Consider the following 72089-nt stretch of genomic DNA (forward strand, 5'->3'; position numbering starts at 1 on the left):
AAGAGATTGAAATAAGAACATGAATGTTACAAATTTTAAATGCCGACCCCATTGCTGGCTAACTCTTAGAAAACAACAAAATTCAACACACCTTCGAAGAAAATTAAATTAATATTATATAAAGTTTTAGAATATTTAAACGTTGTGCAGTAATTTAAAAAAAAAATTAACTCTATTATTAAAAAATTAATTTCTTTTCATATGAGTCCCGTATTTATTCACTCCAAAGTGATTGTACGGTACTTACGCACTCACGACTGTAACTATCATTTATCTTTAAATTTTGAGTGAGTTTTACAAATAACATAAATTTACAATAAATATAAAGATATTAATTAATTTATACATTTATATATAATTTTTATATATTTCGCTACAGAACTATCTAATAATTAGATTAAGAAATTAAAAAGAAAGGGTAGGGGTGGGGTTAATGTTTTGATGAGCTGGTTTTCACTAATTTATGCTAATCTTTTCGCTAAAATTATGCTCTCATAGTATTTGGATTTGATTTGATTTGATATCATATATACTCATGTTAAAATTCATATTCAATCTTACTTTTTAGATATTTTTGTGCGAGTCATTTTCTTGACATCTAATTCATGAAATAAAGTTTATACACATTATCATTATAAGTTTTATGGTAAAAAAGCAAAAACTGAATCTCTCTTCTTTAATTCTATTGTGGTTTTTTCACTTTCAGGCTCATGATGATATTAATAAATTAACATTGTATAGTAATTTTGTGGGCCATATTAAGAAGTTTAGTATTTTTCATGTAGTATTCATACTTATTTTTATATTTTTGCATATCAATCTATCGAATTAAAAAAATTGGGAGAGTCTAGAAATTAGTGTTAGGATATCATGCACTTCATAAAAATTTATTAACTATTACATAAGAATAAAAGATAAAATAAAAATTGGGGGCCATCCCCATCAACGTGTGGGTCCTTCCTTGGGTGGAGGGATTGTGAAGGGTTAGGTGGGTGAACGTTGTGTTTTTTTCTTCTTCTTTTTTCCAACCCATACCTTCATTTTACAAAGGGTTTTATGGGTATGTGCCATGGTGTATTGTAGCCTATACCATATGTATTGACCTATTGTCACATGATGCATAATGAAAATAGTGTACTACTGGGATGGGCTCGAGAAGGCCCGTCAGATATGGTGACTGGTCACATCACCTATTTAAACCATTACTCGTATTGCTAGACAACAAGCACATCGCATTAAATGACCTTGAAAGACAGCACACAACAATAGAGTCGAACGTCCACTCACTTATGTGGCCAAGGTAGTGTGCCCCCTCCCACCCCTTACCTATCGTAGGGGATAGACTGGAGGAACATATATGATATGGCAGGATGATGACTGACATGATAGGAGGAAAACTTGCCACCAATATAGCACCCACCCCTTGCATGATCTGCTGGTATAACAGGCAAGGACCACCACGACCGGGTTTATAAATATGTCCCAAGCTCAGGTAGAGCTTTTTCAACACTTTTTCCTTATATTCTCACATAAAGAAATAATTATAACTTAGGCATTGATTGTGTTCCTCACCATCTCGAGCCTTCATCTACTTGGGTTTTGCAGGCCTAAGAGAGGAATTGCGGAGTTGTCCAGACTACAAAACACGACATCAACATGAATCAATGAATCATATTTGTGGCCCCATGCAATCCTCTTTTAGTGGTTTTCCAGTATCAAACATTTATTGCCTTTTATTTTGGAATATTTTCTATTATTGAATTTTCATATTTCTTCAAAATATATAAATGATAAGGTCCTCCGTAATTAAAAGCCTATAAAATTTTTTTTGAGCGATGTCATTCTTCGCCTTGAATTTATCAAACCAAATACATAACATGATGATCAGTTGATATTACTACTGTGACAATTTAATTAACTCTTTATGTCATCCACTTAGATATAAAAAAAAAAAAAAAAAAGAATTACACAATTATGTACATCAATTGATTTTACATTTTAAAAATACAAAATGGGAAAAAATAATTTTGAGGTTTTAATGAAATAATTTTCATTACCAACAGCCATGTTGCAAATAGGAAAAAAACAAAAAAACAAAAATAAGATCACATATATGCAAGAGCAGTGTGTAAAAATAAAACGTTACAAAAACCATTTATAAGAACACTTTTTTCAATAATGTTATGTATAATTATCAAAACTGGTAGTTATAAACATGAACAAGTTAAAAGAGAAAACAAAAATTGCATGCATTTGGAAATGGAAAGTTTTTTGGGGTTTGGAATTTTCCAATGCTTGAGTGGCTGAAACGTGCTTGAATATATTCCCAGAAGAATGAGCTGCAGCCAGATCGGAAAGAGTAGGCAGTGTCGAGTCTGGAACTATTGCGAACGTGGAGGAAGTCGGGGACAGGTGCATGGAAACGCATATACATCTTGTCAGTATATCGCTGGCGCTGTCTGCTCTACAATCAGTCATGCCCGACGCGATGAGAGGCTGTTTATGGATTTGATATTTTTTTGGATTCAACCCATCACATTGTCTTCTGCCTTTCCAAAGTTCCCTATTCCTATCCTGTGCTCCTTTGTTTATACGTGTGTCTGTGTGTGCATATTTTAAAAAGAAAAATTTAATTATAAGCATAATTATATATTAATATATATTAATTTAATGTGATTAGTTAAAAAATAAATTTTATTAAAAAATAATATTAATTTAAATTTTAAATATAAAAGAATCAATATTAATACGCAGATTAGTATGCAACTTTATTTACATATAGCAAAACTCTATTTTAAAAAATATGATACTAGTCTAGTTTTAGAAATAAAATAAAATTATATAAAATGATTTTAGATAAAAGATAAAAGTTAAATAAAATATTAATTTTTAATATGAGATGCATTCTAAATAGATTGATCTTTTATTTATATAATAATTTTGGATACATTGTGTAGGGTGTGCAAATTTGGTATTGGAATTAAAAAAAAATTATATATAATCTTCAAGTGCGTTGTTTTCGCATACTCTATTTGAAAAAAATGGAAGCTATAAAATTATCTTTTTTTTTTTATTTTCAAAAGTTTAAACAGATAGGAAAAAATAGATTTTTATAATTTATTTTATATTTTGAAACTCACATCACATGTAGACCAAACTCGAGGGGCTCAACATATAGAATATATAATTAATGAGTAATGCTACATACAGTTATTTTTGCGCACTCTCTGCGCACTCCACTGATATATATAATTGGCTGGATTAATTTTTTTTTAATACACAACCAATCATATCATTGGAGTGCACAAAGGAGTCCGCAAAAATGACTGCACATAGAATTTTCTATAATTAATTGGGTGAAGTGTATAACCATGATTTGAACTCAAGACTTCTATTCTAATGCCATATGAAATAATCACTTATTCCAAAAACTTAAACTAATGGAAATAGGTAAATTTGTATTCTTTATTTTATATATTAACATGGGCCATCATTAAAAAAATAATAATTTATTTTATATAGGTTTCAAATTTATCCATTTTTAAAATAGAATATGCAAAGAGTACAAATTCCAACATTGAAAATATCAATTCTAGTTTTTTGAAGAGACTTGCATGAAATTTAAACCACACTCAAACGCTTTAAACTTAAGCAAATTATTTTCTGTAGTTATATTGTTCCTGTATTGTCCAAGACCAGAAGTATAATGCTGTTTGTAACTTCGTTGGGTACTGGCTGTCAAGGCCCGTAGAAGTTGATCACTCCCAACAAGACTTCTATCTTCTTTGCCTTGCAAGCTAGGGTACCGAAGAAGATTACTATCTTCAGTATTAAAAAAAAAAAAAAAAAAAAAAAGAAAAAAAAAGCTAGTGTACCGAAGGCCGTCTGGATGACCATCTAAAAACGTATCAACAATGTTAATTTAAACACATTTACCTCTCATTTGGATGTTGAATTAAATTAAAATTAGTTGAATTCTTTATAAATAGTATTGAAATTAGATGATAGAATAAGTTTTGTGAGATCCACTTAAGATAAGTTTAGATGTAGTTATGAAAAATTAAAAAAGATTATGTGTCTCACGTATAAAGAAATGTTGAATTGAAAAATATTATGGATTACACGTGTAAAAAGGTTTTAAATTGAGATGAGTTTAATGAATTGAGAGTTGTGTGTTTAAATATTAAATTCAATTTAAAATTTAGATTGAACTCAATTCAGTCTAACTTCTAAATGGTACTAAGCAATTGGGTCGTGCAAAGAAAGTTTTTAACTTGCCACATCTTGAAACTCCCCATCTTTCAAAAGTGATTAAATGACAAATTTTGATTTGAAAGATAAATATTATGAAGTAAATCTTACCATTTAAATGAAATATATAATACGTCCTATAGATAAGTTTGAGAATTGAATAACTCTTATTACTGTATCTAGCCGCACTAAATCACACTCATCGTCTTCTATACGCAATGATCCCTGAGGAGAATCCAATTGCTGATCAGTGATGGCAGTACAAGCATGCATTGTGCTGAACTTGGTTTACAACTAACGACCATCGAAGATGATCATCGTTTGAGAGATCTCTGAGGACTTATCAAGAAGCCACGAAATATTGAAAATATCAGTTTAATTTTAATTCAATTTGATTAGAAGAGTAATGATATTGATTACCCTTTTATTTACCGCACCTTTATCACTATGAAGAAAAAAATTATTTTTTATATTTTACATATTCATCAATCATTTACTATCAAATCAATAGATATCAAAATAATAATTGCTAGAAAAAATGATGAATAATTAAAAAGAAACTCTATATATTTGTAGGCATGTCTATATATGTTAAGGTAACTTGACTTGACATTCATCACTTCTTGAATTCCTACGATCCCTCTTCAGCTCTATGGCGGACAGGTTTGGTAGTTATGATGGATATAAAATTTTTATAATAAATAATTTAATTTTATAAAATTTTAATTTGATTTTTTAAAATTTAAAAACATAATATTTTATTTTATTTTTAATTTTTATATAAAATAAAAAATTCTCATCTCACATTCCTACTTTTCAATGGCTTTTCTTTCATTCCGACATTCAACTATTTTGTATTCCTTTTTCTTTAATGCCCGTGAATCCCTCCTTTCTTTCCATTCCAGTATTGTCATGCAGCTCATGAAATAAAGCAACTCGATAAGACCCTGCACCTAGAGCTAACATCGTATACCCAATGTCTCATCGTAGAATAGGCTAAACTTCTCTTAGGAGTTGTTTGGATTGAAATAAAATTTTTTAAATTTTTATATAAAATATAATAAATAATTTAATTTTTTTTTAAATAAAATATTACAACTGTTGCTATTACATCTATTAAGATTAATATTCAAAATTTACAATTTACATGCTATATAAGCAATATTGTATCTTAAGGATATTTTTGCCATATTCTTTTTTACAGAACTCAATTCGTAAGTAGAATATAATATTTATCTAAAAAAACAAATTAATAATAATCTAACTCACTATTTATAAATTTCAATCTCTATTTGCTCTGCTCTAACAGTACTTATGGTGTGGTAAACATGTATGGGCCACCAAAATCTGGTGGGGAGGGTACTTCAATTCAATACCCACGTTAAAAGAAAAACAAGATCATGTACTTGGCACTCCAATCGATCTATACATAATTTGAGAGAGAGAGATTTCATTATCATGCCAGTCCATAAATTCGATTTGACAATTATGGGCCATAGTTTTTGGATCCATCTCGCGTGGGATTGAAATATTGAAAATACTCAAATAGTTAGGTGTAAATACCTTCAAACTAGTCAAAAGGCACGTACGTGAACCACAACCAAAAAGGACATGGGACATGAATAATGATGTTACATAAAGGTGGCAACCCCAATATAAATGTTTTTTTATTTTTTTCCCTTAACTAATTGAGGAACTCAATGATCTCCAGCAGTATTTTGTAAAGAGTTCAGCTAGTCTTAAAGCAGTTTTTTGATCAGGTACTATAGTCTATGTTTCATATTCTAGATTATTGTAAATACCTTTTTGATTTGGTTTTATATATAGCTATGCATGGGAAATGGGATTTTTTTTTTTTAGGTTTAAATTTGAAACTCAATATAGAGATACGAAAAGTATTATTTAAAAGTCTTTACACCACACATCACATAATTTAATTTATACGATTTAAATTTTAAAATTTATTTTCTAAATCAATTTTTACCACGTGAATAGTGTGAGGTTTAAAAGATTTCAAATAGAATTATTCTAGAGATGCTACCATAAGAACAAAATATTATAAAAATGCTCACACAAAAAAATTACATAAAAATAAACTCATAAATTAACGTAACTTAATTCATGCAATTTATTTAATTTTCTTTACAATAAAATTAAATTTATAATATAACGTATCAGATCAAAATATGTCAATTTATAAATTTATTTTTATAAAATTCATATACGGCTAAATTTAGTTGTTAGGATGCTTGTCTAGAGAGGTATAGATGAGCACAGAATAGAGTAAAAATGGGTCAAAACAAAAGGGACCAGTGTAGTGGATCAGATTCAATGTGAGCCTCAAAAGGAAGCATCTTAAAATAGGAATCAAAGATATCCTTTTTTTTAACGCAATTGGGCTTTAAAAAAAAAAAAAGTCATAATTCTCTGCTCCGAAACCAAACCTAAGTTAGTGGGAGGAGACCTATGAAGTCAAGTCCACCAAACGCATACAAATATATATATAATTAAATTTTTTTATTAAAAAAAAAACATAATTAATTTGAAAAATAAAGGAAACTGGACCTCCAAAAAAAACAAAAAAAAAAAGGTCCAATACCCAAAAGGCAAAACTTCGGCACTTGAAGAATTTCCAGATCGTGTTGTTGTATCTACCAATCCCCTAAAGGCTAATTAAAAGAAAAACCAGTCCCAGTCCCAATCCCAAACCACAGCAAATTTAAGCCACTGCTCTTCCTCTCGGTCCAATTAGCTTCTCGGGTTTCTTTATCCCAAGCCCAATCTACATCCCTCTCTCTCCCCGAGCCTGTCTGCAAAACCCTAGATCTCTTCCGGTCCCGGAAACCCCCCCAAAGCTCGGGCCGTCCCGTTCGGGCCTCAGTTCTTTTTTGTATTTTAAGGATCTCTCTCTCTCTCTTTGTCTCTCGTGGTAAAACCCTCTGACCCTAAAGCAATTTCATTTTCTTTTGCTTTTTTAATTTGTTATAATATTTTTAGATGAGCTTGTTCTTCGTTCTTCTTTGGATGCTTTTGGTTTTTCTCCCTTTGAATTCTGGGTTTTGGGAATTTCATAGCGTATCGTAGCTTAATTGGTTGGTGTTACGAGCTGGAAGTTGCAGTGAAAAGAGCTGGGTTTTTGCTAATTCCGTGGTGACGATGATATTCTTGGGTTTTATTTGATCCGGGATAAATTTTGTTTATTTATTTATTTTTAAGCCCAGACGATCAAACCCTAGATCTGGACTCCATCAGATTGTAGAAGTATATACCATATTTTAATCCCGATCCGTTTGGACTCCATCTGTAGCCTAGATCTTGAGACGGACCTGATCAAGTAGACCTTATGGAGTCTAGGGCAGGTCTAGCTGATGGGGGTTGACTCGTCCGTATTTACTCAGTCGGGTCACGTGGCCTAAGCCCGGCCCATTAGTGGTTAATCTAGCCATGATTTAAGTGTTGAACGAGCGTTTGTAGTCAGGGACACCAGTGTCAGGCGCTCTGAACTGAAGGAGCACCAGTGACACGAATTTGGTTTGCCATTGGCTTTAGCAAGCATATATGTGGTACATGGTCAGTTTTGATCCTCCCTTCCCTCAATATATTTGACAAATCTGAGTCATCCGTGCATATGGGCCCTCATAGTCCCACTGTCCACCACGTTAATACCTTTATATTTTAAGGGAAGTGTACGAATTTACCTTGAAGGTAGCATGCTTCTGTCATTAATGCTTTTGACAGTTAAAAGGCTTAGGAAAAATTGAAGAAACTAGTTGTGGATGGAATTCCTTTGGTGACACCCTGTGAAAATTTCCTTTGGAAGCTGAAAGAAGAAAAGAAATCAAACAGTTCTCAGTTGCATCCTAGCAAGCTTGTTGTAATCAAATTCGATGGTCCTCTTTTTGGTTTATTTATACTGCTTCTTGGGATCTAATTAGCTTCGTTGACAGTTATGTCTTTTCAATATTGGTTTTTTATTAAAAGAAAATAGAATACTTATTTGAGAAATGTTTTGGCCACAAAGCAATTTCACAAAAGTAAATTCACAAATTGACGTGGTTTGATATGGTACATCAGATTGTAAAGTTACTTTTATTGTAAAGTAGATATAACGTATTGTATGAAACTATGTCAATTTGTAAGGTTACTTTTGTGAAATCTCTTTGTGACTGTAGCACTTCTCTAGTTATTTTATGCATTTTAGAAACGGTATAATTTAAGTGCGCATGATATATACAGAAGTAATCCTCTCAAGGCTATATCATTTAAAAACTACAAAAATTACTAGAAAAGGTGCAACTGTAATCTAGCCTGCCATCCACTCCTATAACAATCTCAGGGGAAAAGATTATACTTATTTATGCTTGCTGGAGCCAACACCATCAAATGTCCCAAGTATTCCCTGTGCATGGCACACACTACATGAGACAAAGGGATCGGGCATTTTAGATGTTGTTAATGCAATGCCCTTGTTGGATTGTTTTCCTATATTGGGGGTGTATAAAGATGGTGGGGGAGTTGATTCCTATATGTTGCACCTGTGGCTATTTTGATTCATGGACTGGTGCTTCACAACTCTGTATGCATTTGATGGCACTGTATATTATTAGTTCTAGCTTCTATGTGCCCGGTGCTGATTGGTAAAATGATACGAGTGTGATTATTTGATTATGTATTACTTATATATATATAAAGTTATCTCATTATTGTAGGATTTGATACTTGTTCATATAATATTATTCCAAAATTTTGTCATATCTCTACCAAAATTTCATTTTTGTTCTCAATGATTGAGCGGTTTTAGCTTTTGATTAATTTTGTAATGGTGTGAGTTTTTGTATGTTAATCTAAAGTCAAAGGTAACCAGATGGCTTCTTTAAATTCTTGGTGATTTGACTGATACCTCTGCAATTACATTGCTTTGCTTGTCAAAAATTATAAGCCTGTTATCCTAGTGCCTATCTTCCTGTTAGAGGATTTTGGCATCATAAAGAAGACTGAAACTACTCAAGTTGTTTCCGCCTTCTGATATCTTCAGTTTACATCTCTTGAATGAGTTATCTTCAATGCAGTTTTTGTTCATAAATCCATTTTTCACCATCAATTGTAGCTCTTACAAGAAATTCACTATTTTGCAGTTCTCTATTCCCTTTGACGGGATTTATTATGTTTGGAACAGGCAAATTGTGCTTGATCCCACTGTCCATGAAACACTTTGTCTGCTGTGTGCATGGGAGTTCTTTCTTTCTTTCTTGGTACTTGTTTTCCACTGTTCTTTGGATGGCTGTGATTAATTTGGAGTTCCATATATTGTTTCTACTATCCTTTACCATGCTTTACTATTATACTCTGAACAATATACTCATATTGATGGTTTCCTAAGCGTTCCATATTAGCTTGTTCCCTTTTTTTAAATATGTGGGCATTATCTGCCTATCCATTTTTCTATCCATTATTATTTTTTGGTTTCCTGCATAACAAATATGCTTTTCAAACCCAGCTTGTTTAATTTTGCACCCAATAGTTCTCGTGTATAATTAAGCATTAATACTATCATTATGCCCTAAACTAGTTTTTTTAATTGCAACTAACATTTCTTTAATATTTATGTGTGTAGCTGATCATAGAAATTAAGTTTTGCTATGGCAACCCTTGATGAGGAGAAGTTGGCAAAGCCAGATGAACTCAAGATTGGAAATTCACATGAGCACACAGTGGAAACCCCTGATGAGGTTGCATTGGGAACCCTGGATGAGCACACCATGGGAACCTCAAATGAGCACACCATGGAAACCCCGAATGAGCACACCATGGAAACCCCAAATAATCACACAATGGGAACCCCGACTGAGCACACCATGAAAACCCCAAATAATCACACGTGGGAAACCCCAAATGAGCACACAACAGAAACCATATCTGAGCAAAAGGTGGCACCCCCAGATGAGCAAATGGTGGCACCCCCGGATGAGCAAATGGTGGCACCCCCGGATGAGCAAATGGTGGCGCCCCCGGATGAGCAAACGATGGCACCCCATGATGAGCAAACGATGACACCCCAAGATGAGCAAACGATGGCACCCCAAGATGAGCAAAAGATGGCCCCACCAGATGTGCACATGATAGCCCCACCAGATGAGCACACAATGGAAGTCTCAGATGACCATGCAATGGCAATCTCTGATGAGCATGCTCTGGCAATCTCGGATGAGCAGGCTCTGGCAATCTCGGATGAGCAGGCTCTGGCAATCTCGGATGAGCACGCTCTGGCAATCTCGGATGAGCACGCTCTGGCAATCTCGGATGAGCATGCTTTGGCAATCTCCTATGAGCATACAGTGCCAACCCCAGATAACAAAAGGATGACTCCAGAAGAGAACCATGAGCTGCCAAATTCAGAAACACAACCTAACAAGAGAAGGAAGAAAAAGTCCATAGTATGGGAGCACTTCACCATAGAAACTATTAGTCCTGGATGTAGACGGGCACAATGCAAGCAATGCAAGCAAAGTTTTGCATACAGTACAGGTTCTAAAGTTGCTGGAACCAGCCACCTGAAACGCCACATTGCCAAGGGGACCTGCACAGCACTTCTACGCAGCCAGGGGCAGAATCAGTCAACACCGTATACCCCACGTTCAAGGATGGGAGGAACTGGCAGTGCAACTGATGCACCAAAACGACGTTACAGAACTCCTGGCTCACCCTACATTATGTTTGATCAGGATCGTTGCCGCAATGAGATTGCTAGGATGATAATCATGCATGACTACCCCCTTCACATGGTTGAACATCCGGGGTTTATAGCTTTCGTCCAGAATCTTCAGCCCCATTTCAACATGGTGAGTTTTAATACTATCCAAGGGGATTGTGTTGCAACTTACTTGATGGAAAAGCAAAACTTAATAAAGTTTATCGAGGGCATTCCTGGGCGTATTTGCCTTACACTGGATATGTGGACTTCAAGCCAAACAGTAGGTTATGTGTTTATAACTGGACACTTCATTGATAGTGATTGGAAGCTGCACAGGCGGGTTCTCAATGTCATAATGGAACCATATCCTGATTTGGACACTGCCCTTAGTCATGCTGTTGCTGCTTGCCTTTCTGATTGGAGTTTGGAGAGCAAGTTATTTTCTCTAACTTTTAATCAGCCGCTAAGTGAAGCTGCTCTTGAGAATCTTAGGTCTCTTCTTGCCATTAAGAACCCTCTAATCCTCAATGGTCAATTATTAGTTTGTAATTGCATTGCACACACTTTGAGCAGCATGGCAAAAGATGTACTAGGGGCAGGGCAAGGAATAATCAAGAAAATCCGGGATAGTGTCAAGTATGTGAAGACATCAGAAGCCCATGAGGAAAAGTTTCTCGATCTCAAGCAACAGCTTCAAGTTCCTAGTGAAAGGAGTCTATCTCTTGATGATCAGACGCAATGGAATACAACCTATCAAATGCTGGTGGCTGCTTCTGAGTCAAAGGAAGTGTTTTCTTGCTTGGATACTTCTGATCCTGATTACAAGGATGCCCCATCAATGGAAGATTGGAAGCATGTTGAGACTCTCTGTACATACTTGAAACTTCTCTTTGACGCAGCAAACATCCTGACCTTCACAACTAACCCAGCTGCAATTACATTCTTTCACGAATTGTGGAAGATTCACACAGAGCTAGCTCGTGCTGTTGCTAGTGAGGATCCCTTCATCAGCAACCTCAGTAAAATGATGCAAGAAAAAGTTGAAAAATACTGGAAAGATAGCAGCCTGGTTTTGGCAATTGCAGTGGTCATGGATCCCCGTTTTAAGATGAAGCTTGTGGAGTTCAGTTTCTCAAAAGTATATGGCGAAGAAGCCCCCACATATATTAACATTGTCAATGATGGAATTCATGAGCTCTTTCATGAATATTTGACACTTCCTTTGCCTCTAACGCCAACTTACGCCGAAGAAGGAAATGGGGGAAGCAATATTAAGATGGAGGATTCCCAGGGAGGAAATCTTCTGTCTGATCATGGACTCACAGATTTTGATGTGTATATTATGGAGACTACAAGCCAACAGATGAAGTCTGAGCTGGATCAGTATTTGGAAGAGTCTTTACTGCCTCGTGTGCAGGAGTTCGATGTGTTGGGCTGGTGGAAGCTAAACAAGATGAAATACCCTACACTTTCAAAGATGGCTCGTGATATTTTGTCTATTCCGGTATCTACTGCTGGTCCCGATGCTGTATTTGATATAACAGGCAAGGAGATGGATCGATATAGGAGTTCTCTACGACCAGAGACAGTGGAAGCACTTATATGTGCCAAGGATTGGATGCAGTACGGCTCCACAGAAGCTTCAAACGCACTTGTGAGAATGGAATATTAGTTTCTAGGTCTAGATTCTGTTACAGGATTTCTTGTATGATGGTACTTAACTAGGGACTGTTCTTACCCTTCGAACATTTTTCTTTATGATTTTAGTTATTCTTAAGTACTGTCTCTGTAAACTGGTCGATCGGTTGAACCCTTTTTCTGTTGTTATTTAGATTTTCAGATGTCCATGGACCAATCCATTGTAACATGTTATTTTTTGTGAAGTTTTTCTTCTTTTTTTCCTATTGCATATGGTTGATATTTCTTCCGTTCGAGAAAATGTTAAATCCACAAAGAAATTTCATAAAACATAAACTCATAAACTGAAGAATGTTGATTAGACATATCGGATCTACTTTTTAGTAAAAATGTATTTTATATATAAATTTACTTTAATGAGATTCTTTTGTGGATTAAACATTTCTATTTAAATATACTATGAGTTAAGAGCTTCAGCTAAGGGCGTTCTTACTGTCCAAAAATAAAAATAAAAATTTGCACCATTAGTGGCTGTAATTGCAACATTTGGTTCCTTCAACCCGGACTTTTCTCTCTTCGCCCCAAGCATGATAAAACAGAGGATCCACGTTAAGCAAAAGAAAGAAACTTTATTTAGAACTTAAAGATACAACAGACAAGATGATAGTAACAATCCCAATTCCACCAACGTTTTCCCTCCACCTCCTACCTAAACTAGGACAAGTAAATGCTCATAACTCAACTTCCACAACATGAACCTTCTGACCCTCCACAGGCAAGCGATCCAAGCTCAATGTCACTAACCCCGAATCCGTATTGTACACAAAATCAACCACATTCGAATTCACAGTACACCTCCTTGGCCTGACCGAAGAATATGCACCAAATTTGCCACACCCTTTAACCTCCATGTGAACTAGCCCCACCAACTCTGAACTATTGTTCTCCGCCTTCACTCCAGGTACACCATTCCCTTCTCGTTCATATCCGCTATCTAGTTCCAACAACTTGACCCCGCCTTTCACCTCATATCTAAGCCTTTCTATGGCTCCTCCGGCATTGAACATGTCGACAAGTCCCACGGGAGCAAAATTGAACCCTGGTAATAAAACCTTGATGGGTGTGACGGTGAAAATGTTTTGCTCGAGGACCTTGAGGGATACGGGCATGGCTGCATTGTAAGGAAGGGTAATGAGCTCACCAGTGTTGTGACAGTAGAAAGCACAAGCACCATTCCAATGGGTGTCAATGGCGGCCTCAGCTATGAGATGGACATCACGGCCCCTAATAGAGCCAGTTATGGCCTCTGAGTTGGTTTGGTGGAAGGTGTTCTTTCTTTCGGCGCTGTTCCATGCTGCACCTTGGCAGTTGTACACACCCAGGACTCCGGTGTACTTGTTCATGTTCCATATCTTCAACAAGCTGAAACTAACGTATGTTAGTAAGAACAATACTTACCATAATAGACCGGGAATATAGATAGCTTAAATTTTTTGGCAATTAAATATTATGACAATAGATTTAGTAGACGTGCTGAATAATTGGATCATCGGACTATCATCTATATTGGTACATGGGTGCTAATGCCTTCATCAATATCATATTTGATGGTTGAGATTTGCAAGATTAGTTTACAAGAATTTAACATGCGAACAACATGCAACATAATCAATCCATTTAAAATCTAAATCATATCTTCAAAACTAGTCTAAAACTCAGCTAAACTAGCTCTGTTCTGTTCCCAAGACCCCATCAAAACAATGTCTATCGAGTTCGATTGCTGCTGGGGCAAATAAATAGAAAAAGGCAGCAAAACGAAAACGTTCTTACCTAACACCATCACGAGCTGGGTCAGTGAATAAACAATCTTTGGTTGGCCGACCAGGCAAGCGAGCTCTAAGGATAGAACCATCAGGCAGCACCAGCTTCTTCAAGAGCTCAAAATTATGCTTCCCAGGCGCATCACTGTTCCAACAAAGGAAATAAACCAGACACGTGGCTTTATTAGCCCATTGATGATCAAAACACATTACAAAAAAAAATCAAGTAGTTAGCTAATTATGTTGTTGTAGAGATATAGGATATGCTACCTGACGTAAATGGGTCCACCGCTGATTGCCCTGGCTGATCCGTGGTATTCGGCAGCTGGATGGAGGGAGTGGAACATGTCCCAATCCGGCTGCATGAACTCTCCCAAGAAAACGCTGTTGAATGCCACCGCTGCTATGTGAATGGTGTGCGATGTCGAGTCTCGTGGGTAGAAGTCATCTGATGCTCTCACCACAGCCGTTTGTTTCGAGCTGTTCCATTCCACCACACAACACATTAAGAGTCTCCCAAATCATACTAAAAACTCAACCTGTGATTTTCTGTTTACATAGAAAGTAAAAATGGCCATAATAATAAAGGTGAAAAAGGAAACTTACCAATAAAGAGCATCAGTATTGTGGCTCATGCAAGCAATGCAGCCATTATCAGGGAAGTTTCGAGAAACGGAGGCGTCAAGGGCTTGGTGATATTGCCTGGTCAGCTCGACCCGGCCACCGAGCCCCGCACCCAGAGTCTCCAATATGCACTGCACGTCCACCTTCACTCCATCAATGCCCGCAGAAGCCAAGTAACTGTGCAACTCTTGGTAGAACTTGTACACATGCATCGGATTCACCAGGCCCAATCCCTGCACCGCCAGCACATCTGTCTTCCAGCCGGGCTCGTTCTCCGCCACACCCTTCGACACCACCGGATACTTCATCGTCGACCCGTATTGCTCCATCTCCTTCACGCCCGGCCGGACCCCGCCCCAGTACCCGGTAATCGCGTGCCACACGTACACGTACTTCAGCCCGTGTTTCTCTTTCGCTATGTTTACGATGTTCTTAATCCCCGCCGTCGGGTCGTCTATGCTCTGGAACTTTGAGTTTTCTTTGATTCCCGTCAGCCTAAGCAACGGCTGCTGCTCCTTCTCGCTCTCGTTCCCGTCTTGTGGGTCGCCGCCGACCGATTGCCATCCGTCGTCGATGATGACAAACTTCGGCGGGGTTCCACCAGTTGCGAGAGATGAGAGCCCGGCCTCAACATCTTCTTGGGTCACCTCCTGGTAAAATGCGTCCCAGGTGCACCACCCGAAGTAGTCGACGATTCCGGGCAGTTTCTTCTCATACCGTTGCCGGAAAGTCTTCAGATGTGATTTCACAGCCCCGATAGCGTCGGTGATCGTGCCGAAAGGATCGGTCCCGGAGCTGATGAACAGAGAGTGTGTAAAAGACGACGCCTTGGTCTCCGAGTCGCCACTCTCTAGACAGAGCTCGAGCTTGTCTTGTGCATTTCCCTGTAAGCAAGCCCGGAAAGACCCTTCGATTAAAGGAAGGAAGACCGTGTATACGATCTGGTTCTCTTCGTTTCCGTCGTCCGGTTCGACATGGGACCCATCTTTGGTTTCGACCAGTAGGAACTGCGTCTCCAGGGGGATGTCCCTTCCTTTATCGCCCATTTTCTGGGCCATCCACCATAACTTGAACCTAAAGCACGCCATGAACCGGACCTCAAGCAGGGATCCGAGCGGGACCACGTGCCGGCTGTTGTCCTCGTCGAAAATCGCTCCGAGAAAGACCCCCTCCGCAGGACCAGAAGTCGAACCGGACGTGGCGATCACATTTTCCGGCACTCCTGTCAGGATCGTTCGGTCTTTCACGATAAGCTTCCGATCGGCGATCCGAACGGCCGGTTTGATCGTCATTGCTTCTTCTTCTCCCTCTTCTTCCTTTATCTCCTTCTGCCCTCCTTTCTTGTAATTCTTTCTGTAAGGGGTACTCAGCTCGCTTCTCTGCAAGTACCAAAAATTAACTCACATCAGATTTAAATTATTTAATGACGAAAATCCAGCACGCGAATCTGAAATGTGAGTTAATTATATCTACCTTAAAAGCCAATAGCGGAAGTCTCAGATTCGAGTTCCAACTGCGAAATCCAAAACATGCAGAAATAAACCAAACCTCCTCAGCAATTGAAACGAAAAAGAAAAAGAAATTCCTTCAATTTCGAGGGAACCAAACAGGGAGAATCGACGAAATAAAATGGTAAATGGAATTGTACCAGAACTAGAGCTTCGCTTTATCAGTGCCTCTGAAGAGCGAATAGAGGAATGCGACGAAAGCGAATGAAAGAGAGGGCTGGTATTTATAGCACTAGATCCAGCACTGTAACAATAATTTGACACCATTGTTTTCGATACTCGAAATGTTCCTCCTCAGCCTCGACCTCGTCGTCGTGGTTTCCAGAGGCACTTCGTTTGCTCTCGACTTATCCAACGGCAAGAAATTATACGCCATGTCTTGGCAGTTCAAACTTGACCGTGGATATGATTTCCACGTCGGATCCACTTCGTACCAATCAAGAAACTCGGATGTGGGGTGTTTGTATTAAAGACGATTATCACATCAAACGAGGGTTTACGAACATTTTCATGGAGTCGAAGCCTTAGATCGACGCGTGTAAAATAACAAATTTTTTGTTCCGTTGAGTAGCGTACGTGTCGGATTAGTATTGAGGGCGCACGTAGGGAGTATGGTACTGGTAGTGGGTGAGAGATGTTTCTCCAACAAAAATGAAAAGTGCTTATCTGTCTCCACGTACCCAGCTTTTGTCGTCGTTCCATCATCATTCACCTAATTTGAAACGGAAGTAGTATTAGACTTTTACGCGCTTCAAAAGTTTACGCAACGCGTAGCTTCACCAAAGCCAACACAATTACCCAGAAAATTTCTTCTTTGTTTCTACTTAATCATTAAGTAATATTTTTTAATAATATTAAAAAATTTATTTAAAAATATAAAACAAAAAACATACAAATAAATTAAACAGAGCACCAGCAAGAACTGCTAGAGATGACTGTAAAGCCAAGCATAAAAAAATAGATAAGACACTACGCATTACTCCAATTTATCTCTAAATAATTCTTAAGAGAGTTTTGCTGCTGGAGATGACTGTAAAGCCACCCATAAATAAATAGATAAGACACTACGCATTATCGCTAGGGGCGGGATTCCGTTGGAGCATCCCGCTTTCTAATTTTATTTTATTTTATTTTTTTTTAACATAGTGATTAAAAAAATATTATTTAATAATATTGTGAATTTTTTTAAATATTTAAAGGTGTTAAAAAAATGATGTGAAAAAAAATAAAAAAACACTTTTAAATATTTTTTTCACATTATTTTTTAACACTTTTAAATATTTAAAAAAAATCACAATATTATTAAACAACATTTTCTTAATCATTATGTAAAAAAACTTAAAAAAAAAAAAGAAATTGGAGAGGGATGCTCCAACAGGATCGCCTAGCGGGATTCCTATTACTCTATATATATAATTACTTTTACGTATTTTTTATATACTTTACTAATGTAATTGCTCAAATCAATTATCTTATATTAAAAAAATTAATACAGCCAATCATATTAATAGAATACATAAAAGTAATTAGACATAAAATTTTTTATTCTTAAAATTTTTAAAATTTTTTGTAATTTTATTTTTAAATATCATTAATTTTTAATTTTCAGGTTTTTTTTTATCATTGTTCCAACATAAAAATTAATATACTTTTAATAAAATTCAAAATAAAAATCAAATGAAATATTTTTAATTTTATAATATTTTTATTCAAATTTTTTTCCTTTTATTTTTTTAAACCCAATAAAATAACTTCATTCAAACTATTTCATTATAATTTATAAAATTATAAAAAAAATTATGTACAGTCACTTTTATATATTTATTGTACACGTTATTTTTTTAATATAAAATAATTATTTTGGTCAATCGTACCTGTAAAATGAGTAAAATATAAATAAAAATGACTGCATATAACAAAACTCTTAAAAATAAGTTAAATATTGTACATAAAAATCACTTACCATTTTCACATCTCTTTAATATCCACTAATAATTCAAACAAACCAAACAAAAAAAAAAAATTATGGATTTAGAATAATTCTACTCTCATATACTATACATCACACTTATTTTATTTTATTAAAATGTATAGTATGGTATGATCAGTCGCATCCCCTTCTTAAAATATAAACTGCTTTTTAACCTGCTATATATAGTTAGGGCTTTGCTACACGCAGTCGGGAAACGCAGTCGGCGTGCGGAATGAATAAAAAAAAATTATAAAAAAATTATTTTATATTCAGAGAGACCTGCATGAATTATAAAAAGCTATAAAAATAATTTTTTTTTTTTATATAGGTCCTGTATTAATTTTTTTTATACAGCCGACTGCACGCCGACTGCATTTCCCGACTGCACAAATCATATAGTTATAGCACCACATGGGTCATCTGGCAAATAGTATAATCTACTCAATTTTTAAAGCGTTGTTTCCGGTTCCAAACTTCCAAGATAGAAACTTTACGACATCATTTCCCCCCCGCCCTCTTTTTTATTTTATTTTATTTTTAAAAATTATATATATATTTTCATGTTACTGCCATTTTATATATAATATTCATAGCTCAACTAAGTGGGTATTGCTGCTCGACAACTTTAAAAACTAATATTATGTAAACTTTAAAAAGTGAGTAAAAGGGATTAAAAATAAAATAAAATAAAATAAAGAGGATAAGGTTACGTTAAGAGTATCTCATATTATTTGTAAATAATTATAAAATAATTTATAATAATAGTAAAATAGTGGTGAATAATTTATAAATAATAATAATAAATTATTTATAAATAATAATTAACGGCTAATAAATAATAATAAAGTACTCTTACACAAGGTATCCTAAGGTAGTAGTAGAGGATCTGTTTGTATTCACAGGTATCATGATCAACAACTACTTTTATCATCGGATAACTCATGATGTTCGTATACCTTTATCAGCTATCTTCCTGTAGCTAGCCAACTTTGACAATCAACTAAAATTTGATTTAAAACAAAAAAACAACAAAAATCCATTAAAGTCATAACAAATATTTGCCTACTCACTCGACTGGAAAGACAGACAATTTTAAACGTTTTACAGCTAAAAAACGAGTTTTGTGCCTATATCGTTGACAATAAAATAAAATAAAATAAATTAAAACATGAGATATAGTATAATTTTTTTAAAAAAATAAATAAATTTGAGATAAAGATAAAAAATAATTTTTAATAATAAAATTTATTTTTAAAAAATTAGATAGCATTTACTCTTATAATGGATCGGTTAATATACCGTCTCATTTATATCACTGATCGATTTTTTTTATATTTTTTAATCATATTTTTAATTATTAAATAAAAAATATATATTAATATATTTAAAATTACTTACTTAATTATTAAAAAAAAAATTAACCAGCAGTCAAATTAGGCGGTGAAGCCCAGCGGCAATGAAGCATTTGCCATTTTCCTTTCATAATTCTACGACTCTTTCTGTTTGTTACGAAAAGAAATATGTTTCTGTACACGATGAATCGGTCGTACTGTACATGCATATAAATTACAGATATTCCTCTTTCAATCAAGATCAGGGAAGCGCATCGTGCGGCTCAAAACACGTACGAAATGATAAAGTTCAGAGACAGCGAGGAAGAAGAAAAGTCGTATGGCTCTCTCTCTCGTCTCTATGATTGGCTTATGTGGCAGACAACTTTGCAGGACACCACGTCACATAGACGATCATTGTCCGGAGATATTTTGGTGAGAATTCCTTCTAGCCGGTCGGGCTGGCCTTTCCCATATAACAGTCACTCACTAGGATTTAGACACGTAAGATTTCTATTATAGTTAATATGAATCTTTGTTACACCAAATACTCGGTTTTTGTATTGTCACTTCTACTAAACAGACCACCCCATCCCACCCCGTTCTTCCCTTCGTAGCACTCCCTTCCCCTTACCCTTCGTGAACGAAACCTCCTCGCCTTTCGATGATCTGAAACGAAAACCCCCCCACCCCTTCCCGTAAGCTGCATCCCCAAACGAAACCCCCCCCAACCCCTTCCCGTAAGCTACCCCACCATTCGAACGAAACCCCCCTCCCCACCCCAACCCCTTCCCGTAATCTGAAACCCCACCCCTTCCCGTAAGCGAAAACGAAACCCCATCTCCATCCCCGTTGCAGTTTCGGAATCGGGTCTTCCGTTCACAGCAGCACACAGCCCCTTCGAGCAGATTTGCGTAATCCATTCGGAGGTGACAGCCTCAGAATCGTGGTGGTGGACTGGTGGAGGTGGCGTCGGGAGGTGGACGGCGCTCAGGTGGAAGGAGCTCGGGCTGAAACGGGGGCTGCTGCCTTTCACTCGGTTTCTATTTGTTGTTCTCTTCTATCGTGTGTGACCGGATCTACTTCCTTTATGGTGTAACAACTGACGTGTCTTTATTTTATTGGCTAGCTGTTAACAACCCATTATCAACCCGACCGCTTAGAAGCGGCTTTGTATTTTTGTTCCAGCTTTGATTAACAACTGCATACGTGTCCTTAATTTCAGCTCAAGCACCTAAATAACCGGACAATTATTGCCTAGTATTCTTATACACTGCAATTACATTTTCTACGTGACCCAACAGCAGAATGACACGTGCATTCAGCAAGCCGAGACGCTTGGTCAACATGGGATAAAGCCAAAATAAGCAGGCGTGAAGGACATTATTTGTTTGTTTATATATAAAGAAACTTGCTAAATAATCTGAAGAAGAAATCACGTAAACGCCAGAGAACATGTGCATAAGTGTAATAGACTTTTTCTTTTTCTTTTTTCAATTGTTTAAACAGAAAATATTTTAATATAAAAATAATTTTACATATTAGGTAATTTGATATATTTTATTATATTATAAAATTATTTTTATTATAAAATCATCATATACGTCTCTCTCATTTGAGAGTTTTAAATTCGAACAAGAGTTTTAAAAACTTGTTTGCAATAATTAACCCTACCTGTCTAGAATCATTGAATAGTCAATAGTGTAAGCCGCACATGAGCAACCTTAAATTCTTTATTATATTTTTCTATTAAATTGAATAACATAATTAAAAGAATAACCTAATTTATACTATTCACTATGCCATCTTGATTGTAGTATTACGTGACTTATTAAAAAAATTAAAATATAAACGTAAAATGGTAGAAGGAATCTAAAATTTTAATATTCTAGAATAATTTTGTTTTGAATATCTATTTTTAAAATTTTTTTAACAAGCTACTTGGCACCATATTGCCACATCAAGAGGGCATAATAACATTAATCATTCTATTAAATTTAGAGTAATGTTAAATATAGTTTTAGATTGTATAAATCTCATATATTTCTTTAAAAAAAAAATAGAATTTATTATTAAAAAAGTAATTCCTTTTAATAATGGATTTTACAATATTATTAAATTTAAAATAATGTTAAATATAATTTTAGATTTTAATCCTAATTATATGATATTATCTGCATGATATACAAGCAAGATATAATTAAAAATAAAATGAGAGTAGAGTATAAAGTATAACACTTTTAGATATTTATTTAAGGACGTTGCTACGTCCATGGAGATCCTCACAGATTAGGTGAAGTTAATTTCTATCATCTTGTCTGTTGTATCTTTAAGTTCTAAATAAAGTTTCTTTCTTTTGCTTAAGGTGGATCCTATGTTTTATCATGCTTGGGGCGAAGAGAGAAAAGTCCGGGTTGAAGGAACCAAATGTTGCAATTACAGCCACTAATGGCTGAAGCTCTTAACTCATAGTATATTTAAATAGAAATGTTTAATCCACAAAAGAATCTCATTAAAGTAAATTTATATATAAAATACATTTTTACTAAAAAGTAGATCCGATATGTCTAATCAACATTCTTCAGTTTATGAGTTTATGTTTTATGAAATTTCTTTGTGGATTTAACATTTTCTCGAACGGAAGAAATATCAACCATATGCAATAGGAAAAAAAGAAGAAAAACTTCACAAAAAATAACATGTTACAATGGATTGGTCCATGGACATCTGAAAATCTAAATAACAACAGAAAAAGGGTTCAACCGATCGACCAGTTTACAAAGACAGTACTTAAGAATAACTAAAATCATAAAGAAAAATGTTCGAAGAGTAAGAAGAGTCCCTAGTTAAGTACCATCATACAAGAAATCCTGTAACAGAATCTAGACCTAGAAACTAATATTCCATTCTCACAAGTGCGTTTGAAGCTTCTGTGGAGCCGTACTGCATCCAATCCTTAGCACATATAAGTGCTTCCACTGTCTCTGGTCGTAGAGAACTCCTATATCGATCCATCTCCTTGCCTGTTATATCAAATACAGCATCGGGACCAGGAGTAGATACCGGAATAGACAAAATATCACGAGCCATCTTTGAAAGTGTAGGGTATTTCATCTTGTTTAGCTTCCACCAGCCTAACACATCGAACTCCTGCACACGAGGCAGTAAAGACTCTTCCAAATACTGATCCAGCTCTGACTTCATCTGTTGGCTTGTAGTCTCCATAATATACACATCAAAATCTGTGAGTCCATGATCAGACAGAAGATTTCCTCCCTGGGAATCCTCCATCTTAATATTGCTTCCCCCATTTCCTTCTTCGGCGTAAGTTGGCGTTAGAGGCAAAGGAAGTGTCAAATATTCATGAAAGAGCTCATGAATTCCATCATTGACAATGTTAATATATGTGGGGGCTTCTTCGCCATAGACTTTTGAGAAACTGAACTCCACAAGCTTCATCTTAAAACGGGGATCCATGACCACTGCAATTGCCAACACCAGGCTGCTATCTTTCCAGTATTTTTCAACTTTTTCTTGCATCATTTTACTGAGGTTGCTGATGAAGGGATCCTCACTAGCAACAGCACGAGCTAGCTCTGTGTGAATCTTCCACAATTCGTGAAAGAATGTAATTGCAGCTGGGTTAGTTGTGAAGGTCAGGATGTTTGCTGCGTCAAAGAGAAGTTTCAAGTATGTACAGAGAGTCTCAACATGCTTTCAATCTTCCATTGATGGGGCATCCTTGTAATCAGGATCAGAAGTATCCAAGCAAGAAAACACTTCCTTTGACTCAGAAGCAGCCACCAGCATTTGATAGGTTGTATTCCATTGAGTCTGATCATCAAGAGATAGACTCCTTTCACTAGGAACTTGAAGCTGTTGCTTGAGATCGAGAAACTTTTCCTCATGGGCTTCTGATGTCTTCACATACTTGACACTATCCCCCATTTCGGCTGATGATTTCCTATGAACCTGGTGTTTTCCTTTAATTAATGTAGGACAAATGATCATTGCATATACTTTTAAGGGAGACAGTTTTCAAACAAACTTCCAAAAAAGGGTGGTTAATTGATAAAAACAATTTTAACATATTTATTCTTAACATCGGTTTTTAGTTTACCATTTCAATTCTCAACATTGTTGAAGGAAAAGGGAGGAAATAATGAATATGATACAGCGGTTGATGTGTTCTCTTTATTTTTTTAAATGATTATTGATGCATTGAAACTAAAAAAGAAGAAGCAAGAAAGAAAAAAAAGAAAAGTTCAATTAATTTAGGGAAAAAAAAAAAAAAAACCGCTACAATGCTATGGGCTTTCAGGTCTGTAACGAATTTAAGAAATAGCAAGCCCGGCCCATCTTACTCGGTTGGATGTGAAAACCCGCCAAATCCGTCCAATTGGCGACCAGAACTGCTACAGGTATCCGCTGCTGGTACCTGTTGCGGAATCGACTGACGTGGTATAATGCCAAGTCAGCAGATATATTATTAAAAAAAAAAAAAAACAGAAATCGATTACGGCTTGACCCAGCTCCCAGAATCGTCATTAATGAAATGTTGTGTTTCATTTTTACATTGAAGTAGATAGAAAGAAGAAAATCTAACACTGGTGGAATTTATCTTCTTCACCGCAAAGCCATAGACGGCCACTCCCCCGCTTTGTCTTCACCATGAACCCACAAACAGCCACTCCCTAAGAGGCACTTTCATTGGTCGACTAAAGTTGGCAACAAAGATGATGATGAAGTTCCAAGTATCAAATCTTCCTCAATCGCAAATTTTTTTTCCTCTTTGTGCTGTGCCCATCGACGACGACGACTCCAACGGGACGACCTCCTCCACCATTGACGGAAAGCAGCAAACTGGGTCTTTTTCCAAATAGATTCAAGTTTTTGCTACGGTCTCTTTCCACCATCGACGTCGCAGTGCTCTTCTCCTCCACTTCCCATCGCCGGCATCTTCTCCACCATTTACAGAGCAGGTAAGGAAATAAAAAACTGAACAAAATCAAAATGGGTCTTTTTCCAACCAGAATTGAAATAAAAATTCATCAAACTTGACTAAAAAAACCCAGAAAGCTTCGGGAAGGAGATGATAAAACTTGATCTCAGAGAGAGAGAGAAGCTTCAGTGAGAGAAGCAATTATTATGTGAAAAATCAGTATTGGGTTTTGTAACAAGGAGAGAATGGAACTTCGTTATTATCCTGTTTGCTCTCTCTGTGACAAAGGGAAGGGGAGGAGAACTGGTGTATACGAAACACACCGTTTTATTTGCACACGTGGAGGGACGTGTACGCAGGGGGTACGCATTGGCGAGTGCAAATAGACTTTTTCATTGGCGACTGCCCTTCCTAGTAGCAGAAGGTTTTCGCGCCAAAATTAGAATCTGGACTCTTTTTGTTGTGGTTGGGTCTCAACGGAGGTCCTGCCTCTTTGTCTACTACTCTCCGGCAGCGATGGCTCATTCCTCCATTCAACTCGACCACAATCAGCGCTCCGATTTCCTTGGGCTCGAGCGGCAACAAGTGCTGCGCGTACTCCACCCTCTTACAATTCCAGGAAGAGTCTAGACTCCAGTGTCAGTCTTGCTTCATATTGGATATTGAGAAGTTGTTGTTCTTCAAATTGTTAGGGATGGTATGTTCTCTAGCTAAATGTTTTATTCTGTCTATATCTAGTTACGTAATACGTAGTGGGTGGGTTTGTTGACCGAGCCTTTAGTAATGGTTGTGGGTCGTGTCCAGTAACTGTATTTTCCGTGCTATAGCGTTTGTATTTAGAGTAACGCTACTTACAGTCACTTTTACGTACTCTTTGTGTATTTCATTAATATAATTGGTTAGATTAATTTTTTTTAATACACAACTAATCATATCACTGGAGTGCACAAAGGAATTCATAAAAATGACTAGACATAAAATTTTTGTTGTATTTATACGAGTTCTTATCAGAAATGAAAGCATCTAACATTTATCCAAGTTTACAAGTGTGGAGGCAGTGGCTCCTCGAATTGCCACCAATTTCATATTACACATATTTCACAAATTACATTGCCCTAAAATCGAAGAGGCAAGATTATAAAGCATTCGGGCTTAGCCTACTATCTTGTAATTGTTCAGTAGCGGTTGATGCCAGTTTGGTTTAAGAGACGTTAGTTAAACTCGTTATAATTACAAAAATGACAGTAAATATCACATTCTCAAAAGGAATGATAGTTTTCCGAAGTTGCCATATTATGTGTATTTCATGGATTTTGACTCGTTGGCTTTCTAATTACATTTAGTTTGTAATTTAGGCGTGTGGCTTATATCTATCCATCGAACAGTTCAATGCTCTATTTCTAGATGCCAACCACAGTTCTCTGTTGCAGGCAGTTGTTCATGCCCTTGACAATCCTATTGGTTCCTAATCAACAACTTTTGAACCTATCCATATATAATTACTTGTTCTGTTCGTCCATAATGTTTCTATTATAGTTTTCCTTGCACGTTCCTAGATACGTGAGCCGATTTTATTTTAAGTTGTTCCAGTATTCGAAATATGCAATTCCATCTAGGATACCAGTTGACCAACCTTTGTTCTAGCAATGGCAGAGAAAGTCTGTAGTCATTTCATGGTCCTCCACTAATTTAAGTCATGCTGCTTGTGAGTAACTCTATGCATATCAGCTAACCAACTTGGTGACAAAAAAGTATTTATATCTGTTTTACTGAAAGTGTTCAATTCAGGGACTAAATTTCAGTATCAAACTTGAATGAAGTGGTATGTTGCACATGAAAGCAGCGAATGTTTTGTCTGAACATTTTTGGAAAATCAAGTTTGTCTTCATATATATCGTTGCTAATCTTGGCATCTTGTATTAACCAAGAACGGATTAGTGTGTTTATTAATCTGTCCCTCTGACCTACCCTTTTGATGCTATTATCATTATGATATGCTGTGATGAAGTTAGCAGCTAAATTTAGTGATAGGATAAGACTTATAAACTATAATAAAAAAAAAAAAAAAATAAAAAAAAAAAAAACAAAGTGATAGGATGAGGGACTTGTCACATATATGGGCTCCTCTAATAAATAGAAGACTTCTCTGCTTTGACAAGAGGGATAGGTACATGTCAAAAAGGTGTTTGCTGAAGATTAAGTCTACAACCCCCATTAATTCTCTCAATGGTACTAACATGCTTATGTTGTTCCTCATATATTTGTGTTATGAAGCAGTAATGGTAAAGAGAAGTCCATCTTAATTATGAAAGGCTTTGAACATACTAACCTGGTGTGGTTACTTAAATTTGTTAGTGACATCGTATATTTCCTCCACATTCTTGTTCATGGAGTTGATAATTAATATAGGTCTAGTGTCTTGGCATTCTTTAGAAAAAAAAAAAGAAGAAGATAAAATCGATGTGAAGAATTTCAATAAAAACATCTTTCTAGCTTCTGCTCCAATTTCAGTATCTTAAGAATCATTACAAAATTAGTTTTACTTATTATAGATCTTCATTGGTGCTTGTTAGAATTTGGGGGTAACTTTTCATTGTTCCAAGCCAAATCAGGTGGGATTTTTTTTTTCTTTACAATGACTGTCTGCGGTTTCAGACTGAATATATCAATGGACGTCCTTTTTGTGGGGCAAACTAGACGGGTCACTGCATTTAAAATGTAGGAGATGTTTTCAAAAAAGTCAAGAAATTGACTTCTCTTGTGTGTTCATCCTTGCCTACCTCATTTTACGGGTTGAGTGTCCAAGATAGAAGCATGAGAAAAGTTCCTTCAGTCTAACTTTGATGCTGGTTCGAAAGACACTGGCGTCAAGCTTAACATTTGCCTATAATCATTCCAACATTTCATATGCCTTGTTCTGCAATATAAGAATTTGAATGCGCTTCATTCTTTGTTAAGCAGGTACTTGTAGAGGATATCAAGCAAAGATTGCTTGGATGTAAGAGTTGCTGAACCAGGGTTTGAATGTTCAAACTATCCAGGCGTAGGTCTGGGCTAGGCTCAAGTTCCCATGGCAATCCATAGAAAGAAACAAAAAGAAGCAAAAGTATTAACACATTAAATGTTCATTTTGAATTTCATTCCTCTGTATACATGGATCATGATAACCTTTTGGATTAAATTTTTGAAAAGTTCTCCTTTCTAAACTTCAAACGCCATTATTTTATATAATGTGGCAGTTCCTTTATTTTCTAGGTTGCCTTGGAATATTTTTCAGTTCGACTTCCATTTAAAGATGATTTCTATTATCATCAATCAAGTGTCAATCGTATCTGTCACCCATGAAAACAGAAGTTTAGCACGTTTGCTTTAAGGTTATTTGTATCTGTTTTAAAAGGAGTATGCTTGGAGTTGAGAAAGAGCATCCACTAACTATAATGATATTATGTTGTGTTGGGCACATTATTAAGCTTTATAAAGAAGATATATCAAGATCTAAGTTCAGAAGGCATCAATAGTACTGACTTAAATCATACTTCCCTTTTGTTTATAGAGGCTGGCCTACAGGAGTTGGGACCTACTATATTAGTATCCCCCTCTTTACAAGGTGTCATTGGACCTCAAGTACATTGACAACCTGCAATCAGTTATCAGTCTTTCAAAAGTTCAGGCTATCTGCTCTATCACTGATGTGAATATGGCTTCACCAATGGTTTTTTAGTTGTGGTCTACTTTTGCGTGGTGCTTCAATGAACTATGAAGACATCCCAAACAGAGTTCATTTTACAGGTAATGCAAAATTATTTTAAACGTCTTCTATTGTCTGCATTTGATCCCCTGAAATATTTCCTTGCGGCTCTCAGTTTATTGTATGACTGTGTTGGTTCCCAACTGCTTAAATATATGGATAGCACTGGCCAAACGTCTGAAGCACTTTTTGGATGATGCTAAGGAACTTTCACCATCGAGGGTGGAGTCTAGCAGCGCTGGTTTTATTGCCATACGCTATCTCTTATTCTACCCATGTGCTGTATGCCCTTAACGCCAATTCAACCTCAATGATTAGTGGCTCCTTGGAAAAGAGTCATGTTTCACCGCAGGGAAAGCTTGAGCTTGAACATGTTATTGAAGTCTGGAGGGTACTACTTGGGTTCTCTAAAATCCTTACTGAATCAGTGTTCTATGAATATTTTGCTTCTGGATTTGAGTCACCAAGATCTGGTTCTTGATCTCCTTCCTTTGCTTGGTGAAGTTGTATGTTTCCCGGAAGATGTCTGTACTCAGAAGTAGTTTCAGTTGGAAGTAGATACATATATTATGGCGATCATAATATATCCTTTGCTTGGTGATGGTGTGATAGGTTTCCTGGAAGATGTCTGTATTTCAGAAGTAGTTTCCAGATGAAAGTAGCTGCCAAGAACAGTAGCTGCCAGGTATGTGCAAAGATTGCTTGTTAGATCTACAAACCCTCATGGAGCTATGGTTGGGGTCTTTGAGGCACCATTTTATTGCAGGTTGGCAGTTGGCTAGGTACCAATTCTGGATTGGGATTCCTCAGGGATCCCATCATTTCATTCACAGAGTGTTTTGGACAGTGAGTATAACAAACCAATTCAATTTTATGGTATACCATAAGCTGTTAATCTAACATTGAGCCCTTCCTCACTTTCCAAAGGACAGGAATAGGTTTCAATTTTATAAAATCTAAGTACTTATTCCAAATTGATAACAACAATTAGGACATCATTGGTTACCAACTAAATTGTGATGGTTTTGAGAGGGAAGTTCATTTCCCACCTAGGGCTGCGTAAGGTATTCCCCTTGGGGCCCAAGCCAGCAATTGGATAGTCCGACGTAGAAACAACAAAGGAAGGAGGGCCGAACTGGGCCCGAGAAGGCCCATAAGATATGGTGACTAGTCACGTCACCTACTTGAGCCACAGCCTGTACTGCCGAAGAACGAGCACGTTGCATTAAATGGCTAGAAGAACCAGCACGCAAGGTTAGAGCATGACGTCCATTCACTTCTGTAACCACAACGGTGTGCGCACATCCCCTCACCCACAACAAGGGACAAATTGAGAAGAGGAAGAGTGACCCATGTATAAAATGGCAAGGCAGCAGTTGACATGGCAGAGAAAGACTATGCTAGCAGTACAACACTCAATACACCCTTGCACAATCTGGTAGTAGTGGGCAGGGACCACCGTGAGAGCATTCACATTGGTTTATGCATATGCATATACAAAATCACATCTTTTGGAGATTCAATTTGCCATACAAGCAAAACTTTCACATTGGCTTATACAAATTTGAGACAAAATAATAATAAAATATTATCATTTTATTATTTTTTTTATTTTTTTTAATAGGGTTTGATCTTCAAATATGTAAAATATTTGAGTAAAATATTTTTTTGGAGAGTGTATGAATAAAATATGCAGTAAAATATGTAGAAAGGGAGTGGAAGGAGAGAAAAAGAATAAATAAAATATGTTTTGGAGAGTGAATAGTAGATCTTCAAACATGTAAAGATACTGTTTATAGTTATGCAAATATTTGAAGATGCATAATCCAATGTAGATAAATTTAAGTTCATATTATACAAATATAACTTTGCATATGTATATGCATAAACCAATGTGGATGTTCTGACTAGGCATATAAGCATGTCCCTGGCTTAGGTAAAGGGATTTGGACATTTTTTTTCTAGTACTCTCAACTCAAAAAGATTATTCTACCTTATGCATCGGAGGTGTCCCTTGTCCCGGAGCCTTCATCTTAGTGAATCTTGCAGGTCTTCAAGAGGAACAGTTGAGTTGCCCATATTACAAAGCACGACATCAGCAGGTTTTGTTTTTAAGGGTCTTTTCCATTGACCAACCTTGCTCATGTTTCATTACGAAGATATTTGTGGTTGTTATGGATGAATATAGCGACAGACCACCTAACTGTTTTTGTCATGACAAGTTAGCTCAATATCTGGTTTCTTCCCTTCGTGCTTGAGTCATTCCATATGTGATTTCACTATAGTGTCTGACTTTGTCATGAAGTTCAGGCACTGTCGGCATAGTTTGTCACTTGTATTCACACGAAGCAAGATGGTCTTGTTTATTGAGGTACTGCACCTACCATGGTTCTTTAGCCTAGTGTCCTCCTCCACCCTCCCAGAAAAGAATCTTAAAATATTTATTACTCATTTAATATTTTCTAAAATATTTATAAAAACAATAATAATAAATGCTGTAAGACCCATTTTGTATGTCCATCTTATATGTTCCCTTTCTCAAACTCTAGAGATTACAGTTTTGGAATCTTGGTTATAAGCAGAATTTTTTAACTTTTCATCTATTTGTTTCCGGTTGATATCCTGTCTGCTAAAGTAGCAATTAAACTTTTTATGTATGCAGATAATAATCTTGTCCACTGCTCCAATGGCCATGCGGCCATCACATATAGAGATGCGGGATGAAAGCACCAAACATTAACTGCAACTGCAACCTTAAAAGAGCACCAAGTTATGTAGAAATGGTATTCTCTTCATTTTGATCATTACATTTTTTAAAAAATAAATTAATAACATTAATAATTAAAATAATCAAATCACTCTATTATTTATAATTAAATAATAACTACCATCCATTTAAAAATGAAAATAAAGATGATGTATTTGCAAAGATCACATTTCAAAGTGAGAGCATCTATCTGTATCATGCCAGCCGCCAGGCCATATATGTATCGGTAGCACATGGAAGAAAGAGGGAACTCTTCTTTAAACAAAAAATAAAAAAGAAAAGAAAAGAGGGAACTCTTCTTGTGGATGGGTTGCACTCGCACTTCGGTTTTGTCAAACAAATAATGCACTTTGAAAGTGATCTTTTTTAGCCTCTAAAGTCGGCCGATATTAATCCGATCGCACGCAAGCTCCGGATCATGTATCATCTATTCCTTTTTGTTTCGCTTTCACAACCACTTTCACTTGCTCAGAGGCTTTGCTTGTAGGGCATGATATAACAAGATTATCCAATTGAAACTTTCCATCAATGATCGAAAAGACTTTTGTCTCGTACGGTTAAATGTGCTCAAGTGCCTAACCATTAGTGCTCACATCTCCCCCATCTGGACCGTCCGATGCAAAAGCCAGACATTTTATATGATTGGATGTCTTCTGCATGCCCACCAACTGATGGTTCCAATACCATACCCTCTACTTAAATCCATGCATTTCATAAATATATGAATTAATAAAAAGAAAATAATAATATGATTCCTTGCTCATTAAATGTGTTTATTTATTTATTAATAATTAAAAAAATAACTACTAGTGAATTTATATATATTTTTTATAATTAATAATGTTTAAAAAATAATAAAAAAATCATTTATATTATCCTTAATAAATACAGCTGTTAAAGCTATCGATTGCTTAGGTGGAAGAAAGAGACAAGTGACGTGGCAGGTATGCGTGTTGCGCACTCCCCGTATTGTTAGTGGTTTTTTTTTTGTTTTAATTTTTTTTAAACAGTTAGTGTGGTAGTTGCTTGCGAATAAAGCTTGGTGTTTTGTTTTGCGGCACTTGAAAGTCAGTGTGCGCAATGCTATTGGGTTACATTTTAGAAAAATAAATTCCACTCATAATCTATTTTTTTTTTTATTTTTTAAAAATAATATAATATTAAATAATAAGTTTACAAATAAAATATAATAAATAATTTTTAATTATCTAATATTATATCATATAATGAAGAAATGATGCTGAAAAAGTAAATAATGAGTAACATTATTCTATATTTAAATAAAAAAATAAAAAAAAAACAATTAATATTGATGTCAAATATACATATTTTACGCAAGTATAAACAAAAAATGAATTCTACCAAAAAAGTTAAATCTACTTTTTATTTATTTATAAGATTTTTACATTTAAAACTTGTAGACATTGTTATTCTACATTTTAACCCAACTCCTTGTATAAAAGTCTCCGTTAAAGGCTTCACCTTCATTTGTCTAGTAAGTTTAAAAAGACACCCTCACACGTACTTCCATGTCCGTGTCAACACGCTCCTATACATTTATAAAATAAAACAAACAAAACAAAACAAGTGATTATTGTATCCTTATTTTTTTCTTATTCTTTCTCAATATTTGTTATAGTAATCTCAAACTTTAATTTAAATTTGTCATCTCTGTCACATTATTTGATTTGGTACAGTTTAAATGGTTTTTTATTCAACTATTTAAACAAAAAAAATGCAAGAACATAATTTTCCTTTAATTTTCATTTCAAGGGTTTTTTTTTTTTTTAATTCTCTTCATATTTGTATTCAAGTTGATGCTGATTTCTTTTTTTAATAAAAGAATCAAACGGCTCCTAAAACTTTAAAATATTGAGATATGATAGACAATTAAATAAACTTTCTAGTAGATATCACCTAAATAAGATTCTTATGCTTGAGCAACATTTGACATCAATCTTAGACCTTGTAACTTTATCAAATGGAAACTCAAATCAATGAGATAAGAAAATAAGATTGACCTTTAATAACCTTTTTTTTTTTTTTAATTTTTTGAAATAATGATTATTTTAAGAATCCTATTATAGCCGCAGACAAAACCCACCGAATAGGCTAATTTTTTTTTTTTTTGGCTTTTTTTTCATACTTTTTTTTTTATATTTTTAAATAATTTTTTTTTTTTTGTGAGAAAACGGTTTGGAGGGTGAAATAATTTATAGTTATTACTTAAGTTTTAATGGACGATAAAGATACACATTAGATTTGGATTTTTTTGTTAAAATATTAAAATTTAAAGTAAGAGAAATAGAAACAATCCCATAATTTATTGACACTTGGCATAATTTCTCTAGTAATATTAAACATTCAATAATTATTATCTCGATCCATTTTTTTAATCTTTATTTTTCAAAAAATCTTGTACCTAGAAATTTGGAGTGTCACATACTCAAAAATATTCTCCTATCAGAAAATACAATGTATCTAAATTCTAAAATGCTTGTGTTTGTTAAAAAAAAAGAAAAAGAGAAAAGAAGCTTGCATAATATTTAGTAATAAATAAGTCGTGATTGATTCGCACGTGCAACGGGATGTCCAGTAAAGGGCGTGAATGGAAAAAAGAGAGAAAAAAAAGGTTTCTTTATCGCTGAAAAAATAACCGTTGGGAACGTACACGTGTCAGCCTATCCATCGACCTGTCTCCCTCAACCCTCCTTTGGATTCTCTACGTTGCCATCCCATGTAGTATTATTATTCCTTAATTGTTTACTCGGTTTGTTGTGTCTTTTAAGCAAAGAACCCCCATCTCATCCCCTTCTGTCTCTCTGTCTCTCTCTCTCTCGTGATTCAATCTCCATCATCTGGTCTTTCTAACTCCCTCACACACCACGAATTCAGCCCCCACGAAAAGCCCTTTAGTTATCTAATGGGTGTTTACTGAAACTACGGCAATGGTGAAACTTTCTTTCGAACTTTCAGGCATTGTCTTGGTTCTCTTTATACTGTTGCTCTGCTTTTTCAACAGTGACATTACAGTCGCAGCTACTGAATTCGACTTCGGCACCTTGACTCTCAGCAGCCTGAAGCTCCTCGGCGACGCCCACTTGAACAATGGGAGCGTAAGGCTCACCCGCGACCTACCCGTCCCCAACTCTGGCGCCGGTAGGGTGCTCTACTCCGAACCGATAAAGTTCCGCCTGCCCGGGACACGCTTTCCGGCGAGCTTCTCCACTTTCTTCTCTTTCTCAGTCAACAACTTAAACCCCTCGTCGATCGGCGGAGGGCTCGCCTTCGTAATCTCGCCAGAAGACGAGACTGTCGGCGACGCCGGTGGGTTCCTCGGCCTCCTCGCTGAGCAGGGCTCGCCCTCAGGATTCGTGGCGGTCGAGTTCGATACCCTTTTGGACGTGGAGTTCAAGGACATTAATGGAAACCATGTAGGCTTGGATCTGAACAGCATGGTTTCGGCGCAGGTTGGTGATTTGGAAGCTATAGGGATCGATCTTAAGAGCGGCAATTTGGTTAGCGCGTGGATCGAGTACGATGGGCCAAGCCGGGTGTTCAACATATCGGTTTCGTACTCGAATCTGAAACCGAAGGAGCCCCTCTTGTCTTTCAGGCTGGACTTAGATCAGTACGTGAACGATTTTATGTACGTTGGATTTTCCGGGTCGACTCAGGGGAGCACAGAGATTCACAGTGTCGAGTGGTGGAGTTTTAGTTCGTCGTTTGATCCGAGTTCGGGTTCTGGGTCAGGGTCTGCATTGTCGTCGCCTCCTCCAACGACTAATATGATGAATCAGACGGCTGACACAGTGAAGTCCCCACCGCCTTCACAGGCTCCCTCTGGGTCTGATTCAATTTCGAGTACCTCTCAGAGAAACAGCAAGTCTTCATCTTGTCACAACCAGCTCTGTAAGCAAGGGCCAGGAGCTGTGGCTGGTGTGGTTACTGCCGGGGCTTTCGTTTTGGCCCTGTTTGCCGGTGCTCTGATCTGGGTATACTCAAAGAAGATCAGACACGTGAAGAAATCCGATTCGCTTGCTTCAGAAATAATCAAAATGCCGAAGGAATTCAGTTATAGGCAGCTCAAATCGGCAACCAAGTGCTTCAATGCAAATAGAATTATCGGCCATGGCGCATTTGGAACCGTTTATAAGGGTATATTACCGGAGACTGGCGACATTTTTGCGGTGAAGAAATGTAGTCACAATAGCCAGGGAAAGACTGAATTTCTATCTGAATTGTCCATAATTGGAACTCTTCGACATCGAAATCTTGTTCGGCTTCAAGGTTGGTGCCACGAGAAGGGGGAAATCTTGTTAGTTTATGACTTAATGCCCAATGGGAGCCTTGATAAAGCTTTGTTTGAAGCGAGAATACCTTTGCCATGGCCGCAGAGGAGGAAAATTTTATTAGGGGTTGCCTCTGCCCTAGCATACTTGCACCAAGAATGTGAAAACCAGGTGATTCATAGAGACGTAAAGAGTAGTAACATAATGTTGGACGAGGGGTTCAATGCCCGTTTAGGAGATTTCGGTTTGGCGAGGCAAATTGAGCATGATAAATCTCCGGATGCTACAGTAGCAGCTGGGACAATGGGGTATCTGGCGCCTGAGTATCTTCTAACCGGGAGAGCTACAGAGAAAACTGATGTGTTTAGCTATGGTGCTGTGGTTCTTGAAGTGGCTAGTGGAAGGAGACCCATCGAGACTGGGGCCGGGAGAGTTGGAGCTAGCAGCAACTTAGTGGAATGGGTTTGGAGTTTACACAAAGAAGGGAGGTTGTTAACGGTGGCGGATGCGAGGCTTGGAGGTGAATTTGATGAGGGCGAGATGAGGAGGGTGCTGCTGGTTGGACTGGCTTGCTCTCATCCTGACCCATTGGCTAGACCCACAATGAGAGGCGTGGTCCAGATGCTAGTGGGTGAGGCTGAAGTCCCCATTGTTCCTCGAGCAAAGCCTTCCATGAGTTTTAGCACTTCCTACCTCTTGATGAGTTTGCAGGATAGCGTGTCTGACTGCAATGCGTTGATCACCATGTCCACCTCCTCATCAGAGGATGGCTTCATTGGTGGCAATATCGTTTAATCCAGCCGACGGTTTTTTCTTTGTTTTGTTTTTTAATTATATGTATACATGTATTTGCCTAAATTAATAAATGCTAGCGCAAGTTTAGGACTTGAGAGTTGCAATTTTGCTTTTAGTTATATTAAGTAATCCATTGTACAATTAGGATGGGATAGAGTGGTAGGAAGGAGCAAAAGAATGAATGGAAACTGGGATGTTAATTTTTTTTAAAAAAAATTTCCGTTTCTTTTGGTACAGAACTGAAACAGATTGGCGGATATCTTTTCTATGCAGTATTTATGCTGTGTTTTTGTTTGGAGCAGTGTGGAGTTGTTTCTTGCAGTTGGGCTTTCTTTTGCCTAGCGTAGGTGTATTTTCATTGTTGGATACTCTGTTAGTTGTGAGGAGCAAAGGCAATCTAGGTGTGGATGATGCCAGTTTGGTTTTCGAGTCGTTAGTAAACTCATTATAACTATGAAAATGAAGGTAACATCCCATTCTCGACTAATAATAGTTGTCTGGGAGTTGCCATTTTCTGTGGATTTTGACTTGTTTACGTTTAATTGGAGCCAGTTTTTAATTTTCAAGTGTGGTGCAGATCTATCTAACAGTTCAATGCTCCATTTCTAGATGCCAGCTATAGTTATCTGTTGTAGGCAGTTGTTCATGCCCTTAACAATCCTATTGGTTCTTTATCAGCAACTTTGAAGTAGCCAGGTATAATCACTTGTTCCGATCTTTTGTTATATTTCTATTTCTGTTTTCTTTTTATATCCTTACAATATGAGCCGATTTTATTTTGTGCAATTGACAATTGGTATCCCACTCGACTAGAGGTTGTTCAACCAGTGGCAGAATAAAGCCCTGTGGGCATTTCATGGTCCTCAGCTAATTCAGGCTTTAATGCTAAAGTTAAACTCTATACATTTTTTTTTTATCAGTACTGCTAAAGTTAAACTCTATACATATTAATTGACTTAATTCAGTTATTTCAAAGAAAAAAAAAATGACTAATTCAATGACTGGGTTTTGATATAATTTTTACTCTGAAGTGTTCAATGTCTGTAATTTGTTATATTGCATGTGAAGTGGTTGCGTTTGCCTGATTTTTCTATAAAACTTGAATGAAGCGGTATATTGCACAAGACAATGGTGTATATTTTATCTTAGATATTTGATACCAGTGTTAAAACTAACTCTGTTAGGGAATCAAGTTTGTCAATTAAAATATCATTGCCAAACTTGGCATCTTGTATTAACCTAGAATGGGTAGATGAATTTATTCATTCTGCTCTCTGACTTAACCCTTTTCATGCTGATAGAATACTCTGGTGATGAAGTTAGCAGCTCAATTAATTGATAAGATGAGGGCTCATCATATACATGTTCTCCTCCAATATAGAGAAGATTTTTCAGCTTTGCAAGAGAGAAGAGAAGAGAGAGAGAAGAGAGAGGGAGGGGGGGGGGGGGGGGGGGGGGGGTGCATATATGTATGTATGTCTAAGGTTTCAACTGGTTCTCTCGGAGGTACTAACATGGGTATGTTGTTCTCTATTCATGTGTTAAGATTTAGTATTGGTACACAAAAGTACATCTTAATAATGAAGACCTTAACATACCAGCATGATATGGCTAGTTAAATCCATTACCGCCATCCTATATGTCCCCCCCACTTCATGTTCATAGATTTAGGGTCATTGCATTCATTTTAGGCAAAGGAAAGGTAAAATCATGATAAGAAGTATTTCTATAAAACATCTTTCTAGCTTTTGCTAAATCCTATCTTAATAATTAAAGTAATGCTAGATACAGGTCTAGGGTTTGAAAGTCCCGTGTACCTTTGAAAAAATTGGAGTCCACCATTAAAAAATGATTTTTTCATATAGGTCCTAGATTTACCCTCTTTTGAGATTGACAATGATCATTCTTTTCTAAGTGAACTAGAAAGTTCTTTTTCTAATTATGAGAATTTTAGTTATCTGAATAATGTATCTAATAATGACGATCCTCACACTGATCCTTACATATATGATACTAAATATAGTTGGAATAACCACATTAATAGTTGTATTGACAGTTATTTCGTTCTCAAATTTGTATTGATAGTTACATTTTAAGTGGTATTGTCAATTATAGTGAAAGTTAAATTTATAGTTACATTTTTTATGAAAGCAGAACTAGTAGTGAAATCCAGAGTTCAAGTATAAAACCGAGCTCGGATGATAGTGATTTAACTATAACAGAAACAGAAAGTTCTAATGATCTAGATGTGACTCCAAAATACAAGCATTTGTGGGTTAAATGCAAAAATTTTATGGATTAAAGTATAAGAAATTTTTTAAATAAAAAATGAATATTTGTGAATACTGTGGACATCATTTGAAAATGAATAGTTTAGATAAAATCAAACTTTCAATTAATCGTGGTACTTGAGCTCTGATGGATGAAGACATGGTCTCTCTAGATCCCATTGAATTAAATTTAGAAGAGGAACCCTACAAAGATTGTATTGATTCTTATCAAAGAAAGACATGATTAACTAAAGTTGTTCAAACGGGCACATGTCAACTAAACAGTATTCCCATAGCAATTGGGATTATGGATTCTCAGCTTATGGGTGGTAGTATGGGATTGGTAGTTGGTGAGAAAATCACCTGTTTGATCGAATATGCTACCAATTTTCAAAGGGAGTGCGCGGGCTTGCACACTCTAGAACTGCAAGTTTCATTTCTCTAATAATAATCACCAAATTAACTTTGCTATTATATATCTCCATTGGTGCTTATTAGAATTTGAGGGTAACTTTTGTTTGTTCCAGGATATTTTTGCAGGCCAAATCAACTGGCATTTTCTTCTTTACCATAACTGTCTGTCTCTGGTTTCAAAAGTTAAAATCATGGGAATTTGCTGCGAGGCAAACTAGACTGGTGACTGCATTTAAATCTGTAGTATAAATGATTTTAGCAAAGTCAAGAACTTGAGACAAAACATGTATGATTTGCAGCTAAATACGAAACTTGCTAACCGAGTAATGATTTAGCATCATAAGCCAGTAGATGGCAATTTTTATGTCGTAAACCCACTATCTGCTCAATCGCTGATGCGAATGTGGTTTACCATTGATTTATTTAGCTGTAGTCTACTTGCGTGTGGTGTTTCAATTAACAACAAAGGTATCCAAAACGGAGTTCATCTCATAGGGAATGCACAAAGATTTTATCCCCTGGAAAATCTCCTTGCAATCATCAGTTTATTGTAGAACTGTCGGTCGCAAGTGCTTGGAGTCTAACAAGAATGTCTAGTAATTTGCATCATTGAGAGTGGAGTCTAACAAGAATGGGTTATGTTGCCATATGCTCTCTTATCCTACCCATTGGCTGTATGCTCTTGACCCCAGAAAAATTCAACCTCTTTAATTAGTCATTAGTGGCTCCTCAAAACAAGTCACGTTCACCTCAGGGAAAGCTTTAGCTTCAGCATGTTATTAAAGTCCAGAAGGCACATTATGGTTGTCTGAAAACTTCATAGATCAGTGTTCTGCTATGAACAGTTTTCCTGTGGATTCCTGTCAAATGGGTGCCTTGCTGAACATGATAGCGTACTTGAGTTTATCGATGATGTTGATTCATGTTACAAGGATCTGGTGTTTGATCTTCATCTTTCACTTGGTGATGTTGTCATATTTTTTTTCCTGGAAGATGTGTTCACTTCAGTAGTAGTTTCATATGAAAGTCGGTTCAAATATAGTGTTGACTACAACTCTCACCACTAATAATACTTAATTGTGGCTATAAAAACAAATGTAGTGGTGTCTATTAAATAAAAAATTCCATGCGCAATCACTTTTGCGCATTTTACTAATGTGATTGGTTGTATATTAAAAAATATTAATGCAGTCAATTACATCAATAGAGTGTGTATCAAGTACGTAAAAGTGACTATATGTAATATTACTCTTAATTGAGAGTATAGTGGACAACAAGTGGAAATGAACTAATTCAACTCAATTTTATAGCATACCATGAGCCATTTATGTTAATGCTGTAGAATCCATTTTGTATGTCTATCTTTCTTCTATTTGAGACCGGGATGTTTTTCTTAAAGCACATGTTATGTAGAATAAAATATAAGGTGTTGATCATTATCATTAACATTCTTTGGCTTCGATAATCTTACATTTTTTGGGTGAGCATTATTCAGAATTTAAGAAAGTAATTAATTTATCAAAAAAAAAAAAAAAAAAAGAAAAAGAAAACAAGAATCTACAAAATTAGGTAGCCCAAGCAATCTGTCGAATATTTAACCCAACAAGCAAATCAAGTTTGTCTTCTTTTGTAGAAAATGATTTACCTAAATCAGGTTGTACCATTTCCAACAATTGAATTCAGTCTTCATTTACCATTTTCTGTAAAATATTTTTGGATCTCACTTTGATTGAAGAGATCTCTTCCATTGATACAAAATGATGCATTTTCTCCAAATTGCTATAAAAGGTTTATTCCTCTTCATTCATGCTGTTAAATACCCAACCTCTTGATTTTCTGTATTTGCCAAAAAATGAAAAAGTTTCTCCTACTTTTACCCCTAATCCTGTCTTGCTTTCTAATATACATTTATTTATTTTTATTTTTTGAGGATAAGAAAATTGTTTCACTTTAATAACACTTTCAGATGTCACCAGATAAGTAGAAACACGTAAAGCATTACCCAACTTAACGATGTTATTAAAAAATCTCTAATTTCATTTTATTAAAAATTAATTTTTATATATTTCAATAATAAGATAATAGATATGGATTGGATAATAAGACGGGATAATTTTATATAAAAATTGAATAAAATATTATTATTATTTTATAATATAAAAAAATTAAATTATTTATTAAATTTTATACAAAAATTATAATTATAAAATAAGATAAAAGCAAACTCATACGAATTTTCATTGGTAATAACTGTTGATACTACTCCCTCTAAGAAGTACCCTATTAACTTGGTTTCAAAATCTTGTGTCCAAGATTCGGAAAAAGACCTATCAGCAAATGAAAAAAGCCCCAAAACTTCAACATAAAGAAGAAAAGTACTCTCTCTCTCTCTCTCTCTCTCAATTTTGGCTCGTAGGTTTTCAGATTTCACTCACTCTCTCTCTCTGCAAATCGGACACATCTAAGCAAAAGAAACTCGAACAGGTGTCCTTCTCTGCCATATTCCGAAACTTAGGGTTTCCGAACCTTCCAATTCCCCCCCCCCCCCCCCCCCCCCCCCCCCAATCCCTAACCGCACTCCGTTTCCCTACTCGAAATTTGAATACTTTTTCGGGTTTCTTTTATAGCTTTCTCGTACATTACGGTTCGGATTTAAGCCATTTTGGATAAGGTACTTGTAGTATCTGGTAATCTCAGCCTCCAATTGGTCGATCTGCTGTAATGGACTTGCGAGATTCCTCGTCCTCGGTGGTTGCCGCTGCTCCCAATCGCGACGGGTCCTCTGGCACCGACGACGACGCCGTTTTGTCTGTTGCGGCTGCGCTCGCCAAGGACGCCGCCTTGCACTTCCAGACGGGAAAGTTCTCCGAGTGCGTCGAGGTCCTGAACCAGCTCTTGCTCAAGAAGGAAAACGATCCTAAAGTAAGCCTTTCTACACTTGCATATACATGTTTCGGTTTCTGATTACATTTGTTTTATTCTTTTAGTTGCGATTGCTGTGTGTATATTGATCGGATAAGTCGCTGTTTTGCTTGTTGCTTTTCTCGGTGGCAATGGTCGAAACTTGGTTGATGTTAGCGTGAGAAATGAATGGGCCCAATGGGTGTGATTTAACTTTAGCCGTGAAGTTCGAGTCTCATATGGTATTTGAAAATATAAATTTTACGCAGCTTGAACGAGTGAAAACGCAAAAGAAATGTGTGGTTTATAAGTTAGTAAGTTCGATAAAAGAGGAGAATTCTAGGTGGGGACGAGTTTTTTTATTTTCATTTTCAAGTTCGTGTTCTTCTTGAAGACAGCCTTTTGTATATTTTGGAATGATTTGGAAGTAGAGCTGCGAGTTTTATAATTTTATAGTCGGTGTTGGCTGTAATTCGTTTTGAACAGAGAGGTTGTGCCATATTTCGAACAAATTACTTCCATTGAGAATAAATAATATTACATTCAAGAACAGATCTCAGGATCCATGGAGAAAGAATGACTTTTACTTCTTTGTGGTTCCATGTATAAATGAGAAGGTACAATACAGTGATGAAACTGTATCAGAAATTTACCACTTGAGTCAACACAATTTTTAGATTCGCTGTCTAGAGCAACTATGATAGAGCAAAAGAATATGTAGATGTCCAGGGTTTAATACAGTAGAAAGGTACAAACTTTGTGATTATTTCACCATGCTGTTTTATTACTAACCTATATCAGATGTTAATTGGGGTCCTTTTGTAGAGGGAATAGCTGGTTTCTTCATTAAAAAAATACCTTCAACATGCTTGTTGTTTTCTATCATAAAAACCATCGATAAAGTAAGTTCGCTGTATTGTGGAGAAATGTCTGTTTAGTGAATCTTGATAGATTTTTTTTTTTTTTTTTTACATAATTTTATTAATAGCACAAAGGGACCCAGTCTAGTACACATGAAGTATATGAAGGTTATGCCCAACTAGTAAAGGAAAAAAATTGTTTCGACAGTTCCTTTTGGCTAACTTCACCACATTAAGCACAAAGAGGCCATCCTCCAAACTTTTTTTATTTTTTTTTAAAGTACCAGCCTCCAAACTGAATTTTTGTGATCTCCACAAGGGTTCCGCAAGCATGCAAACAACTCCACCATTTGCTGAGGCATGATTGGCTCAATCCCTGAAGTGCAGAATATCACTGCCCATAATTCTCTGGTCAGCTCACAATTGAGAGGAATTAAATATGAAAAGGTCTTCTTTGAGATAATTTATGCCAATCTTGTATTGTACCACCATGAATTGAAGGGTATTGTGTCAACACTCCTTGTTAAATCATATATGTTTTGAAAAGTGTTTTTGTTTTAGTATGCTGCGGAAGACTAGCTGTACTGTATCTATTGGAATTCCATATGCAATACCAAAGTCTTAAGATGATTCTGGATTTATATTAGAAAAATTTTAATGTCAACTACTTGATTGAATGTTCTGTTGATATCAAATTTAAGCTACTTGTGATGTCACTGTTCAACTGTAAGCATTGCTGTCTATTTGTGGATCAGACTCGCAACCTTATTTGTAGACACATTCATAATTACTAGGATGCACTCAGCAAGATGGAAGTGCTATCATCTTTCTCAGCTGTAGCATTTATGGTTTCTAATTGTATGTGTATATTTTTTAGGTTCTTCACAATGTTGCAATTTCTGAATTCTTTCGGGATGGCTGCTCAGATCCTAAGAAGTTGCTTGAATCGCTTAATAATGTCAAGGTATACTATCCTTTTTACCTTTTCTCCCTATGATGGTATATAGTCATATTAGTATATGCTTGAACCAAGTAAACCCTTTACAGCTAAAGAATATATATATATATATATGTATATTTCTACTTATCAATATATATATATGTATGTATATTTCTCACTCTAGAATTTGTATATGTTATGCATGATTTTCCTTTTGGACTTGTTGGCAATATAGAGAGAGGATCAGAGAAATGGAGGAAATTGAGATTTAGCATATCCATATTTCATTGGCAGGGGCCATGCCTATGTATACTTCTTGTGTACATAAGGAAAAGACCTTACGTATACTTCCTGTGTACACGGGCCATGCCTATTTTATTTTGATCAATAATATTTATCTCTTACTTATAAAAAAAAAATAAATAAAAGATAACCTAGTTGGGGATAGCCTAGTTGGATAAGTATTACCTACCGTTACCCCCATTAGAGTAATTAATGGTATAACTTGTAAACTTCTGGTTAGGCTGTTTAATATGACTGGCACATCATTATGCCTATGGTTCGAATCCTCTTTGGTGCAAACAATTTTTAAGGGCCATCGGACTAGGGGAATTTCCCTTTGAATTACCTAAGGTGCCCTTGCAGAAAACTCCTTGCTGAGGGCCTGTGCACCCACAGGATTTGTCGGGATTTTTTTCTCGGACACTTGGTGCCAATTAAAAAAATTGTAACAGTCGAATATGTGAGATTTATCATTCTCCAACTGCAGGGTGGTCATGTGGAGACTAATAATACTATCTTAGAAGAAAAAGTGATTTGCTTGAAGTTCAATATCTGATTACTAATCAACTGAGGAAAAAGTCCAGCATCTGAGTGTGTCATTGAATATGTAACCCTAGGAAGAATAATGATTTTTATAGTATAGTTTGTAGTTTCAGTATTTTTTTTTTCTAGTTCATCACCATTTTCTTTAAATTTATATATATATATATATATATGTATGTATGTATGTGTGTGTGTGTTAAAGATTTTTAGGTTAGATTATAAAATGAAGCCATTTATATGCAGATAAATGTGATTTTTTTTCAATTGCTAACCATGTCTGTAAATTGGTTTGGAAATTGCAGTATGTAATGTATCATGGCCCACCTCTTAACTAGTATTTGCTTCTCTCTTGAAGGCCATTTGTTTAAATAGTAAATTTTTTTTTACAGGAAATGTTTAAATTATAAATAATGACATACGGTGATCTTCGAACTGAATGGCTGAAATATATTCTGCTGCTGTTTATACTTGGGAAAGTTACTGTTCTTTCTTGTTCCTTATTGTGGCCACTATTTTGTATTCCTTTTCTTGTGCAACTATTCCTTCAATTCTATATAACTGCTGCAATGAAAATAGCCACTATTGAGATAAATTTTGTTTCCTTCATTAAGATAATATTTGTGATCCTCTCATCTAGTAGTCCAGACTCATTTTGATTACTAGTTGATGATTTTATCTTTGCTTCTTGTTTATATGTCATTCATTGTTTCTTTTTGTTGGTATTGGTTCAGAAGAGAATTGAGGAGCTTGCCTGTGCATCTGGAGAACAGGTGGAGGCTGTTAGCAATCTTTTGAATAAAGTCACTTTGGGGTCTAAAGGAAGTACGATGGCAAATCAACTTTCCACTGCAAATAGTTCCAATATTGTTTACACAGATGAATTTGACACTTCTGTGGCAATCCTAAACATTGTATGTTTTATGTACGTCTTTAAGTAAATGTGTTGGAGGTTGCTGAAGGGTAGTTTCTTTCTTTTATATATTGTTTGAATTGACATGCTTGTTTTTAAACCTGCTTTTATCAGGCGGTTATCTGGTTCCATCTCCACGAATATACAAAGGCATTATCGGTTCTAGAACCTTTGTATCAAAATATTGAACCAATAGATGAGGTATGATATCATATAGATGAGGTATGATGGTTGTGCCCTATGGTTTTCATAGGTGGTTATAATCCTGTGTTAAATGCTTTTCTATAAACTTATGTGCAGACAACAGCTCTTCATATCTGCCTCTTGTTGCTAGATGCTGGCCTTGCTTGCAATGATGCTTCAAAGTCTGCTGTAAGTTCCTTTTCCTTTTTTTTTTTTTTTGGATCGGTAAATAATAACTTTCTCGCTGGTAGAAAGTAGGCACAGATCAACACATGACTTATACAAGAGTAACACCTATGCAGAATTGAAATCATGAATAGTCATGTCATTAAAGTTTATTACAGTTGACCAATGGAATAAGTTATTAAACAAAAATATTCTAGGCTCGTCTATTGTGAGTTCTATTTTACTAGTTTGAGTAATCAGTTCAGTAAAAACTTTTGCTCCATGTTCTTGAACTTTTACCACCGTTTGTTTTAAAGTAAATATAGTATTATTAGACACAGCAACTGCTGAACTTGAGCCTTGTGGTTGTATATCCTGTGTCAACCTGTGTGATTTGCTCCTCCTGTTATGGCGATATTGGGAGGAAATGACGTCCTTTTTTAGTTTGGGGCAGTCGCTTTTTTTTTTTTTTGGGGGGGGGGGGGGGGGGTGGTTGTTAAGTGGAAGACCTGTTGCTAATGTTGAACATCCGAAACAAATTACTTACCTTTTGGTGGGAGTTTGTGTTCTTCTCCTTATGATCAGGGAGTATCAGGGACCCTATTGAGATGAAATTTAGACTTGGAAGTATATGAAACTTTATAGCTTTTGTTTAGAAAATTTTATTAAAAGGCCCACTTTCTTCTTACAAAGTTCTTTCTTTCTTTCTTAATTGTTTGGTAGAGTACTGAATTAATAAATGCTTTGAATTCTCACATGTAGATATGTCCATGCTTTATTATTGTCTTCATTACGACCTTTGTATATGTGGTGTAGCCGTTTAATGACTGGTTTTGTTCTGACATGGACGTATTCTTATTTTCTTGTGACCTTTAAATGGAGTAGGGAAAGATATTGATTTACTCCTTCAAGTAGCTCGCATGGCGCTATGACATCCTAGATAATTTTACTCAGTAGGCATGATACAGTATTGTCTTGTGTGCATAGCTTTCTAAATGAGTAAATGGTAAACCACAAAGGAGTGCATTAAGTTGACATTGATCCTGTGTACTTTTTTTGATAAGTAAATGATCCCGTGTACTCGGGTTATTACCTATCCTTATTATCAATAAAATTTGTATACCAATCAGGAAAAAAAAAGAAAGACATTGATTACCTGATTTGTTGAAGAATAGTTGCTCTAATTCACACAACCTTCAGTCAAAGGATGGTTTTAGTCCTGCGTTCATTACTAAGGGGTGCACCTATTTCATCTCTGGTGTTGCATTTTCTAGAATTTTCTGTTTCATGTATCATTTGTTTTTGGTATCTATGGGTTATCATATAGATTATAGAACAATTCAAATGGTCAGGGATTCAATTGTTTTGTAAGACCTATCACTTCCATATTATCATGTCAAGATACTCTGAACGGTATATTCAATATGATACAATCTAGAATTATATTGCTGCCTTTCAATTGAAGGATATCATTAAATGGGCTCCTCCCCCATGATGCCAGTTCCTAAGTCTTGTTCCTTGTCTCAAATTCCAACAATTCAGGGTATTCTGCTGCAGAGTGAAATCGCTATGCAGCCTTCTTTTGGGGTTTCCTGTTGGAATCCCTGAGACAGTTAGCTATTATTTCCATTGATATCAGCCCATAATATAACCATATTGGGTGCTTTTTCTTGCTGCCCGATTTTAATAATGTGATATATGCATAAAATTCATAGGATAGTTTATGGTGACAATATCCTCTAAGGTAGTTGTCCATACAAGAAAGCTGCTTTTAGAGGTGCCTTGGTCTTCCAGATAGGGGTGAAAGTTTTTTGGTCCAAATTGGAAAAACCGACTGGACCGGACTGAATTCACCCCTACTTGGTCTCAGTCCATGGTGTCTCCAAAATTCGGTTTTCGGTCCGGTCTTGGGATGTGGTTTTTTTGGACCGGACTGGGTCCAGTTTAGACAATGCTCTGATCAAATGCCAGTTTGCTGACAGTCTTGGTCCAAATTTCACATTCATTTGAAAAATTCACACTATCATTTTCAATTTGCATATCCACATTCTATTGTCCTTATTCAAAATGGTATGATTACTTGTGTTCAGGATGTATTAATTTATTTGGAAAGAGCTTTTGGTGTTAGTTGCGTAAGTCAAGGTGACAATGGCAACACAACACAACAGTCTGGGAACTTCGTTGCAAAAACTTCCTCTGTTCCTTCACCAGCTACAGATGCTTCCCATTCAGATTTAGCTGCTAGTGTGAACGCCTCAGAAAATACTTTATCGAGGACCTTATCAGATGAGGCACTTGAATATGAAACTATGTTCTCAACACTGGATATTGGTGGACAAAATCGAGTGAGGCCTTCTGGTATTTTGTCTTCAAATGATCTGTCAAGGCCAACTGTTGATCGGTCTTTGACCACAGTTGATCTGAAGCTTAAGTTGCAGCTTTATAAAGTTCGGTTTCTGCTTCTCACTAGGAACCTCAAGCAAGCAAAACGTGAAGTTAAGCATGTTATGAACATTGCACGTGGGAAAGATTCATCGACGGCTCTCCTCCTGAAGTCTCAGATTGAATATGCACGCGGCAACCACCGTAAAGCCATTAAGCTGTTAGTGGCTTCAAGTAATCTGTCGGCTTCAAGTAATCGGACAGACGTGGCAATTTCAAGCATTTTCAACAACAATCTTGGGTGCATTTATTATCAGCTTGGGAAATACCACACATCATCAATATTTTTTTCGAAGGCACTGACTAACGCTTCATCACTTCGGAAGGAAAGGCCACTACAGCTGTCAACTTTCTCCCAGGATAACTCTTTTCTTATAATATATAACTGTGGTATACAGTACTTGGCCTGTGGGAAACCGATTCTTGCTGCTCGTTGCTTCCAGAAGGCCAGTTTGGTGTTCTACAACCGACCTCTCTTATGGCTCCGACTTGCTGAATGCTGTCTGATGGCTTTAGAGAAGGGGCTACTAAAAACTAGTCATGCTCCATCAGAAAGATCAGAGGTCAAAGTCCATGTTGTTGGCCAGGCAAAATGGAGGCAACTTGTTGTCGAAGATGGGATATCAAGAAACAGACATGCGGACTCTGTTGAAAGGGATACTTTTACTTTGAGAAGTGATGGGCAACCAAAGCTTTCAATGTCGCTTGCCCGGCAGTGTCTGCACAATGCTCTGCACTTGCTGAACTCTTTGGAGTGGAACTATTCAAAATCTGATTTGCCCTCTAGTTCCTCCTTGGAGGACATTGAATCAAGTGAAGCGGCTTTGTCCAAGAACTCAAACCACAAGAACTTAAACAACATTGATTCAAAAGCATTTACTGTAACAATAGGTGTAGGTCAAGCTAATGCAAATGGTGACGCCAAAGAACCAAAGGGAGGAACAAGTCAGGAGCTCATACAGAATTCTCTCTCCTATTATGAAGATATTCAGAGAAGACAAAATCATTTGATCAAGCAAGCTATTCTTGCTAACATAGCCTATGTAGAGTTGGAACTGCAAAACCCCACGAAGGCCCTGTTGACCGCTAGGTCTCTCTTGGAACTTACAGAATGTTCTAGAATTTACATCTTTCTTGGTCATTTGTATGCAGCGGAGGCCCTCTGCCTGTTAAATAGACCAAAGGAAGCTGCTGAGCATTTGTCGAATTATATGTTTGGGGGAAGTAATTTTGATTCGCCATTCAGTGAAGAGGACTGGAAGCAATGGCAAGTGGAGAGGACCATCGATGGCGAAGAGCTGAATGGAGGATCAGTGACTACCATGAATTCTTTAGCTGAGGACCCACAAGGTATCGTCTTCCTAAAGCCAGAAGAGGCGCGTGCAGCACTTTATGCAAATTTTGCTGTGGTGTCTGCCACTCAAGGCGAACTTGAGCAGGCCCATCAATTTGCGACGCAAGCACTATCCATATTACCCAACAGTCGGGAAGCGACTCTGACTTTGATTTATGTGGATCTCAAGCTCGGTAAGTCAACAGAAGCTCTTGCCAAGTTAAAGCAGAGTAGTCGCGTCAGGTTCCTCCCCAGTGGCGTAACACTGAATAAATCTTCTTGATTGCTGAGCCGAATGTCCAGCCCCCCCTTCTCAGCATTAGATAGCAGGTAGATCAGCAATCCTTTCGAGGATATGTAACATATATATAGTTCAATTCAGGGAATAAAGTTTCCTCTTTTTTTTTTTTTTTTTTTTTGGCCCCTTATAATTTTTCACATCTAGAGTCCATTACTTGGGGTGGTGGCTGTGGCTGTGTTTTGGTTAGTGCGGATGCCCACCTTTCAGATTTGAGATGTAGTTTGATTGGGGTTATCGTGTTGTAGTGGCTAATTCAGTTGGTGTTCAAGAATAGAGAGAGATCATGTGCTCCTCGAGAAAGGAATCGACATTTTTCAATTTGAATTTGAATTCCCAAGTCATATTTTCGATCATTTCAAGGGCTCTGAACTTCTTATCTTTCTGTTATATGCATAAATGCAAATTGTTGATATCCAGATGACTATGTACCGTCGTCTATGCAAGCATGAGAGAAGGGGTGGATTTTTCTCAACAATCATCCAATTCATTGGTTAGATTAAGGGGTACGAATGGCAATGGCGATTTCCAAATGTAATTGTGTGCATTCATTATTCCTTGGGATCGTTCAGATGTCAACTGAGTGCCGTACAACGTTCTGTGTGACGTAATTAAAGTAGGGTAGAATAATTATAATTAATAAAAACAATCTATGTTATTGTTATCCCAATTAATTGAGAAAAGTCATAAAATTTCTTTCATTTGAGATCATGAATATTGTGAAAAGTCCATATGGCTATGAGGGCAGCTTTTGCTTCATCAAAGTAAGCTTAAACTAGATGGATTTTTATGGGTTCGAATGAAAATTCTGTTCTAAAAAGTTTTTTGAAAAGAAAATGATTTTTTGCTTAGAATTTTTTTTTTTCTTCATCAAAGTGGCCTATTACAAAATAACAATTTATTTTTTATTTTTTATTTTTAAAAACATTTATGTTGCAGTGCGTTTTGCGTTGCTGGCATGCATAATATTGGTGTCAGTGACAAAGTTAGTACCTTTGACCTCCTGATGGCATAGGGATGCATGGTTGCTGGGGTTGATCTGAGAATATTCAATCCCTTATCTATCAAAAAAAAAAAAAGAATATTCAATCCCTCACAGCTGGGGATTGAATTCAAAGTTCGTTCAGTAGGAAAAGCATTATTGTAGTGATGTTATATATTGTACGTATCGCTAACAATTAGGAGCTGCATGATTATTTGCAGGAGTGGTAGAAGATATCTGAATTAAATTTAGATGATGCTCAGCCTCAAAATGTTTTTGAAGAAAGATAGAATTCATGAAGATTTACATGACCCAGATGATCAATACAACACCTAATAACTAACTTGTGATTACAAAACAAAACAACCGGCCAGGCCTATCTCAGACAGACACATGACCAACATGTTCCCATGAGATCACAAGAGACAAACAAGGTTCATGTGCCGATATATCTCCTCCTGGCCCCTACTTTAAAAATGTAATCTTTTGCATTTCTCGTGCATGTATTTTTCTTTTCACGAAAACCTTGTATCTCACTCTTTGTGCTTTGGCCTCTGTGGTGAGAAAAAGTAAGGCACAAGATAAAGTTATCCATACTCACTTCTAGATGTCTTGATCATTCCTGTGGATCAAAGTCATAAGATGGAGACCATTCATAAGACAATATTGTTGCCACAGAAAAGAAAGTATCAAATGCCTAGATCTATCTGTATCATGTTTACAACTCTTATCATCAATATAATCTTTACCTATGATTGAGAATAACCCCCTTCTTCCTCTCTGAACAAATTAAAACTCTCTCAAACTTTATAAAAAAAAAATCTTCCCAACCACATGGGAGGAGGAAGGAGCTTATCAAGGCCTATAGCCCGGTCCTCCCTCCCTCTTCTCTCTTTTCCATTAGATCCTTTTATTATTATTTAAAAAAAAAAAACCTATTTGTAAGCCTTATTTTTTATACACACAGTACGCTGTTGATGTAAATTAAGTTAGCTTTCCACATTTGTAAGCCTTATTTTTTATGCACCTAGAACACTATTGATGTAAAGTTAGTGTTCCACATCAGCTCTGCTAAAAATTTGTTGATATTTTGGTTTCTTTAAAATTATAATGGATCCCATTCTAAGTAGTGTGTTAACACATTGACTTATGTGCATTAAAAGTCGCTTTTTCAAGTATTTTTGTTTTTTAATTTTTCTCCCTCTTTATTTTATTTTATTTTTTTTATTTTTATGGTAGACAATCTGTTAACGTCGTGTTTTGTACGCCTTTAGGCCGGGTCCTCAATAACCCAGATATTCAGTTTTGGGCCTACAAATATAAAGAAAACACCGTGAAACGGTGGTCGTGGTGGTGACCAAAAAGTCTTTGATGCTAAAGTCAATATCGCCTTTACAAGTGTGTAAGTGACTAGAGAGAGTTCACTGAGTCTAACTCTTATCCCAATACTTGGAGGTCATTTTTATACCTGGTTTCTAAGGTTAGACGTCCATACTCTATGGTAGGGGGAGGACACAAAGGCATCCTCCTCGTAGCCCCTTCCACCATGCTTATTTAATGCGGTGTGGCTTTTTGGAAGGTATGCATTTAATGAGATGTGGCCCTCTTAGGGGTGAATCTAATGCGGCATGACCCCTTGCCTTGTCCTGCTAGAAGATGCATGCCGTCTGGTTCTTCATTCTTCTCTTGACAAAAGATCGAGAGTTTCCCGTGATCTGCACTTCCTTGTTCATTCAAGGTTATCAGGGACTCAGTTCCTTTGATGTTGGTGTTCCATCATCTTTTGCTTCGGGGTGATTTTCCTATGCTTCCCAGGTGTTAATCGCCTATTGCTAGGGGTCAGGAACTCTTTGATGAGGCCGATGGATTGCCTGGTGGGCCTGGGCCTCTTACGACATTGGGCTAAGGCTTTAGGCCCTGGGCCCCGGGGGGGGGGGGTGGGGGGTGGAATCCCTAACACGATCTATCACCTTAATGGTCCCAAAGAGCTTACAAGTCTCTTACCACCATCTTTCTCAGCTACCAATACACTAGAAACTACCACCCATGTTCCATTTCAAGCATGTGTCGGGCCCACATGCCACTCACACATCGTGTGTGATCCATAAACCACCTCACTTTCACCACTCCATCACCTACATGTACCTCACCACTATTGTCGAGTTAGTTGCCCTCTAATGTTAGACCCTAATTGCACCAAGTCACCAGGCATGTGGGCCTCAAGCATCGGTACAACCGTGCAATCACTTTGGAAACCCTTTGAAGCTTATTCCTTCTTATATGTGTGCTATGTTACTACTTTCTTGAAATCCCAAAGTTATCGTATGAGCTTTACCCAATGTTAGATGCATTGGTGCATAATAGATTGATATGAATATCATGAGTTGCCTTGTAATAAAACTAGTTGTTGTTGCTACTTTCTTCTCAGTTCCTTCTTCTATAATCTGAGCTCGGAGAAGGAAGAGATAAGAGGATCTCATGGAAAATGTTGTTAGAAAAAAATAGATGGCTATATTCTGGAAACTTTCTTTAGATTTACCTAAGATTTTTTGAATTCATTTATTCTTTCAAGATTTCTTTATTTTAGGTTTGGTGCATTTCATGTAATGGAATTGTATGATCCTAGAAAATGGGTGTCCGACCCTTATGGACTAATAGGAATGGTACAATCTATAAATCCAGCATGGGCTATGGAAGGTTTTGATCCTGTTTTGGGAGGATTAGCCTCTCAATGTGTCATCATATTGTAGTAGGTACATTGGGCATATTAGTAGGTTTATTCCATCTTAGTGTCCATCCACCCCAACATCTATACAAAGGATTATGTGTGGGAATTATTGAAACCGTTCTTTCCAATAGTATCACTGTTTTTTATTTTGGATGTATATAGGTTATAAAAAATGGTCAAAAAAAGAAAAATGAATCAGTGTGTAGATTACAACCTGCATTCTTTTGGACTCTCCTAACTTCTAACAAGGGACTTTTTTTTATTCCATTTTTATTTTTCAACAAAAATTCATTTTGGTTTGTTTACTTTACCTATAAATATAAAAAAAATAGAAAAGTAATTGACTAAATTTATAGAACAAACTTCTCGTTAATGTAGGGTTGAAAACCAAACTGGTCGATTTAGTTTCAGTCTAAAAATGAAACTGAATGAACAAGTTTTTATATTATTCAAATTGGCTAGACCAATCGACTAAGGGGAAAAAACCGGCTAGGGTAGTTTCGGGCGGTTTTGGTCTGTTAATTAGTTTTCCAGTTGGTTTTCACTTCAAAGCCCCATTAACAAATTTCATAATATCATCTACTTTTCCAAACTCCAAATACTGGATAAATCATTAGAAAAATCAAACGGTACCAGAAAATAGAAGCAACAAACATGAGTAACCAAATGGAAGCAACGTATATGAGCACAACTTCAGTATACTATACATTCATATTAAATTTCATAATCAAATCTGGACCTAGAAAAGTTAAAATTTAAAATCATACAGAGAGTGTGAGACTTTGGGCCTTTTGGGCTTTTTTATGATTGAAGGGAGAGAGCGATGGTATCGGGGCAACAATAGGGCTGGCGATTTGAGAGAGAGAGAGATAATCGAGAGATGCGAGAGAGATAGCCGAATACGGTAGATGAAGAGACATTTGAGAGTAAGATGAGAGAATCTAAGAGAAAGAGAGAGCTTAAATGACTTTGGAGAAAATGAAATGGAGGGGAAGGGAGGGCTTGGGGGTTAGGGTTGAAGCTTAATCCAAAATGGCGTTGTTTGGTGTATTAAACCAAATGATGTCATTTCTTATTATATTTTTTTTAAAACTTAGCTACAAAACGGTGGTGTTTAACTCAAGTTAAACAACAATGTTTTATATATAGAAAATCTTATATATATTACATCGGTCGGTTTGTGGTTTAAATACTGTTCAAATCAGAACTGAATAACCCGACGTCGATTTCTAATATTTTTTATCTGATTTATTAGTCAGATTATTATTGGATTGCATTATAGCATCTACGGAAGAAGTAGAAACAACTGGTGAACGAGGTGTAGAATACCTCATATATTGGTAATGAGAAGATTGCTGAGTCATTGCAAAGTGAGAAAGCAGAAAGAGATTGCAGAGTAAGAATGCAGACTAATTTTAGAAAAGTGAAGAAGATGAGATGCGAAAGAAGATGAACTGAATAATTCTTTTATAGAGAAAATTATGATGAATAATCTCTCGTGAAGCATTTCTCTACAAGAGACAAGAGCAATGTAGTATCATAGCTGCGGCGCCTGACAGCTACAAAAGAGTAATGTAGTATCATAGCTGCGGCGCCTGATAACTATAGAAGAGCAAGTAGTGTCATAGCTATGCGGCGCCTGACAGCTACAGAAGACCTATAAAAATCATGCAAATCAGAGTTGTCTGGTCTAAAACAGAGGGCCACCGCTTTTGTTAAAGGTTAATAACTTAATTTTTGATGAATTCTCTACTAACTATGGTATTTACAAGAACACTTAAAGAATACTACATATGTTTTTCTAAAGAAGAGTTTCAAAAAATTATTTACTTGAAGTTTAGGTTTGGAGAGTATGTCGATACAACTTGGCCAACCTTGTGGAAAGAAGTATAATATAATTGTTAGTTAAAGTAAGAGAGTTAAAAAAATGACATAATCTCAAAGGTAGATATATACGGAATAGACAACAGGTTGGTAAGTAACACCTATTCCTTAACTTGTTATTTCTTATTTACTTCGATTTTGAGGAAGAAATCTTTTTTTTAGGAGGGGAGATTGTAACAGCCCACTAGAAATTCAATTGTGAAATTTCTATTAGTTTTAGGAACTTCATGAAGATTCCATAAGTTTTCATGAATCCATTAATCGTATAGGTTTTGGTCTAACTACATATTTAGTATTATTATTTACTATGGTATCAGAATTATATTTTTGATTATTGGAGATAGTTAGAAGTGTCAAAATGTATTATGATTTGTGCCATTAGACTCGGAGGGTCATTTAAGGTCTTATGGTGCAATAACACTTTTTCATATTTTCAGACGAAACGTCAGTTCAAAATTGTGGATATTATTGGATAAAAATATTTTAAGTTAATTTTGTGGATATTATTGAATAAAAATATCTTAAGTTAATTTCGTGGATATTATTAGGTAAAAAATATCTTGAGATGATTTTTGTAAATATTATCGGGTAAGAGAGTCTTATACTTAACTCTCACTCTAGGTAAGAGACACTTATACTCAACTCTCACTCCAGTCTCATCTCTTCCATATCTCATCCATAAGTATCTCCAGCTACCCCCCCACAAAATTATTTTCATTTACACTTTCCATTAAAAGAATACCAAACACTCTCTCTCAGACAGCTTTTAGGAGTTATTTTGCACACCCATTTTGAAGCTTTTGTAAGTATTTTATTATAAAGTTTCATTCATATAAGTTTTTTCTTTTTTAATTTATTTTACGTGGATATCTTATTTGTCCCATTTGAAAATCATTTAGTCAGTTAAATATTGTGTAAACTATAGAAAGGTCATTCTGAGAGATAAACTGGAGAATATGTTAGAGTTTGGAATCTTTGACCAAGCTAATGGATAGATATTGGTCCAAAATTTTTATGGAGTATTGTTAACATGTGTATATGATTATTGGTTGAGGATTTTAGCATGATTAAATGTTTTGATGAAATATTTTCTTAGATTTAAAAACTTAGAAACTGGAAGAGGAAAAACAGTTTCTGTTTTGAGAAAGTTTAACTCTTTGATGGTCTAAACCTATTCCAATGACTTTGATAATTTTATTGGAGGATTCTAAGCATCTTATATACATGTTATATTATTATTTTGAAGATATTTGATATAAGTTTCAAAGATATGAAATTTTATGCAAAGAGATATTCGAATAGGCCAAAGTGTGGATGTTATTGGCTCAATTTATATTTGGGTTAATGTTTAACCATGTAATCTTGAATTAGAAACTTATATATGTTTTAGGACATCTTTTCAAACTATGTGATGGTTTGCTTTGAAGATCACATCTTTATAAGTTATAGATCAAAAGGTTAATCAAATTAAGTTAGAAACAAAAATCAATGGAAATAGCATATGCGAATTTCGGCCCTATGAATTTTTTAATAGTTATGATTAGTTTTAAATTTTTTTAAATTGATATTTGAGTTGAGGATAAAATTTACATGAGACATGTAAATTTTGGTGACTTTTGGAATTAGTATGAATTAGTCACCAAAATTCTTAAATTATGGGTAAAACGGTCATTTTTCTACATGTAGAGAGTAAAATGAAAATTTTACTCTTTAAGTTAGTATTTTCCATATTTCAAATTATTAGTGATTTAGTTCTAACTTTAAGAATCACTAATTACAGTTCCTCATGATCGCGCTTGAGGTTTTATAAGAAACGTGGAGATTGAGGTAAGTTAGCTTTTAACTTACTAACAGTCTACTATGTATGTGTGCTAAGTAAAGAAACTACAGTATATATATATATGTGTGTTATTATATATGTCATGCCATACCAAGTTATCACATAATTTTCTGTTACATGGAATTTATTCTGTCATCAGTTTTTATTTGTCACATAATATATTCTGTCATATATGTGAAAACTGTTACATAATATATTCTGTCATGTATTGCTATACATTATAAGTACGCCATGTTAAGTATGCCATCTATTACATGTATGTCAAGTCATGTAATATTCACTGTTGCAAATATGTCATATTAAATATATTGTCTATTATATGTCATGTTACGAAATGTTTCTATCTCAAATTGGTCATGTCTTTCAAGTTATGTTCAAGTCACATTATGTTACGTCAGGGCTTCAGTCCTTTCGTATTCCAATCATGTTTCATCTTGAGTTACATTCAGTTTTGTGGGATCCACAATAATTGTGGCACACGAAGTATGAGGTCACAACAATTGTGACGCATACACTACGTGAGATACAATAATTGTGACACGTAGAATACGTGGGGCCACAATAACTATGGAGTATGTATTTAACTGCATTGTGACGTGTAGAATACATGGGGCCACAACAACTGTGGAGTATGTATTTAACTGTATTGTGATGTGTAGAATACATCGGGCCACAAAAACTGTGGAGTATGTATTTACACTTATAATATATGGGGCCACAACAACTGTGGAGTATGTATTTTTCATGTTAAGTCAAGTTTCAGAACAAGTTCATGTTAAAACAAGTTTCAAATCAAGTTCATGTCAAGGCAAGTTCAGTTCATATTTCAATTTAAGTTATGTCAATTATGCTATGTTGTACGTCAATTTATGCTTTAATTACTTATGAATTTGATTATACATTCATGCTTTTACTATCATCCATGCATCATTAGTCTGCGTGGAAGTTTTTGTTAACTTACTGAGATTTGTAATCAAATCTTACTGTGGTAGTCCCAACTACCATTCCTCTTGAATGGTAGATCTTGTTACAGGACCTGAAGGAAGATCAGGAGCTGACCAACTAGACACAGTTGACTAAGCGACGGTATAACATTAATGTTAATATAGTAGTTAACGTAAATTACTACTTGTATGATGGAGTTGCATCACTAGTATTTTTTGGATCATAACCATTTTGGACTAGTGTTGTAATCTTAGTTATTCAATGGATTTTTATGTATGAAGTATGTTTTAACCATTTGGGATATTTTCAATTTGGTGCATAGTATTGCTAAAGAAAAAATTTATCCGCTGCGAATATTGCATATTGTTAGATGCATGTTAGGAATATTACATCTTATATGTCATGAACAGGGGCAGGTAACCTTGCGTTGTATATATGTCTTGATGCTTCAAATCTCCGTCCGATCCCAAACGGAATTTGGGAGCGTTACAGTATACATATAAATCAAGGTCGAATCCTTCCTCAACCATAATCTAGAATTTGATCTTCATTTTCTAACCAAACCTTAATTGAAATGCATCAATTTGTACTATTAGTACCTGCTCTTCATTCTTATTGGTTAATGATGCATGTAAGTATGGTGGTATTGGGCTATGCAACTCTTTCTAAAAAAAAAAAAAAATTTACAAGTGTTTATATTATTCTCTTAATCTCAATGCAGATAAGGCAATGAAGCTCTCCAATGGTGTTCAAGCTATAATCTAATTATCTATGATAGTGCATCCCATGTAGCTTCCTGCTATGGTCTTCTCTGTAGCAGACAAAACAACGATCGACTTCATAACATTTTGGACTACTAAGGGCAGGTTTAGGCAGTGAAATGAAAATTTTTAGTTTTAGATAAAAGTTTAAAATATTATTTTTTAATATTATTATTGTTTTGAGATTTGAAAAAATTGAATTGAAATTTGAAAAAGTTAAATTGTTTATTATATTTTGTGTGGAAATTTGAAAAATTAGTTGTAATGATAAGATAAAATGAGATGAAAATTTGGTGTTTCATCCCATTTGCCAAACTTGCCCTAAATCAACCATCTTGACAACCCTAGATTGTACCAAACCATTTATTTGCCTCCATTTCCATTTTTTTTTCATTTTATTTATCATTTATCATTTTTTCATTGCACTAGCTAATGAGGTATTGTACGTGATGGGTTATAACTGTTAGAACTATCCACCCTCAACTCTTTTAATTAATGCAAATTTGCCTATAAATAAAATAACCTTTACCTTACTCAAAAAAATTACAAAAATGAAAAGAATATATTCTTTTTCTATGAATATGGGGCTAAAGATTCCCTGACCGTGATGATGCATACACACACACATATATATTTCTTGATTTTTAATTTGGTTTATTGAAAAAAATACATCGACCGTAGTCAACAAAACTACATGTATACTTGTCAATTCTTCATTGTCATCCCTCCAAAGTTCAAATAATAATTTTTATAGCCAAAAAAATAAAAAATATTATTCCATACTATTCGAGTAATTCTACATATAATCGTGAAATGCGTAAACGTCGCGTAATTATTTCATAAAAAAGTAAAGTCTATTATTAAAAAATTAATTTTTTTATATAAATTTTATTAAAAATAATTATACAACAATTACATAATTTATAATTATAAATATATTTTCTCCTACTTAATTGATGGATATGTTTTAGTTTGGTACGTAGGGTGATCATCATGTCCTTCAATTATGCAATACGCTAATAATCAAGGCTTTTTCTTTTTATCTTTGAGGGCCACCATGTGGGGTGCTGATGAGTTCTGGTCAAGAATTGGGGCCACCCATGCAGTAGTACTATATATATATATATATATATATATATATATATATATATATATATATTATATAGTAGTCATTGCGTAGTTGTTCTAGAAAACAAAAACAAAAAAAGGGTTATAATATTTTAGAAAGAAAAGTTATTTTTAATTAGGGACAGTTTTTTAAATATATATTAAAGAATTTCTTTGAACTTAAAACGAAAGTCGTTAATGTCATCATGAATATCTAAGACGAAGTAGTATTGATTGCTAACAATTATGGTGCTCCGCATGCAGTTTGAATTGACTATGAATTAAAGCTTTTTCTAATCTCTCACTCACTTTTGGGAAAAGAAAGGTAAAAGGTCAAAAGGAAAACGGAAAAAGAAATTTGTGTGCATAAGAATGGTGGGATTTCTTAACGCCCATTGGAATCACAAAAACAGGAACTTTCTCATCTCTCTCTGCAATTATATGTGTAGTGTTCTATGGTGGGAATTAAAAACCATCAGCTTGTGTGAAGAATATAGTCAGATAATCCCCACACTCTTATGTGAAGAATCCTTGCATGCCGCATGACATGATCGATAAACTGTATCTCTCTCTCTCTCTCTCTCTCTCTCTCTCTCTCGGGTGGGATTCTTTGTCATGTGTTTGTGTGTGTGTATATATATATATATATAATGAATAAATTAAGAAATATGCAAGAAGCTATATATAAAACAAGGCCTGTGAGAATCCCATAAAAGATTTGAAATTAGACTCGAAAAGCATCTTTGATTGCTTCCTTGTCTAGCTGAGACAAAACACACATGCAACAATCCCTTAATTAAGAAAACAAATGGTGTACAATGAAGATCGCAAACATCAGAATATAAATCAAGAAAAAGATAACATTTTCAGATAAAGAGATATAAATGGGGAGTGGGGGAGGAGGGGGATGTGGCTCGACATCCTCTCATGTCGATTCCATCAGTCCAAACATCAATCTAGCAACCTGCAATCCAGTACAACATGACATGGATCCAATAAGCCAATTTTTCTCCCAGCATAAATTCAAATAAATAATATGTTCAAAGCTTAATTGTATATTTATTTGAATAATAGCATATTCAAGATAATTAAGAACTATTAGATAAGTTTAACTCTTGATAAAAGCCCTGCATGGAATAAAAAAAAAAAATGAAATTAATGATCTTTGTTTTTGGGTCTTGAGACTCGAAGACATTTTTGGAATTCGGATTATGGCGTGCTTTCTCTTGAATCTTTGCTACTGAGAGGACGAATGACCCTCTGTTTTTTTTAACACCTAAGATTTTGAGCCCTCATAGCAAAAAAATTAAACAAAACATTCCCATAAGCTTATCTAATGCGAAATGCAGTATTATTGCTCCCGACAAGCTTATACCATAAGCTTGCTGAAAGGCAAATTAGGTAACATCATCTACAAATGCGAAATATAAAGATGAATATATATCATGTATATATATAAGAGATAGGGTTTGGAGATGAGGAGCTGCACTTAACTTGTTTCTAGAGAGAGCAGGTGTAACCAGGAGGAGGTGTCTTCCCGCAAGTTACAAGGAGCTGGAGAGCAAGTGGTACATAGATGTTAAGGTTGAGAAGCTTGAGCTTGAGAGTGGTGCACAAGCAAACCGCAGCCTCAAGCTCAACAAGCCCTTGCAGCACCGGGCAGCACTCGTTCACCACCGGATCTCCAAGCCCAATGTGCACCAACCCACCAAGAAGATCCACACAAGCACCCAGTTTCAACGTGTCAATGGGGCATGTTTCCTTGGCTGCTGGGGGCGGCGGGCACGGCTTTCCAAATGGTGGCGTTGGAGTTCCGGGTGGGTTCAGAATTGGAGGGAGTGTAACTGGGGGAAGAGTCACAGGGGGAAGAGTCACCGGTGGTTTTACTACTGGGGGTAGAGTCACTGGTGGAACAATCGGAGGTAGAGTCACTGGTGGGTTCACTATCGGAGGTAGAGTCACTGGTGGTTTCCCTATCGGAGGTAGAGTCACTGGTGGTTTTACAATCGGAGGTAGAGTCACTGGTGGTTTCACTATCGGAGGTAGAGTCACTGGTGGTTTCACTATCGGAGGTAGAGTCACTGGTGGTTTTACAATCGGGGGTAAAGTCACCGGCGGCCGGGTAATTGGGGGCTTAACAATGGGGCCTTTAGGAGGGTTGTGTGGCTTGTGCTTTGTAGGGGTCTTTCCACAGTATCCACAGCCAAGAATTGGGGTGACCGAGGAGATGAAGAGCATGCAAATGAGGAAGAGAGCATAAATCTTAGAGGATTCCATCTTCTTGGGTGTGTCTCTCTTTGGAACAGAGAGAGAGAGAGAGAGAGAGAGAGAGAGGGCCGGGACTGATATAGAGTGGTAAAGTATTTGCACAGAGAAAAGGGTACTATATTGGAATATATAGCGACGAGAGCAATAAAACAAGAAACCCGAAGAAGCAGATCACGTGAACATGGGGCTAGCTAGTCTCAAAAACGCAGCTGACAAACTTTGCTAGTTGGCAATACCATACAGATGCAAGTATCCTATCAATTTCATGTACGTTCATGTGGTAGCTAGCTAGATATCATTAGTACTAGCTGCTTTCCAACATTGACAGTACCGTTGGTTTCTAATGGAATATTAGTGCTCTATCTAATTAATGGTAGCTAGTGATCATAGCCAAGCTTTTAAAAACTTGTCAATGTTCTTGACACGCCAAGTCTGAAGTAAATTTTTTAGTTCATACAATTTTTCTCCATCTCAAAATAATATGAATATATAGTCTTTTTTTTATGTAGTTTGGAACCATTTCGATTACCCGGCCCTGATCATCAGAATGTATATTCTAAACATATATAACAGCTTTTTATGTATGTCATGTTGTCAAATTTATTAAATAACGTACTTGCGATGATAGTGAGAAGTCATGATCAAGATCAATATATAACATCAAATTATTAGTACATGCGTACATACCACTTTCTCGATTTCCTTTTAACTGCAGAAGTACTAGATCATAAAAAATGAAGGGTAAATGCTTGTATGTCTGTTTCAATAATATATTGCATGGTAGTCATTCTATATAGGGCTTTGTTACATACAGTCGGCAAATACAGTCGGTGTGCAGTCGGCTGTACGGAATGAATAAAAAAAAATTATATTTTTTTTTTATATTCAGGGGGACCTACATGAATAAAAAAAAGTTAAAAAATAATATTTTTTTTTCATATAGGTCCCGTATTAATTCACTTTTTTACAGCTGACTGCACGCCGACTGCATCTGCCGACTGTAAAAAGTATTTCTCTTCTATATATACCTTTACAATTCTTCTACGTACAGTCAGGAAGGGTAATTGCAGGGGAAGCAGGAATGCCACGTCAGCCAAGTGAAAAAAAAAATGAAAACAGATGAAATTAGAAAGAAAACAGAAATTAAAAGAGGAAAGTGAAAGAGGAAAGAAAGTTAAGAAACGTTCATGGGTGTTGAGCTTCTTTGTCTACGTCTTCCATAGCCAAAAGAAAATTAAGGGTGGCAATATGTTACACGACCCGTTAATCCAACACGAACACAACACGATAATAACGGGTTAGGATTTAGTCTTAACGGGTTCGGGTCAAAACAGGTTGACCCGTTAAGACATGATTGCTTAACGGGTTGATAACGGGTAAATCCGTTATGACACGTTATAACTCGTTATGACACGTTAAGAAAGTTAAAATTACAATTATATCCTTATACCTAAAAGTAAAATGGTTAGAATTTTAATTTCAATATTTTTATTATTTGGATTGTAATTTTAGACTTGCAGTTAGTTTTATAATTTTTATAAATATTGTGATTTTAAAATTTATATAAAATTATACTAAATTTAATCAGGTCAAACTAGTTAATTCGGGCATATTCAATCAATTTACATAAATAGTTTGAAACAGATCGTATATTATCATGTTAATTTATTTCATAATATTCACTAATAGGTCAAAATGGGTTGATACGACACGACCCGTTATGTTAATGGGTTGTGTTAGGGTTTGAGATTTTGATACGATAAACTTAACGGGTTGAGTTAGGATTAAGCTATATAGTATAATATATATATTTTGACACAACACGAACACGATCCGTTAACACGATTTGACACCCCTAAAGAAAATAGAAATCAGAAATGACTGAAAGAGGAAAGAAACACAGTGGCATATTTGGTAACTTCTTCATCTTTGTCTTCCATAGCTGAAAAGATAGAGAAATAGGTGTCTGGCGAAATGACTGTTGTGCACATGGGTGTCTCCGTGGGTGAGTTGATTTGTTTTCATCTATTTTTGTGTATTCATCTTTGTTTGGTTCGGCATCAATACCATACAACTGCACATTCTTCCTCGTGGGTGTCGTCATACTGTCTTTCATAGCTCGCTAAAGGCTAATGGAATAAAAAGGGATAATGGATCTAATAAATTAGTTCAATATTTTTGGTTCATGTTTCTTGGTTGAGTTACGAGCGAGAATCATCGAAAGCTTGAGTATGTAGCTATAAATTGGAGAGATGGTTGATTTTGATAAGGAAAATGATAGGATTACTACTATTTTACTACCTATTTACTACTCATTTTGTATTTGATTTTTTTTTTAATTTTTAAGTTTACTTAATGATTAAGGAAGTGACTATTAGTAAAATTATATATTTTTTAAAATTTTTTCTTAATGGCTAAGGATGTTAAAAAAATACTTAAAAGAAAATGATATAATAATAAAAAATTCCTAATACATTGTAAGTAGTAAATGGGTAGTGATAGGGTAGTTATAAGCTTATCACTACTCTTTTGATAAAGCTTAAAAAATGGGAGGAAAGCTTAGTTTACCTCATGTGATCTCGAATGACGTAGAAGGAGGCAATATTTATTTGTTATTGAAATATGATTATGAAATCAGTATAGTTTCTGTTACTAATCAGCATCTTAAATGTTCTCTAGTTTGGCAGGGTAAAAAATTTTGGTTTCGTTGGTGAAGAAGTAAGGGAGAAGGAGAGTGGAGAAGGAGAAAGGAAAATGAAAGGCTTCATGGGAGAAAAGAAGGGCTTCGTTTGAAACGCACCATTTCATGCTAAATGAAACTCACCGTTTCATTAATCCACGCATGACACAATTATGCATCGGTTACATACGCGGGTTGCATTGAGCATTTTTAATACCGTAATCAATAAAGCCAATCCCACCGAATGGATCTGATACAGACAAATTTTAAATTTTTTACTCAGTGAGTAAAGAAATGTTTTTTTTAATGATATTGTGATTTTTTTAATGTTTAAAAATATGAAAAAAATAAAAAATAAAAATAAAAAAGACCAATTGGTCTGATCTCGTGCTACACCTCGGAGGGTGTAGCCCGGTTCATACCTTAATTTAGTATATTCTTACGGCGGTTCGACTGATATATATATATATATATATATATATATAATGCGCAGCAGCGCAGTGCATGGTGACCGATTCACATGAAATTAAAATAGATCTTAGCTATGTTCAATATTTCTTGGCAAGTACAACTATGCTTAGCGGGTGTTTAATTTGTTTAGATATTTATTCCTGTGCATGCTTACGTACAGCTCATGCATCTTTCCCTTCCGGCCAGTACTATATGATCATCGCCTTTTTTTTTTTTTGAAAGAATTAACTCCACGAAAGTACCGAAGTTTGCAGTACTCTTCATGTTTCGTTGTCTTCATCGTATCTACTGCGCACATTCTTATAATTATATCAACCTTGATGGATAATTTTCTCCCTTAATTAGTAAAGTTACATCAAAACTACTGGACATTGAGGAGACAAATCATATTATGGGATCCTGAGATTTACAACTAGCTAGCTAGCTAGCTAGTTTAGCATGGTACCTACCCTTCTTTGTGGCATATATGTAGAAATATATGTGTCAAACTTGATACAGTTTATAATTTATGACATTTGAACGCTTATAAATTAAATATTATGATCTAGCTTATTAAAGTTATCTTAATTGGGTTGGAGATCATGTACATCTCATATATGTATATATATATCGATGTCTTGTATCATTGGATTATGTAGATCCTTTTTAGTTTGTGTTGACCCACACCCAGCGAATCGATTGTCAATAATAGATGTTTGTGCGTGACACATGCATGATGAGAGATCGATATCATCTTTTATTTTATTTGATTGCTTATAATGCATGGATATCTTTTGTTTGAAGGCGCGTGGCCTGTAAATTATGCATGTAAAAAGGTATCGGCCTGATCTTAGAACAGATTGATTTATATATATATGATCAATATTTCCAAACAAGATATATGGTAACTGTGCAAACAATATGTTAACAGAGAGCGCCAGACGTTCATCTTGAATTGGCCGGGAAACCGTACAGCTATGGAGGCATGTGCAGTGGTGGGGTTAGAGGAAGAGAAATTTCGAGAAAGAAGAAAAGGAACATACAGTGAGAAACCGTATGGAATGTGGGGAGAAAGGGTCGTGGTCATGGGTCTGGAAGTTCGTCCGTGAGTGAGTGAGGAGGCTGGAAGTTTTGTAAGGTTGTGGAATCCGTGAGTCTGAAATATTGCTAGCTAGCTCACTTTGATGTGATCGGTCTCCTGGCCAGGCATGCTTTAACCCTCTCTTGCATCAATTTCTACTCTCATGCATGAGGATCAAATTATTGTTCTTTCCCTTAAAACGACGCACTACCACTACTGTATCCGTATGCAAGAAATAAACTTACCCAAAATCAACCACTTGTCACTGGTCCCAGTAATACTGCTAGAAGCTGGGCAAATATATATATAATTATATGCTATATATGGATCAATGTGTTTTCATTTTTCATTTCCTTTCGATCAAGTTAAAAAAACATATCCTTTCAAAAAAAACAAAAAGTTAAAAAAACATATTGACGAAGCAAGTTCAAAAGCTAGCTACGGTACAAGATTACATGCCTGACATGCCATTGATCTCTAGCATGTACGTACATGCCATATGCATTAAAACAGTATCAGAACAACTATAGACAGTATCACAGCTGCAGAACAGCAACCAGTAAACACATGCACCGTCGCAGCATATAATAGCAGCTAGCAACAAGCGGCATTAATAAATTATAAATAAAAGAACTTCATTTTCATCCCCCAAAAATTAAAAGAGAAATTAGAATAATGAACGTTCATCGACATTGCCAACTGCCAAGAGATGCATGGTACTACTGCATGTGGTTGAAAAATGATCAATGTGTATATATATAATTAATTAGATGCGTACTCGATACATGATATACCCTTTGCATGGCAGCCATTTTATATACATTATATAGATCGAGCAGGGACGTTTCAAGCAGGGATCGATGGATTTTCATTGCGGCCATTATTGGCCAATGAGTAATTACCGACAAAATTCATTAATTTCTACAACTGACATGTATGGCCCTCTTAAATCCATGCCACTATCTCTTGATCTTGATTTCTTACTAAATTACAACAAGAAAGCTCAGTACTCAGGTCACGTGCCACTAACTTCTCAGCACCATTAATTCACCCACGAATATATAAGAATTTGAGTGGTACTCATGTCATGATCATCATGATATATAGAGCACGTAGTAGTACTCTTATATACATTGAGTTACTTGTAAACTAATGTGATCAGATCAACAAGCATGCTTTAGTTTTTGGCTTTTGCATAGGCTCGTATACGGTAGAAATGATTTGTATAAATTCTAAATAAACAAATCTTGTGTAAGCTTTTATAAAAAACATAACCGCCCCTTGAAAAAGTGAATTTTTTTTTTTTTTTAATGGGACCCATTTTTTACAAATGGCCTAGGCTTGTATTTTGGGACTTGTACCATTACTCATAGTATATATGCAACTAATAAACTTTTTGTAAGGAAGCAAATGGTACTTCTTTTGATTTCGAGAGAAAAAGTGATCACAAAAGAATTGGCCACGATAATTAATTATAATTAATTTATTGTCCAAATTAATTTAAAATGTGAAGTAAGTAAGAGAAGAATATATATACTTAGAAATGACATTGACCTCATTTTTGTGTCTCTTTGTATCATCTAGGCATTACATGAGTTTTAGAAAATCTTGATCGATGCAATCAAAACAAGTATTAAAAAACTAGTAATCTTATAAGAAATTATTTATACAACCTGCTTCAAATACACAAATATCACTCAAGTTTTTGTAAAAGAGTGGACCTCATTTTAAAAATATGATTTTTTATTAATGAGATCTACTTTTTTTATAAAAGACTTACGTAAAATTTGTGTAGTCGGAACTTGTATATATCATTATTCTAATTTTATTAACATATGAAAAAGTGGTGACAGTCTATATATGATTCATGCTGCAATAAAGAACTTAAGATAGGTAGAGTTAAGTATTCATATAGTAATTAAAGAAATATTGCATTATTTATTTATAATGCTCAAATATCGCAAATTTTGGACTTCGCATATACAAAATCTGTCACAACTAATTGGTTATATAATTTCAATTTGAGAAATACTTTATACACAAAAAAAATTATAAAAAAATAAATTCATTAATTGATGTAATTTGATGGGATACATCAGATTATAAAATTATTTTTATATTAAAATATATTTAATAAATTTTTTAAAATTATATTAATTTATAAATTTACTTTTATATATATATATATATATATATTTTATATATATATAACACAGTTATCTTTAAATTTTATTTGCTTCAAAGAGTACTTAATAAATTTTCTCAGCGAGAAAATGGGAACATATCGCGAGGCCAACAGACAAACCCATACATAAGCGCTGTACCGTGTTTGGTAGATAAAACACAGACCCTATTAAGTAGCGTGTTTTCTTTTTTTTCCTTACTTTTTGTCGCGCGTGTTGTCTGTATACAGTAAGAATTCATGGACGCAGGGTGCTGCAGTCGAATCCAATGGCTCAGAATCTCTCCACGAAATTCATGGCTACAAATGAATGCATTGCTCTCTCTCTCTCATGCCGGAAATCTCATGTGGGGGGGGGGGGGGGGGGGGTAATCAACGATCTAGTGGTGCTGGCTTTCTCTGTGATCTTGTACTTGGATAGAGTACATGATCCACAGGATGTTCGAAGTTTTATTTATTTATTTCGGAGCAAAAACAAAAAAAAAAAAGTTCTTGTTTCCTGCAATAATGTCAGAATGGTGCACGTGGTGAGAGAAGAGGTGTGTAAATGATCATTCATTTATTTATGTATTTTGAGGAGATCATGACATGAGATCATGACTCCACCGCAGCAATGAAATGTGATGATCATGTTCATGTAGCAGGAGCCGGCAGCGATTAATGCTTCCATCTAATCAGATTCTTAATCATTATATATACATGTCATGGACATCCTCCACATGACATGAGCCACGTGTGATTTCTGAGTTGTACTTCTGGTCTGTTTAAAAATTACACAAGACAATTTAAGTGGTTCAGTAAATTGCTTGCGTCTACTAAAGCCTATTTTATAGAATTTGTACGAGATTTACAAAAACTCTACAAATTTCTATCTCTCTCACATACCCTCTTTCTCTCTTGCTTCTCTTCTCCCCCACCGCTGCCCATTTTACAACTGAGCTCTCTCCTATTTATAGGAGAGAGCAGCCTACCATTTGCAGTTATTTCTGATTTTACTGGAGGGTGGGTGGCCTAACAAAACTGCTGGAGGGTGGGTGGCCTAATAAACCAAAGCACCAAATGGTGCATGTGCAGCAGACCACTTGGGTAGCTTTCAACAATCACCCCCTCCATCCAAGTGTGCTATACCAGGCTGCTTGCAAATTGATTCATTTTTCAAATGAATGCACATCTTTCTTTGACATGAGAGATGTCTGCTATTGAATGCATCTGCAGGTACATCTTCAAATGGATGTCCAGATGCCTCTCCAAATACATCTTCAAATGCATCAGCATCGTCTACATCCACGGAACTTATAAGGGATTTTCTTCAGAGGAGATTTACAAGTACTTTACTGCACAATCTCAACTCTTTAGTATTCTTCTTTCGCTCGAGTCCATGAGTCCGCACTCATGTACACCTTGAGCAAATTGAGTTTCGCTCGAGCTACAACCGAGTGAACAATCTACCTAGTGCCTTTACAACTTTCAAACCAGGCTCCATAATCTTACAATCACACCAATCTCCAACTTGGAGAACCTCTATCTCCAGCATGATCCCTTATAATCTATACAATTTTACAGCTCGTGTCTTCAAATTAGAAGACTAACTAAAGTGATGCATAATTTTAGTTTATCACGTACAATGTCCTTAATCAACACATCTATATAGGGCAACACATCTCCCACTGCATTGGGAATCAATGGTCTCGCACGGACCTTGACACATATCAGAGAACCTGTTGCTGAGGTCTCCATCTCTGATCTGGGTGACTAACCCATCATCCTGCTGCTAACATATCCTGTCTTCAGTCGATGTGCCCATCTTGTGTGCAGTCTCTGCTAACTTCGATTTGCATAATCTCCATTCTTGCAAGATTTTTCTTCACATCGTAATTCACTACTTTCATTCAGCAGGATATAGTTTAAGGTAGTAACCACCATGGAGGTTTGATCGTCTTGATAGTTATGTGATCACCAACTTTAGGTGTAGATATCCCTGGAACATCTGACGTTTTGTTCCTATCTCTCACACTTGTACTTCATGTCGTGATCTAGGGAGATTTCTTTAGATTTAGATGAGGAAAAGTAAAACTGAGTTCATTTTACTTCCTCATCTAATTCATACGACCATTACCACGAGCCAATACCAATGAATCATTCGTGACCTTCCATGTCTTTTTGAGAAAACACAACTGAATGACTGCTATCTTCAAACTGTCTTTAACAGCATTGTGCACTGCAAGAAATGCAACGCCATGTATTTCTTCAGTCACCATATTCACAGCATCATTCTCAATTTTCTCCTAATTTTAGCAGTCTCTTGTGGCCTGTTTTTCCACAATTTCTAGCGAGTCATCTGTTGTCCAGATCTTGACTTGTCTCTGTCCTTACTATCAACATTCAGGACCAACAACTCGAGATCTTGCCAGAATCTCTTCTGCACACCTCATCATCTAGGATAAGATCTCTTACATTAATAAACTTCAACTTCGACTTTTTTACAGAATTACTTATAACCATTCTCATGACTTCCCAACTTTTTGACTACAACGCCAAATACTATTGGGCAACAATAGTACATTCTACATTTTCTGAAGTTGAATTGTTTCTTCATCTGCACTTTATTATTGCAACTGGCTTTTCAAAGAAAGCCACAATAAGATCCGTTGCGGTTCTCCTCTTAATAACATTATGCTCCATGAGTTGTATGATTGCCAAAACTTGTTGATATAACAAGTTAATTAGTATCGTCCAATGATTTGAAGTTTTCTCCTCAAACTTCACGATTCCAATTGGCTTAAATCAAGCCCAAATGAACTGAGTCCGGCAATATTGGACTCTAACTGGCTGACATCAAGCCCAAAACTAATGAGTCTAGCACGACTCCAACTGGCTGCAATCAAGCCCAAAACAAATGAGTCCGTCACGATTCAAACTGGCTGCGATCAAGCCCATAACTGATCGAAAGTACCGATGGCGAATCTCAACATTCCCACCGTACCAATGAGTCTGGAATGATCTAAATAGTTTGTCAGCACTATTTGATCATCGCAATGGAACTCCAACTGGCGTGGATCTATCCCAAAATGATCTGCAACATGTGGACGGTTCAGATCGAATGTATCGATGGCGAATCTCAACATTCCCACCGTACAGATAAGTCCTGAATGATCCAAATAGTTTGTCACAACTATTTGATCATCGTAATTGAACTCTAACTGGCATAGATCTAGCCCAAAAATGATCTGCAACATGTGGACGGTTCAGATCAAATGTACC

At 35.8% G+C, this 72089-nt stretch overlaps 5 protein-coding genes and 1 long non-coding RNA gene across 16 annotated transcripts; 4 read left to right on the forward strand and 2 right to left on the reverse strand.

Moving 5' to 3' along the window:
• Window positions 1–6861: 6861 nt before the first annotated feature.
• Window positions 6862–12825, forward strand: LOC122305171 (zinc finger BED domain-containing protein DAYSLEEPER). 4 transcript variants are annotated; one of them, XM_043117516.1, is made up of 3 exons: window positions 6862–7180; window positions 9387–9503; window positions 9866–12825. In XM_043117516.1, the coding sequence occupies exon 3, from the start codon at window positions 9891–9893 to the stop codon at window positions 12612–12614; it is 2724 nt and encodes a 907-aa protein (XP_042973450.1). In that variant the 5' UTR covers window positions 6862–7180; window positions 9387–9503; window positions 9866–9890; the 3' UTR covers window positions 12615–12825. The 4 variants fall into 4 exon arrangements, with proteins under 4 accessions (XP_042973450.1, XP_042973448.1, XP_042973451.1 ...); XM_043117517.1 differs by lacking the exon at window positions 6862–7180 and adding an exon at window positions 7187–7821; XM_043117514.1 differs by lacking the exon at window positions 9387–9503.
• A 364-nt stretch (window positions 12826–13189) lies between these two features.
• On the reverse strand, window positions 13190–16879 carry LOC122305172 (probable galactinol--sucrose galactosyltransferase 6). 2 transcript variants are annotated; one of them, XM_043117518.1, is made up of 6 exons: window positions 16673–16879; window positions 16498–16553; window positions 15007–16403; window positions 14671–14880; window positions 14411–14545; window positions 13190–14002 (listed from the first exon to the last, which is right to left on the reverse strand). In XM_043117518.1, the coding sequence occupies exons 1-6, from the start codon at window positions 16797–16799 to the stop codon at window positions 13312–13314; spliced, it is 2616 nt and encodes an 871-aa protein (XP_042973452.1). In that variant the 5' UTR covers window positions 16800–16879; the 3' UTR covers window positions 13190–13311. The 2 variants fall into 2 exon arrangements, with proteins under 2 accessions (XP_042973452.1, XP_042973453.1); XM_043117519.1 differs by having other exon boundaries at window positions 16498–16537; window positions 16673–16813.
• Window positions 16880–23991: 7112 nt separating this feature from the next.
• On the forward strand, window positions 23992–31969 carry LOC122305173. 5 transcript variants are annotated; one of them, XR_006241046.1, is made up of 5 exons: window positions 23992–25474; window positions 27739–27883; window positions 28331–29210; window positions 29292–30896; window positions 31188–31969. It is a non-coding gene; the product is annotated as an uncharacterized LOC122305173 (long non-coding RNA). The 5 variants fall into 5 exon arrangements; XR_006241045.1 differs by having other exon boundaries at window positions 28331–28566; window positions 28641–30896; XR_006241044.1 differs by having other exon boundaries at window positions 28331–30896.
• Window positions 31970–34071: 2102 nt separating this feature from the next.
• On the forward strand, window positions 34072–36680 carry LOC122305175 (L-type lectin-domain containing receptor kinase VIII.1). The gene has a single exon (XM_043117520.1). The coding sequence runs from the start codon at window positions 34241–34243 to the stop codon at window positions 36377–36379; it is 2139 nt and encodes a 712-aa protein (XP_042973454.1). The 5' UTR covers window positions 34072–34240; the 3' UTR covers window positions 36380–36680.
• A 4690-nt stretch (window positions 36681–41370) lies between these two features.
• On the forward strand, window positions 41371–50276 carry LOC122305176 (CCR4-NOT transcription complex subunit 10-like). 3 transcript variants are annotated; one of them, XM_043117522.1, is made up of 7 exons: window positions 41371–41547; window positions 41691–41985; window positions 43702–43788; window positions 45321–45500; window positions 45614–45700; window positions 45800–45871; window positions 47938–50276. In XM_043117522.1, exons 2-7 carry the CDS (start codon window positions 41785–41787, stop codon window positions 49903–49905), a joined length of 2595 nt encoding a protein of 864 aa, XP_042973456.1. In that variant the 5' UTR covers window positions 41371–41547; window positions 41691–41784; the 3' UTR covers window positions 49906–50276. The 3 variants fall into 3 exon arrangements, with proteins under 3 accessions (XP_042973456.1, XP_042973455.1, XP_042973457.1); XM_043117521.1 differs by having other exon boundaries at window positions 41371–41985; XM_043117523.1 differs by lacking the exons at window positions 41371–41547; window positions 41691–41985; window positions 43702–43788 and having other exon boundaries at window positions 45408–45511.
• Window positions 50277–60891: 10615 nt separating this feature from the next.
• On the reverse strand, window positions 60892–62542 carry LOC122305177 (36.4 kDa proline-rich protein). Its single transcript, XM_043117525.1, has 2 exons — window positions 61662–62542; window positions 60892–61131 (listed from the first exon to the last, which is right to left on the reverse strand). Exon 1 carries the CDS (start codon window positions 62442–62444, stop codon window positions 61668–61670), a length of 777 nt encoding a protein of 258 aa, XP_042973459.1. The 5' UTR covers window positions 62445–62542; the 3' UTR covers window positions 60892–61131; window positions 61662–61667.
• Between the last annotated feature and the right edge of the window lie 9547 nt (window positions 62543–72089).

This window comes from Carya illinoinensis, chromosome 3 (genome assembly GCF_018687715.1).
Source record: "Carya illinoinensis cultivar Pawnee chromosome 3, C.illinoinensisPawnee_v1, whole genome shotgun sequence".
In the NCBI taxonomy this organism is placed as follows: domain Eukaryota; kingdom Viridiplantae; phylum Streptophyta; class Magnoliopsida; order Fagales; family Juglandaceae; genus Carya; species Carya illinoinensis.

What these genes read in the sequence shown, in the direction of transcription:
- LOC122305171 (XM_043117516.1), top strand. Translation starts at nt 9,891, where the DNA reads ATGGCAACCCTTGATGAGGAGAAGTTGGCAAAGCCAGATGAACTCAAG.
- LOC122305172 (XM_043117518.1), bottom strand. Translation starts at nt 16,799, where the DNA reads ATGGTGTCAAATTATTGTTACAGTGCTGGATCTAGTGCTATAAATACC. An exon ending in TTCCGCTATTGGCTTTTAAG is followed by an intron (nt 16,404 to 16,497) that starts GTAGATATAATT and finishes TGGTACTTGCAG; the next exon opens with AGAAGCGAGCTGAGTACCCC. An exon ending in CCAGCTCGTGATGGTGTTAG is followed by an intron (nt 14,003 to 14,410) that starts GTAAGAACGTTT and finishes CGTTAGTTTCAG; the next exon opens with CTTGTTGAAGATATGGAACA.
- LOC122305175 (XM_043117520.1), top strand. Translation starts at nt 34,241, where the DNA reads ATGGTGAAACTTTCTTTCGAACTTTCAGGCATTGTCTTGGTTCTCTTT.
- LOC122305176 (XM_043117521.1), top strand. Translation starts at nt 41,785, where the DNA reads ATGGACTTGCGAGATTCCTCGTCCTCGGTGGTTGCCGCTGCTCCCAAT. An exon ending in AGAAGGAAAACGATCCTAAA is followed by an intron (nt 41,986 to 43,701) that starts GTAAGCCTTTCT and finishes TATATTTTTTAG; the next exon opens with GTTCTTCACAATGTTGCAAT. An exon ending in ATATTGAACCAATAGATGAG is followed by an intron (nt 45,701 to 45,799) that starts GTATGATATCAT and finishes ACTTATGTGCAG; the next exon opens with ACAACAGCTCTTCATATCTG.
- LOC122305177 (XM_043117525.1), bottom strand. Translation starts at nt 62,444, where the DNA reads ATGGAATCCTCTAAGATTTATGCTCTCTTCCTCATTTGCATGCTCTTC.